At 42.2% G+C, this 72089-nt stretch overlaps 1 protein-coding gene across 1 annotated transcript; it reads left to right on the top strand.

The window, feature by feature from the left end:
* Positions 1 to 28174: 28174 nt before the first annotated feature.
* LOC115474992 lies at positions 28175 to 43529 on the top strand (the record flags this gene model as incomplete). Its single annotated transcript, XM_030210733.1, is given in 4 exon segments — positions 28175 to 28294; positions 42681 to 42737; positions 42740 to 42862; positions 43044 to 43529. Coding segments are annotated over 4 exon segments (786 nt in total), but the record flags the coding sequence as incomplete, so codon positions are not given.
* Between the last annotated feature and the right edge of the window lie 28560 nt (positions 43530 to 72089).

Genomic DNA, 72089 nt, shown 5'->3' with positions numbered 1-72089 from the left:
GAAGCAAAGCATTCATTTTTTTTTTTTTTACATTTGTACCCTGCGCTTTTCCACTCATAGCTGGTTCAATGCGGCTTACATATTATATACAGGTACTTACTTATTTGTACCTGGGGCAATGGAGGGTTATGTGACTTGCCCAGAGTCACAAGGAGCTGCCTGTGCCTGCAGTGGGAATCAAACCCAGTTCCCCAGGACCAAAGTCCACCACACTAACCACTAGGCCACTCCTCCACTCCACTCTCTGCTACGGCTTTGTCTTCCCTGATCGTTCCTTTTACTCCTCGGTCATCTAGCGGTCCAACTGATTCTTTTGCCGGCTTCCTGCTTTTAATATACCTAAAAAAGTTTTTACTATGTGTTTTTGCCTCCAACGCAATCTTTTTTTCGAAATCCCTCTTAGCTTTCCTTATCAGCGCTTTGCATTTGACTTGACATTCCTTATGCCGTTTCTTATTATTTTCAGTCGGTTCCTTCTTCCATTTTCTGAAGGATTTTCTTTTAGCTCTAATACCTTCCTTCACCTCACTATTTAACCATGCCGGCTGTCGTATGGTCTTCCATCCTCCTTTTTTAATACGCGGAATATATTTGGCCTGGGCTTCCAGGATGGTGTTTTTGAACAGCATCCATGCCTGATGTAAATTTTTGACCCTCGCAGTCGCTCCTCTAAGTTTTCTTTTCATCGTTCTTCTCATTTTATCATAGTCTCCTTTTTTAAAGTTAAACGCTAACGTATTTGATTTCCTATGTATACTTACTTCAAAGCTAATATCAAATCCGATCATATTATGATCACTGTTATCAAGCGGTCCCAGCACCATTACCTCTGGCACCAGATCATGCGCTCCACTAAGGACTAGGTCTAGAATTTTTCCTTCTTTCATCGGTTCCTGTACCAGCTGCTCCATAAAGCTGTCCTTGATTCAATCAAGGAATTTTACCTCCCTAGCGTGTCCCGATGTTACATTTACCCAGTCAGTATCAGGGTAATTGAAATCACCCATTATTATTGTGTTGCCCAGTTTGTTTGCGTCCCTAATTTCCTTTAACATTTCTGCATCCGTCTGTTCATCCTGGCCAGGCAGACGGTAGTACACTCCTATCATTATCCTTTTCCCCTTTACACATGGAATTTCAATCCACAGATACTCCAAGAAGTGTTTTGTTTCCTGCAGAATTTTCAATCTATTTGATTCAAGGCTCTCGTTAATATACAATGCTACCCCTCCACCAATTCGATCCACCCTATCACTACGATATAATTTGTACCCCAGTATGACAGTGTCCCACTGGTTAGCCTCCTTCCACAAGGTCTCAGAGATGCCTATTATATCTAATTTTTCATTTAGTGCAATATATTCTAACTCTTCCATCTTATTTCTTAGGCTCCTGGCATTCACATATAGACATTTCAAACTGTGTTTGTTGCTCCTATTTACATCATGCTTAGTACTTGACAGTACTAATTTGCAATCTTTTGTCTGATTTTTTATTTTTATTTAGGGACACCTGATCTACTACAGTCTCTTTTGCAACCTCACTATCAGGATACCTTATCTTCCCTGTTTGGTGATATCTTTGAAAGATACCTTATCCCGAACCATGCACTTTTGAGTGACTGTCGGCCTTCCCCCCCCCCCCCCCCCTCCTTAATGTAATTTTTTTTTTTTAACTTTTTATTCAACTAGTTACCGTGAGTGAATTCTGGATATTTCTGGATAGGCCTTAACCCAAGGTGGATGGGCATGCAATTCTCCCCCCCCTCCATTCCGGTGTCTGCCCTCAGCTCCTCAAGATATAAAAACCTAAGCCGGTGGGGATGCCAAGCTCTGCCAGCCAAAGATCCCTCCTGCCTGAGTAGCACCTGCAACAGCACTTATTCAGCAGGTACACTTCACCACTAATGCCATCTCTTCCATTCATGCTCAGTTACAGCCTAATGGTTAGTGCAGCGGCCTGAGAACCAGGGGAACAGGGTTCAATTACCACTGCAGTTCCTTGTGAGTCTAAGGCAAGTTGTCCCAGGTACAAAATAAGTGCCTGTATATAATATATAAAATGCTTTGATGGTAACCACAGAAATATGGTGTATCAAATGACATCCCCTTTCTCTTTCCACTATACATGTTAGTAAAAGTAATTTAATATTGCCAACCTTATTTATAGTTCCATCTGTCATTCTTTGTCTTCCTGGGGATAAAGAAGGAAATTTATTACCAGAACATCCTTTTTTAAAACTTAGATGGAAGCAACAGGTGCAAAATTTCGCAGGACTAAAGAAGGCCACCTAAAAGAGTTCCTATCAGGTCAGTCACAGATACAGATTCTTATTTTCATGACAACAAGGCAAATATAACCAAAACCGTTTTCTCTTTTGTACCAATTCTTCAGTTTTGTCAGAGAAATTCTACTCTCTGGCTGTAGGTTGATAATAATCCTAAGAAGATCATGATTTTAGCTACCTATCCAACACCTCAGTCTATTTTAACACATACAAGTACAGGAGAAATGTAGATATTTATTAAATAATTAGTGAATTCTTTAAGTGAGGAATGTATTGATTTTTGCAGCATTTCATTTTAATTGGTTTCATTAAGATTGCATGCTCCTTATTTAAATGCAGTTTGAACCTGTGGAAGTGTTTAATGAATGCAAATAAATTTGTGTAAATTAATAATGATTAAAGCTCAAAGAGAAAAGTTGAAAAATATTGTGAAAACATTATTCTTGTATCACCACTTATATTTATTAATTTAGGTGTACTTTTTAAACTACTTTTTATTGCTGCAAAGTCTGCTTTCTGATCAATAGAAATAAAACAAAATAAAACATGAAAAAGAAAATAAGATGATACCTTTTTTATTGGACATAACGTAATACATTTCTTGATTAGCTTTCGAAGGTTGCCCTTCTTCGTCAGATCGAAAATAAGCAAATGTTGGTAGATGACAGTATATATAAGTGAAACATCAAAGCATTTCAGTGACAGTCTAACAGGATGGGGATGAATAGGTGAGAGACAGGAAGAGTCGGGTGGATGAGGGACAGGGAGATATGCATGGAGATAGGAGGGTGAGAAAGCAGTACAATTTTATGGTTTATAATGGGCTAAGAAACCCAGATCTTTGTTAAGTCCTGTCTGGTGGGTGTCAAAATATTTAATCTTTCTGACTTCAAAGGTCTTACATTCCTGTATTATTTTAAAGTTCCCTTTCAGGATTCTTACCATGAAATCACCGGTACAGTGTTCTGGTTTTGTAAAGTGCTGCCCCACATCCTGATTGGTACTAGCATTTTTCATATGGTGTCTATGTAAATTACATCTCTTCTTTAGCATCTGACTTGTTTCTCCAATGTAGCAGCCTTCATTGCATTTTTTACACTGAATGATATATACCACATTGGAAGATGAGCACATGAAAGATTCCTTAATGTAGACTATTTTTCTTTTGTGAATGACCGTGGAGGCTTGTGAAATGTTTTGGCATAGTTTGCAGCTGGATATATTGCAAGGATATGTGCCATTCTCTTCTTTTTGAGTCTGTGTTGAGAGCTTAATTCTGATTAGCTTGTGTTTTAAGTTGGGTGGCTGTCAGAAGGCCAGTACTGGTGGGAATGGGAATATCTCTTTCAGTAATTCATCCTCCTGGAGTAGAGGCTGTAGATCTTTTATGATTTTTCTTAATTTTTCCAGCTCTGGGTTGTATGTCACTATAAGGGGGATTCTGTCTGTAGCTTTTTTTTTTCTTTGTACTGTGGCATATTTTCCCTGTGTGTTTTGAGGGAGGAGGCAATATTCTTGGAGATTATTTTAGGGTTGTAGCCTTTCTGTTCGAAGGATGCAGTCAGGATTTCAAGGATTTGAATAGTTTTGTATCATCTGCAAATTTAATCACCCCACTCATCATTCCGATTTCTATAACATTTATAAATATGTTAAATAGCACCAGTCCCAGTACAGATCCCTTTGGCATTCCATTGTTCACCCTCCTCCATATGAGTGTCTTTATTGTTAGTGTGTGCTAAAAAGTTAGTGCACTTACAGTGCGACTTCGTAAACAGGGCCCCTAATGCATTCAAATGTGACATTTATTAGGGCTTTTTTTTGGCAGATTGTGCACTAATGTTCCCATTAGGGCATGAGACCTGCAAAAATTTAGGGGTCTTTTTATTAAGGCGCTATAGCATTTTTAGCTCATGGTAGAAATCAGCTGGCGATAAATGCTGTGACACCCATAGGAATATAATGGGCATCTCAGTGTTTACCACCTGCTGATTTCTACTATGAGTTTAAAAAACTACTGTGGCTTAGTTAAAAGATTCCCAAAATGTGGGAGCACTTACATCCTTCTATTTAGTGTTCCTGTGTTAACTTTATGTTATCTGGTTAGCATGAGTTAATCATAGCATGCTAGCTAGATACAGTACGTTGTTTTGTTTTTTTGTAGCAAAAAAGGTGCCGGTACTCAAATACTAGGCCACCCTTCAGGGGTGGGGTGATCACTGAGGGACCCACCCCACAATAGCAAAGCCCCGGTCACATAATCTATGAAAAGGCAGAATTGGCTCTTTCATTAAAATTTGGGGTCCATGGGTCAATTTTAGCAAACAATGGAAAAGGTGCCGTTACTCAGTGCCCCCAAGTACCCCCTCAAAGCCCTGGCTAGATAATGCTGGAATGCCCACTTTCTGCCCCTCAAAAAGTGTTTTAAAAAAATAATTAATGTGAGAAAACAGGCAAAATACCTCAAAGCACTTTCAAGCTTTTTGCTGTAGTCTGTTTTTTTCCCTCCATGCTAAAGCCATGTTAAGGGCTTGGGGCTTCTTTTACAAAGCCATGCTAGTGATTTCCATTTGGCAAATGAGAGGAAGCCCATAGGAATTGAATGGGCTTCCTCTCAATTGCTGCACTGGGAACTGGTAATGAGGTTTTGCAAAAGAGGCCCTTAATGTCCTTTATTTAAAAAGCTCCTTAATAAAGCCAATTATTTTCTATATTTTATTATTTTCTCTAATATTCTTCAATTTCATACAACTATTTTTAGAAGTTATAAGCCACTTTATAAATCTACATATTTTAGATATTTTACTTTAAATTATTACACCAATATTTATTCTAATCTGATCCTCAATAATGTGTAATAATAAATAGTAAAAATATTAACATATGCCCTAATAATAAGTGTTTCAGAATTATTATTTATCTACATTGATGAACCTTTATTATTAAAAAAAAGAATCATTGGGTTTCTCTCTCAGATGGAAGAGTGCATAATTAGACAGAAATTGATTGGCTTGCATCTGCTATAAAATGAAAATTTATGGTAGATGACTGTAAGCTTGTTCTTTGCATAGTTCTGCATCCAGAAAGAAAATCTGCACATACATAACTGGTTCTCTAAAATATTCACTAACAAGTAAATCATTTCTTGGCCTTTAAATTATCTAGTGGGTAGCCAAGTACATATTTTACAGGCTTTGGTAAACATGTAGAACATCTAATGACCTTGATAAAACTGTCTTCACTACAAACATTAGTGTTAATCTACCTTGTCATTATGACTGTATTACTTAATCAAATGAAGTTTTTAGAAAACCACAAGCTGAATATAAATGGCAATATACAAAATGGTTTCTCTGGTTCACATACTTGTTTCAAAGTATGATTCCAAATGGTTCTTTTGAACTTGGCCACCAAGTACCAATTCTTTTGCTTTATAGAGTGTATTAAGGATAGACATTCTTCACATTAACAACTATGGTAAAAATATATTACAAAATAGGCCATGCATTCCATATATTTTGTTATTGCTACATATGTGTTTACTATAAATGCTAACAAAATACACATCTAATCTCTCAATACTGGCTTTTTAGACTACTGTAAACTATTCCATGAGGATTTTGAATGGAATCATCTTTCCCCACTACATTCTGTTCAAAATTCAATTCAACTTAGTTTCCTTTAATTAGAGTGTAAGCTCTGTCGAGCAGGGACTGTCTCTTCATGTTCAAGTGTACAGTGCTGCATACGTCTAGTAAGCTATAGAAATGATTAGTAGTAGTAATATTACTATGACCATAATTTCTAACCAACCGAATGGATGGTTAGAAATAAGAGACAGAGTAATTGGGGAATTCACGCTTATATGAATTGGGGAATCAGGAATCTTGCTCTTCAGTGGTTTCAGTCTTTCTGACAAACTACTCATCCTGTTCTCTGGAGTGTTCTAACATCACAGCCACATGTGTAGTTTGGCATACTTCAAGTTTCAAGTTTATTCAAAGAATTTACTATCCCGCCCATTAATTCAGTGATCTATGTTGGCACAAACCTTGTTCAATATTTTTTTTTAGCACTGCTAGGTACATTATTCCAGAACCATAGGATTAGCGATTATTATATAGTTGTTGATATTCAACTAGTGTTTTACACAGACCATCTCTTATCTGACCTCTCTGAACTGAACACCTGTTTAGAAGCTGTTGCAAGCACAAACTGAAGTTGAACTCCTTAAAATGTGAAACAATGTGGGTTACATAAAGAAGTACCCACTTATCTCTTGCCCCTCAGATTTATGGCTTATCTCTTCTATTGGAGGACACAATTTGGATCCTTGGTGTGACTTTTGACCTCTATTTATCATTTTAGTCACATAAGTCAATATTCAGCCAGAGCATTTTGCTGATCGCCGCCTGCATTATCCCCAGATATTCAATGCCAGGCCCTGTCAAAGCATTGGCATTGAATATCCAGTTTTGTGGAGCTGGCTAATCGGTTAAGTCCAATATTTAGCACTTAACCAACTGTGGGTTACCGCATAAAGATAGGACTAACTTTAATGCAATCCCATTTATGCAGTTAAACTGGCCAGTTAAGTGCTGAATATTGGCACTTAATTGGTTAAGTGCCAAATCTGCTCCCAGAATGTCCCCAAAATAGCTGGTTTCTAATTTGGCACTAGCTGGTTATTTTCTGCGGCACTAATACATTAAGTGATACTGAAAATGAGCAGTTTGCCCCAAACAGGTGATTAAACCAGCCTGGAGCCATTTCTGTCTGGTTAAATCACTTTAAATATCGGCCAATATTTTTTTAGGTACCATAACGTGTTTCTTTTTTTCTTATGATGCAAGAATTATATTGATACACAGACCAAAATGATTTGCTATCCATGGTTTATACCCTGATTATGTCACTCTTGTATTATAGCAATACTAATTGTTGTCATGGCCTGTTCACAGTTTGAATTTAAAAAGCAAAATTTATTAACTAGTTTCCATAGTGTAAAACCTTTTTCCCCTGTAGATTTAAACTTGAAATTTCTGCCACAGCCTACAGCAGGAAGGCATGGCAGGGTCCATTTTAGTCTTCAGTAAAAAAAAAAAAACAACCTTTATTAACTAGTTTGCGTGGAGTGGCATAATTGAACGGCGCCCCGACCGTATTATCGAAAAAAGAGAGCCGGCTATCTTTCGTTTCGATAATACGGTTGGAGCCGGCCAAATCTCAGCATTTGGGCTGGCTTTAGAGATGGCTGACATTAGTTTCCAGTGATAATGGAAACTAATGCCAGTGATCTGAAACCCGGCCAAATCCAAGGTATTTGGTCATAGGAGTAGCCAGCATTTGTAGTGCACTGGTCCCCATGACATGCCAGGACACCAACCGGGCACCCTAGGGGGCACTGCAGTGGACTTCAAAAATTGCTCCCAGGTGCATAGCTCCCTTACTTTGGGTGATGAGTCCCCCCCCCCAAATTCCCCCCAAAACCCACTCTCCATAACTCTACACTGCTACCATAGCCCTAAGGGGGAAGGGGGGCACCTACATGTGGGTACAGTGGATTTGAGGGGGTCAAGGGCTCCCATTTACCACTACAAATGTAACAGGTAGGGGGGATGGGCCTGGGTCCACCTGCCTGAAGTGCACTGCACCCACACAAAACTGCTCCAGGGACCTGCATACTGCTGTCAGGGAGCTGGGTATGACATTTCAGGTTGGCAGAGGCTGGCAAAAAATGTTTTTTTTTATTTTTTTTTTGGGTGGGAGGGGGTTGGTGACCACTGGGAGAGTAGGGGGAGGTCATCCCCGATTCCCTCCGGTGGTCATCTGGTCAGTTGGGGCACTTTTTTGAGGCTTGGTCATAAAAATAAATGGACTAAGTGAAGCCGGCGAAATGCTCGTCAAAGCCGGCCTTCTTTTTTCCATTATCGGCCGAAGCAGGCCATCTCATAACCACGCCACGTCCCGCTTTCCATACCCTTCCGAAACGCCCCCTTTAACTTTGGCCGGCTCTGCGACGGAAAGCAGTTGGAGCCGGCCAAAATCGGCTTTCCATTATACCGATTTGGCCGGGTTCAGGAGATGGCCGGCCATCTCCCAATTTGTGTTGGAAGATGGCCAGCGATCTCCTTTGAAAATAAGCAGGATAGTGTACAACTCTTTTCCCCATAGATTTAAACTGAAACTTTCTGTCAGAGGTAGAAACTTAATTGTAACGGCCTAGGGCATTAAAAAGGATAGTAGCAGAGCAGGTCTTAAATGTTCTGCCTTAAAAGAAAAAGGTATTTTCTGTTCTTTGTCTGGAGGAGAAGTAGCCATGCTATAGACCTGAATTAGGTGTTGATTAAGGTACTGTAAGGAAGGTAGAATAGCTGTAAAAGTCACTAGGGAAATCTTATTACTGTGTTAACTTTCAAAGGGTCTGTTTGAAGTAGTCTCCTTAGAATCAAAACTATATAGAGAAGAAAAGTCCTAGGTGACCTTCTTTCTGAGAAATACTGAGAAAAGAGGACATTTCTCTGGTTAAGTAAATATTATTTTGCTCTATGCTTTGGTGATTGAGATGAAGGAGAAATTGTAGGTTTATTGATAGTTTAAATTAAAGTAGAGCAAACTTTATTTATTATCTAGTTTCCATAGTTTAAAACCCTTTTCCACAAACTTGAACTTTCTGCCACAACTTTAACAGATAGCCTCTAGAAGACACAACAGGACTGAGTTCAGTATTTATTCACCCCCACTTCCCCAACTCCCACCCACCCACCCACCGAAGCACATCTTTTAATTACATGTCATTACATTCTGAAAAGCAGAAAACACTAAATAAATCACACAATATACTATATTTTCTTAAGGCTCTTTGGGTGTCATTTTACTAAGGTGTGCTAATGGATTTAGCATGTGCTAAATGATAAGACACCCATTATATTGCTATGTACGTCTTATCATTTAGTGCATGCTAAATCTGTTAGCCCACCTTAGTAAAAGGACCCTTTTACATTAGTTTAATATCCCTAGTACCTTAACAAGGTTTAATTAATTAAACAACTCAATAATACTAAGATGCAGACAGCAGTCCTGCAGCAAGAAGGATGCTATCCAGTATTTTGCAATGAGTGTCATATGAATGATTATCTCCCAGTGTGTTCAATGCAAAGAGCTCTTAGCTCTCAGAGTATGAGTGCATCCTCTTGAGGCTAGAATAGAAGACTTGGAGGAGCTAAGGGAGACAGAAAAGTACATCAAGGAGACCTACATGGATGTAGCAGAGAAATACCACCTCCAGTCTGGCAGCCTCTGTGCTTTCTTGGAGGAGTGAGGTCCCCTAAAAGAAGATCATCACCTGGTGATGTAGGAAGTAATCCTGTAGCCAGGATCTGACCACCAGGGGATTCAATTTCCTTCTCACCAAGGATGTGTCTCCAGGAACGTCTGCCCAGAATGGAAGGGTTAGAATAGTTCTTGTTATTGGTGATTCAATCATTAGGCATGTAGATAGCTGGGTAGCTTGTGGACGTGAAGATTACCTGGCCACTTGCCTGCCTGGTGCGAAGGAGGCAGACCTCATGCATCACCTAAATAACTGGTTATCTTGGTACATATGGGTACCAAGGACATAGGGAAATGTGGGATGGAGGTTTTGGCAGCCAATCAAAGGGGCAGTAGTGTGTTAACAGGGTACAAATTGTATTGCAATGATAGAGTGGATCAAATTGGAGGGCCGGTTGCACTTTATGTTAAAGAAGAAAATGAATCAAACAAAATAACCATTCTATATGAACAAATAGCAGTTTTGAATCTTTATGGCTAGAAATTCCATGAGTAAAGAGAAGGAATATTTTGATAGGGCTGTACTACCATCCTCCAGGACAGAACAAACAAACAAACAAACTGATGAAGAAATGTTTACAAAAATTATAAAAAGGCTGTCAAATTGGGCAACAATATAATAATGGGTGATTTCAATTACCCAAAATGTAGGGTATCAGTAGAGCTCAATATCACCCAATAATAATTAATTCTACATCAATTTATTCTGTATCTGGAGTATGAGTTGTATTATTCACTGAAAAATAGTGGAGAAAAAGACTTCAGTATGAATCAGACACCCCAATTTGAAAGATATACCTTCATTTGCAAAGAGGGCTCCTATTAATCATTAGTCTATAAAACTCCACTTTTATGTATATAAAATACCTCTCCACGATACAGAAATGAGAAGAGGCTATAACTGATATATTTTAAAGTTATGCACTTATCTTGGATAAATTGATGTAGAATTAATTACTATTGGTTGATTTCAATTACCCCAATATTGACTGGATAAATGTTACATTAGTGAGCGCCAGGGAGATAAAATTCCTAGATGTAATACATGACTGCTTCATGGAACAACTGATCCAGGACCTGACAAGACGGGGATCCAGTTTAAATCTAGTCCTTAGTGGAATGCAGGGCATAGTATGAGAAGTAATAGTTTTGGGTCCACTGGGAAACAGAGATCATAACATTATCACATTTGAGCTATTATCTGGAGTGAAGTCATTAAGGAAATCTACTGTAGCAGTATTTAATTTTCAAAAGGGTGACTATGATAAAATGAGAAAAATGGTTAAAAAGAAATTAAATGGAAATATTTTCAAAAACAAATTGGAGAAAAAAAAATTCACTCAATGAATAGGTAAGCTCTGGAACTCATTTGGACAAGTTTCTGGAGGAAAAGTCCACAGTCTGCTATTGAGATAGACATAGGGAAGCCACTGCTTGCCCTGGGATTGGTAGCATGGAATCTTCTACTATCTGAATTTCTGCTAAGTACTTGTGACCTGGATTGGCCACTATTGGAAACAGGATGGCTAGTCTTATGTTCTTATGACTTCAAAGTACCTGCCTGTCCATAGCAATTGAAAATGCAATTTTGAAGCACCACCCTGTACTGATAGAAATGTGGTTGGAGGACTTCCACACAGCTTAGAAGGCACATTGTAGTCAGGTTGTGGTGGAACTTCATCTTACCTTGGGGTCCTTATACTAATGGTAAGTGCTAGTGTACACATAGTACAACTTATAATGGCTCACCTTGGGATGCACTCAGGCTTTCTGTGGTAAGTTCCAAATCTGCATGAGCTAACTTGGTGCTAAATGTAAGTCAGAAGGGGCATGCCTGGAGGTGGAGAATAAGCATTCCTGCCTAATCAGTTAGTGCATCCACATTACTGTGTGCTAACTGGTTAATATAGGATTATTGCATGAGCCCTTAGTACCTACAATGGTAAGGGCTCATACAGTAATCCTGGCTACAGTATCCTGTTTAATGGCTGTGTGGTAATGGCAGCATTAGAGCACAGCCATTAATAGAAAAAAATAGAAAATCAGCCATTATCTGGTTCTGTTACTAATAGTGCTTGTGAAAACCACACGTTTGAGTGCACTAAGGCCACTTTTTACTGTAGCTTAGTAAAATAATTCCCTAGAGAGAGAACCAAGATAAGAGAAGGAAGTAGAGAAAGCAAGGGGAGAATATTCTGGCAGGCTCCTGTGCTAGATCAATGTCAGGGACACCCGGAAAAGAAAAACATAATATAAATATTTATCTGTGTCACTGTTCTATTTGAGGTCTGAGATGAAAACAGGGTTGCAGTCAGTTGGTTCCTAGGGTGAATTTTAAAAGATGACATTTGTTTGGCATGAATGAAGCTGGGGAAAGCTCTGTTGCTAAGCAAAGGAACTTGGTGGGAGGGAATTGTTGATTCACGCAGCAAAGGCTTATTTTAGTTGGATTGAAAAGGAGTGAGAAAGCAGCCAGAGGCAGCAGAAGTGACTGCTTCAAGGTGTGTGTATGAAATTTAAATTAGTTATTTTTAAAATAGAACATGGTGAACTACTGATCTTTAGTGTGACTGAATAATTTTGTGTAAGAAATATTGTGATATGAAATTTACCCCCCCCCCCCCCTTTTTACAAAGCCATTCTAGAACCAAATGTTTGCCGACTTGATTTGAAGACTGGTATTGTCCATCATAAATGTCTTTTTCAAGACCATCTACTTGATTGATACATTCTGAAATATTTAACTTCCGAAGATTTTTAGATTTTTAGACTCCTTATGCAGGCCTGTTGGGCCGAAACACAGCGTTATGTTGAGTCTTTGATAATAAATCTTTTTAAGCACAAGATTGTCCCTTCTGTTTCTGGAGTCCATTGTGTCCCTTAAATTGTAAGCATCAAGGGATAGGGAAATATCTACTCTATCTGAATGTAGTGCACCTTGAGCTACAACTGAAAAAGGCATGAGCTAAATACATATAAATAAATAAATAGATAAGGGGCCCTTTTACTAAGCTGTGTTAAGCAGCTGGCATAGAATATTCTACCATATAGTAAAACCCAACTTCCACAGTCCATTAAAGCTATTCAATGGGGGAGAAAACCCATGCTAGCTGCTTAAAGTGGGTAGGGCCGAGAACTGGGCATGACATAGGCAAGTCAGAGGAGTGGCCGTCAGGATAGATAATACCTGGAGCAATACTATACGCTAGCTGTCATGACTGCTAATGGTGTGGTTGCACTTATCACCACCTTAAGAGGTGGCAGTAAATGCAGCCATACCATCGGAAAGCCAGTTTTAGAGTGGTTTATAGTGGGGGTCATGGGATTGGCTTATTTAAAACAAAAACACCTTTTCCAACTGGACCCCATGTCCCTGTTGGGCAGGTGACCTTGAGAGATGGGCTTTAGACAAGAGTATATAAAGTAGTCCAAGGATCAGGGTTCTCCTGCTCCTTGGAGGTGGCTTACTCACTCGCCCACTCTCTGTACTGTTTGTCCTCGGCCTGGTTTTTATGTTGTTGGGAAGGATTGCAGTTGTGGGTGACTAAGGTTGTCTAGTGGGCAGGCACCCGAGCTACAGGTGTTGTGACTCATGGGGAGTCATAACAATAAGTAAGGGACAATATTTGTTTATGATGGTGGGTCACAAACCCTGGTTAGCAGGTATGGAGGCCCATGTCTGCTCTAAGGCTGTTGCTGTCAAGACAGAGCTGTGAGAACAAAGATTGGTGGAGATGGAATGGTGATGGACTTGCTACATAGCTGACAAGGCAAGTAGCCGGGGGGGGGGGGGGGGGGGGAGTCTTTGTCATAATATTTTAAGTATTGCTCGGGATGTTACTGTTCAGATTTTCTGTTGTCAATTTATAGAATTGTTAATATATAAATCTGCAGCCTACTGTTTACTTGCAAATGGCATGTTGTTGAATTATTGTAGGCAGTATTGAGAGTTAAAATGGATGAGCGGGAAGGGGGCATTATGTGTAAATAATGTATGTAATAGATATGATGGAGGAGGGTATAGGAATTCATAGGTAAGGCAGTTTAATGCCTTGTCCTTCAAGCATGTAGCTTTTTCCCCATCTACTTCCCACTTTCTGACCTAAGTTTGAATAAAAAAAGTAGAGATTAGTGGGAAAAAAGATAGCATGATAATGGTGGCCACTCTAGAGCTCTCCAAGGGCCACAGTTGGTTCCCAGGCTTTGCACTGAAGAACACTAACCTAGGTGCTCCCATTTATGCCTGTGTCATACACATAACTGTTTAAATACTAGCGTTTATACACACACATACATACACTTACACTTGTAAATGCTAGTATTTTACCTAAGTGCTATTCTACAAATACCCACTTAACTTATCTAGCACATATTTGCAAAGGTGGCTTCCACAAGGGCATAGCATGGCCAAGACAGAGATGGAGGCTCCTATTTAAATGTGTAATGTAACAGTTGCACTTAGGCAACAGAAGTTACACCAGCTTTATGGCTGGAATAAATGTGAGTGCCTAAATTCTAGGTGTATTGATAGCCAGTTAATCTACTATTCAATAATGAAAATTGGGCTCCTACTTTCCTTTATAGAACAGGCTCCTACTGTGCACCTTCCAGGCACCTAAATGAAGATGCCCAGTTATAGAACTGCCATCAACATGTACCCTGAACACAAGTACACATAAATCAATGTGTATACAGAAAACTACAAAATTGTTTTAGAAGCAAGAAACATTTCTTCATAAAAGAAATGCCTAGAAAAGAATACAAACAATTTAAGGAAAAGAATTGTATTGCTAGCTATAGTTAATTAGTAACAAATTTGATATGATGTTCTTACATTAATTACCTGATCTTGGAAGTCTTCAAAATAATTCATGTAAAGCAAGGGAACAAAGGTTAATTAATACATCAGTTAATCATGGTTAACAGCTTTTTTAAAATTGAACACCTGTGAAATGAGAAATATGAGTGTTACATACCTTAAAGCTATTACTTGAAGTAATACGAAAGAATAAGCACAAAAGTAAAGCAATATGAACTTATCTGAGAATCTGTTGGAAAAGAGTTCCCAGGAGAAAGAAACAAGTAGGTCAGAATTTAACCAGCATGAAGTCCGCATTAAGTTAAATGATGGCCTATGTTGTTAACTTAATTCATATATTCAGCACTGTTATCTGCATAGTAACATGATTGTATTGGAATGCCTAAACAGCCATTGTGGTAAATACTTAAAGTGTGCAGCTCAAACATTTTCAATTGATTTTCTTTAGTTTCCCATGTTTATGCAGGATAGGATTAAGGCATTGGCAAACTAAGCCCATGTCTAGGGCCCAAATGTGTCAGAGGGGATTCCCTCTGATGTACTTATTCAAAGCAAGGTAGAGTTTTGCCTCGGTAAGTCAGCCACTGGCAGAAAGATGAGTGGAGGGGAGCAAGGGACTAGAGCCACCACTGTCCACAAAAATGTATCTACTTTCCTGTGCATTGTCCTTCAGTCACCAGGAGATATCACTGAGTGATGCTTCTTACCTGCTTCTTCTTCTTCTGCAGTCAGAACCATACAGCTCCTTAGCTGTGTGAGTTTTAAAATATATATGAGTATAGGGGGGAGCAATTGGCTTTTTTTGTCATGGTTAATCCTGCCATGTGAATTTTCATTTTGTTCATTTGGGGGGTTTATTTCAGTCATTTTGGGAACACTATTTATGACACTTGAAAACACCTATTTGGGCAAAAAAAAAAAAAAAAGCATCCTTGCTAATTATGCAGAGAACAATCTTGATAATAATGCAGCCATCAGTGACCACAAGGTGATTGGATTTCTTGGATGATGGCTTGAGAACTGGTAAGTCGAAATGGCCTACTAGAAATGGTGGTCAGGACCATTACTGTGGCAGATTTGAATTTATTTATTTAGATCAAAAGTCTATGGTAGTAATGCTAAAAATAGGGAAGGCATGTAAAACACATGGTGGAGAAGGAGCTGGTATTGGGTTGCATTAGAGATTTTATATGTGCATTTAACAAAATTAGATACATTTTCACTATATAGACCAGACTGACTACTATGTTATCTGCTATCATTTAATAAGGGGTCCTTTTACTAAAGAATTGGCGAAGGAATCTGGAACTACCGCCAGGCTACTGCAGCATGGTAGTAATTCTGTTCCCCAGCGCACACTATTTCCGGTGCCATGGAAGCTTATTTCCATATTTTCCCATCGGGTTAGCGCCTCAATAGGTGGCGGTAACTACTACTACTACTTATCATTTCTATAGCGCTACTAGATGTACGCAGCACTGTATACTTGAACATGAAGAGACAGTCCCTGCTTGACAGAGCTTACAATCTAATTAGGACAGACAAACAGGACAAATAAGAGATAAGGGAATTTCTAAGGTGGGGATGATAAGTGCTCCCTCCCCCACAAATGGCCACATGGCAAGTTCGAACTTACCGCATGGTCACTTCTTTTTTGGACTTTTTATCCTCTGTGGTAAAAGGGGCCTTGGTGCACAGCAAAAACATGTGCTCCTGCTAGTGCAGGTACCCTTTTACTGCTGTTTGGTAAAAGGCCCAGTGGCGTAGCTACGTGGGGCCTGAGGGGGCCTGGGTCCCCATAGATTTCATCCTGGACCCCCCTCCCGACGACCCTCTCGACCCCCCTCCCACCAAGAACCCTCCCCCACACGTGCAGGATGTCAGCATGCAACAGAACGAAGACTTTTTTGCACTGACTGCAGGACGAAGAGGATGTCGGTTGGCAGGGATTGGGGTCCCCCGCCAGCAAAAGCAAAGGTAGGCGGCAGCGGGCGAGGGTTCGCGGCAGGAGGGGGGGTCGAGAGGGCGGGAGGTCATGAAAGGTGGCGGCAGGTGGGCAATGGTGGGGGGTCAGCGGCGCTGGGGGGGGCTAAAATGTGCCCCCTCACCTCGGGCTCTGGACCCCCCTCCCACAGAAGTCTGGCTACACCCCTGAAAAGGCCCCTAAGTTCCTATGGAAGATAGAAAGGTAACATAAAAAAAGAGTAGTCTGGAATGATGGGGGAAAAGAGTAAATAGAAAGGCAGAGAGAAAAGGAAAGGGGGGAATATAGCATCTACTAAATCATTTTATTCATTGAGTGAAAACATATTTCCCCCCTATTCATTTGAAAAGTATTACCATGTAACTTCATTGAGTGTCACCTAGTCTTAGTACTTTTCAAAAACATAAATAATCAATTTCTGTTGACCAGTTCTACACCATTTAGGATTTTGTAGACCTCTATCATTTCCCCCCTCACCAATCTCTTAAGCCTTTCCTCATAGGAGAGGAGTTCTATCCTCTCAATCATTTTGGTCGCTCTTCTTTGAACCTTTTATAATTCCACTATATCTTTTTTGAGATCCAGCGACCAGAATTGCATACAATAGTCAAGGTGAGGTCATACCATGGAGTGAAACAGAGGCATTATAGTATTCTTTGTCTTATTTTCTATCCCTTTCCTAATAATTCCTAGCATTTTGTTTGCTTTTTTGGCTGCCATATTAAAAAGTTTTAGGGACTAGTCAAATATTCATATTAAAATGAATTTATGAAACAAAACCAAAAAGTCCATAAATAAAGGGGAAAAAAGCCAAAGTAATGGAAAATGAACTACATTTTCCTCTTTTGTTCCATCTTATTTGCTGTTATAAAAAAACAAAAAGAAATATGGTTGAAAATGGAAATTTATTTGCATTTCTTTTTAAGAAAATAGATGATTACCAGAAAGATTGTTTTTCATGGGAACAGAATGACAAAGAGAATTCTGAGCAGGCTTTCAGTACCATTTATAGCATAATGATATTCAGACATATGGGGAAAGGTGTTGAGAGGAGAATAGATTTATACCTCATGATAGTATACAAAGAAAATTCATAAGCTTCACTTGCTAAGCTGACTTATCACACACAGTGACATGCAACGAATCTGTCAGTGCTGAGCAGAGATATTATTTATGATGACGTACAGAGAAAAGCAATTAAGTGCTGAACAGAATTATTCTCTTCACTGATGCTCAGAGAAAATGATGAATGTCAAGTGGAAAAGACAAACAAATGACAAAATATGAACCTAATTAACCAAGACTAGCTTGCCAAGTTTAGCAGTGAAGTTAAAAGAGCAGCAGAGTCTGAACAGTTTTAATTTAGAGTGTTCAGCTTAATAACATTTGGCCCATTCAATATGAAATGAAAGGTCAGCATATCCTACATTTCTCACCTTAAATTTTGAAAGCTATTACATGTTCACCAAAGTACAAAAATGTAATTTTTCAAAATATTTCTGATGAGCGTAAAGGAAGGACAGACAGTTACATGATAAGGCAGAGCCACTCCGGTAAGCAGTGGAGCACCTATAATGGCTGAGCCTCCATTTCTTCCCCAGGTTCAGTCGATAAGATTAAAGGGATAGAGGAGGAAAAGAGAAAAGTAACTAAGGGGATGGGCACTGTCATTGGCTAGAAGTATCAGAAGGTTGAACCAAGAGGGTTGATTCACAGGCACTTTGGCAGTCCTTTAGAAGGTGTGTAGAAGGTGGGTGGTTATATTCCCTCTAACATAGTCTTGTTGTTTTCCCTAATCATAGCAAATCCCCAGATCTACCTGCAAGCCCAGGATTGCCCTTTAACAAAGCTGAGGGTGCTCCACTATTAGTTTCCTCTACAGTAATACAAAACACTTGTGGGGTCTTACCTTTAGATTGTAAGCTTTACCTTTAGATTGTAAGCTCTCTTGAGCAGGGACTGTCCTTCCCCTTGTCTAAACTTGTACAGCGCTGCGTAACCCTGGCAGCGCTATAGAAATGCTAAGTAGTAGTAGTAGTTCTCTTACAAAGGTGCACTAGCATTTTTAGCGTGCACTAAATATAAACATGTGCTAAATGTTAGAGACACCCATATATTTCTATGGTTGTCTCTAGTGTTTAGCGTGTGCTAATCATTAGCATAAACTAAAAATGCTAGTGCGCCTTTGTAAAATACCCCCTTATGTTTGAAGTGGCTAAGGAAGCAGGAAGCCTGAGTAGACATGGTTCTATAGCTCTGACTCTGACCCATTTTTATTTTTTTTTCAAACCTTTTTTTAATTGATTTGTCATATAGATAAACAGAGTTAAAGAAAAGTAAACTATAACTTGTGAACAAGAACAATATCAAATGTATCACAAAAGAGATGACTGATATAACAGAGATACATTTATATTTAAAGATGAGTCATTGAGATAATACTGTATTGTATTCCTCAAGTGGTGCTCAAGTCTTGTTGGAGAGTTGACAGGATTTGAAGGCAGTATTTTCTTCATATTTTGTGATATGGCTCCACCATTCATGAACATTAAGTTGCGAGCTGTTTTTCAAAGGAAGTACAATAAAATGGGTGGCTTGAGTCAGCACGGTATTAAAAAGTCTATGATGCTGATCATCATTCGGAAGATTAGGAGTTGATGAACAGAGGATTATAACATTGTATGAAGGTGTTCAGGGAGTGAGAGGGAAAAAATGGCAATTTTGTTTCCAAATGTGAGACTAATATCCATGAACATGAATACACCCAAATAGAAAATGTTTTAAGTTCCCATTCGGTACAGAACAAGACCAGCATGATGAAGAAAGTGTTGATCTAGTTATTTTGGCTAATTTAGATCAGGTCCAATAAGCCTTGTGGAGAATAAATAAAAGACGATTGGGTTAAACCTGCTGAGAGGTAGGACAATTGGATTTAGCCCAAAAGGTCAACCTGTTTGTTTTACCAGATTGATGATTTAATTCAGTTTCCAAATCATGTTGAAGCTTGGTGCATGGATTGGGAAAGGATTCCTGTAAGTTTTGAGGCTTTTTGTTAGCCATTAAAATGGTACAGCAAATAGATGCAAATTTGATGCATTATCATCATTTTGCCTTATAGACATTAATTTTTGATAAATATTAGATCATGTGTACCAAGAGTTAGTTTCAGATATTGGTAAATTATTCAGGGTACTTAAAGATTTAGCAGAGCACAAAGAGTTACATAATTTGAGACAGAGACCAGAAACATTTTTGTTGCCAGAGTGACCAGTTTAAAACTGAATTTTCTATTTTAATTAGAGTTAAACCAGAGATTAAGTTCTGAGGAGGAGGGGTTATTTATTTTGAGTAGCTTTTTAAGGGCCCTGTTTACTAAGCCACGCTGTACGCATGCAATATTTTTAGCACACACTAAAAATTAGTGCATGCTAATGCTAACTACACCTATAGGAATATAATGGGTGTCTCTATCATTAGTGTGCGCTAAAAAGTTAGCTTGCCTACAGTGAGGCTTAGTAACCCCTTACATGTGTTAATTGAAGCAGCAGTGGTGTTAATCAAATGATGACTGGGAGAATATGGAAATTTGTCCATGGACAGGAGCAGGTAGAGAGGGAAAGTAGATATTAAACAAGATTCAAATTGGAGCCATCTGGGGAGGTTCAGAGTATTTATCTATGTGAAACCAATATATGGATTGTGACATTCTAAATGCAAGATGATATGATTTGACATCTGGAAAGTTGATACCACCATTAATTTTGTGCATTTTAAGTTTCTGAAGAGCAATTCTAGGGGGGGGGGGGGGGGGCTTAAGAATTTTGACATTTTACTTTCAAATTTTTTGTAAAATGAAGAGAGGAAAAGGAAAGGGACCATACTTAAAAGGATCAAACTCAGTTTTGGAGTAAGGACCATTCTAACTGCTTCAGCCCTACCCCAGCAGGATTGGTAGAGTGGAGTCCATTTTTCCAGAATTGAGGTGACTATAGATAAAAGGGAATTAGAGCTTAACTGCAAGGAGTGATCTACAGTTTTCCCATATCATATACCTAAGTACTCAATATTATTAGCTTCCCACTTAAAGGAAATGGGAATAGATGGTAAAAATGAAGAAAGAAAAAAAACCTGTCTGTTCTCCTCATCATCACACTGTAGGAATTTACTTGTCTGCTGCATAAAGGTAAAATTGACATAATGAGGAAAAGACCTGAAACCAGCCCCAGTGCTAAAGTGACATAGAGGGGCATAATTGAACGAAAACGCCTATCTCCATGGGCGTTTATCTCCGAGAACAGGTCCATGAAGGGGTGGACCGAACCGTATTTTCGAAAAAAAATAGACATCCATGTTTTATTCGACAATTTGTGAGCTGGGCATTTTTGTTTTTCAGTGATAATGGAAAATGAAAGTGCCCAGCTCAAAAACGAATAAATCCAAGGCATTTGTTTGTGGGAGGGGCCAGGATTCGTAGTGCACTGGTCCCCCTCACATGCCAGGACACCAACCGGGCACCCTAGGGAGCACTTTTACAAAAACAAAAAAAAGGTAAAAGAGCTCCCAGGTGCATAGCACCTTTCCCTTGTGTGTTGAGCCCCCCAAATCCCCCTCAAAACCCACTGCCCACAAGTCTACACCATTACTATAGCCCTAAGGGGTGAAGGGGGGCACCTACATGTGGGTACAGTGGGTTTGGGGGGTTGGGGGGGTTGGACGACTAAGCATTAAGCAGCACAATTGTAACAGGTAGGGGGGGATGGGCCTGGGTCCACTTGCCTGAAGTCCACTGCACCCCCTAACAACTGCTCCAGGGACCTGCATACTGCTGCCAGGGATGTGGGTATGACATTTGAGGGTGAAAATAAAAAGTTGTGAAACATCATTTCTTGTGGTGGGAGGGGGTTAGTGACCACTGGAGGAGTCAGGGGAGGTCATCCCCGATTCCCTCTGGTGGTAATCTGGTCATTTAGGGCACTTTTTGGGGCCTTATTCGTGAAAAAAAACAGGGTCCAGGAAAAGTGCCCTAAATTCTAGCTACAAGCGCATACTTTTTTTCCATTATCGGCGAAAGGCGCCCATCTCTCCTCAGCCGATAACCACGCCCCAGTTCCACCTTTGCCACTCCTCCGACATGCCCCCGTCAACTTTGTACGCTTCCGCGATGGAGTGCAGTTGAAAACGTCCAAAATCGGCTTTCCATTATACCGATTTATTCGTTTTTGTGAGATAAACGTCTATCTCCCAATTTGGGTCGAAATCTAGGCGTTTTTCTCTTTCAATTATAAGGTGGATTATCACTGACAACTCTAAAGCACTTGCTAGGCAGTAATGCCATCACTAGCCAAAAGCCTCCTTCAAATGAGTGCTTTTATTTTCTTATTTCTTTTTTTCTTTGCTAAAAAAAAAAACCACCCAACAATTAATAACACCAAAAAATATATAGAAATGGCCACTTAACTTCCTCGACAAATCTGGTCACTTCACTACCTCCTGTGGCTATCAAGACTGGTGCTCTAACCACTAGTCTGCTCCTCCAATCCACTATGATTGGCAGCTCTCTCTTTTTCTCTCTCTCTCTCTCTCTCCACAGGCCTTTGAAAATAATGAAACTGAACCCTAAGATGGCATCCTCTCCCTCTTTTCTCATTCCTCTGACCCTCCAGAACCCAGTATCTACTGCCTCATAGCGAAATGTGAGCAGGAACATACCTGTTAAGACTGGAGGCTTCAGGATCAATCCCTTCACTGGCTGCCAAGGTGGTCTCATTCCCTCAGTTTGTAAGAAGAAATGTTCCAGCTATGCTTCTTGCTCTCTCACAAGATTGTGGATACGATGGTGGAGCGAGCTCCACTAGCAGCCCAATGCCAGCATAATCTGCATTTTTAAAACTTGTGGATCAGCATATTTGATTTTGCAGAAGTTTCAAAAATGCTTACAGGGCAGTGCATTAAAAGTGGACAGCCACATCTGGAAGCTTCTAGGTTTTTGGTGATCCCTAGGTGTAAAAGTCTTTGCTCTCTAGGCAGCTTCCTAGTTTGCTTAAAGAAATGCTGGTCTTCTAGATTTAGCTTGTACAGAATACCACCATTATCCAGATCAAAGTGAGCATTGTGTTTCATTTTAACTGTGTATATTCAGAGGCACTTTAGTTGGATAAGTGCTACTTAAATTATGGGGTAAAAATAAGCAGATAAAGATGCCTGGTAAACATTATTGTCAAATAGACTAGTTATAGCACATGACTTTTAGAACTCTGTATTCCAGGCCAAGCTAGCAGATGGTCTGTCCCAAATTGCAGCTTGGCGTTCTGATCACAAACTGATTTCAAATACCTCAAAATTGGAATCCATGTGGTTATCAAGTCATAATTCCTCCATGCCCCTTTCCCTTTCTTTAATCAGGTTTCTATCCCTCTTAAAACTACCCTCCTTTCCTTAAGAGTGCTGTTTGATCAGTCACTGTCTTTTCAACTTCATATTTTCAAGAGTGAGTAAAGAATCATTTACCACCTTAAAATATTATATCTATCATCTTAGAGATGGAATGGGAAAGCATCTTGAGATTAGAAAAGCCCTTTTTGGGACAGATGGGAGTACGTTATCAAAAAATTGATATTTGGTTTCACAACAGAGCACTGTTAAAGCAGATATTAATAGATTAAATCAGTGTTACCGAAAATGAAAAAGAAATTCTCCAAAAGATTCAGCAAAAAGAAACAATAATAATTAAAGATATATCTGTCATACATCGTAAATTGGAGGCAGAGGACAATGCAAATAAGAGGTGGAACCTAAGATACATAAACTTTCTCCAAGTACCTGCTGTATCTGCTTGAGATGTATAAAAAACATTGTTATGACAGTTTTGAAAGTGCCTGTAGAATCCATTCCACCAGTTTCCAGAACTGCTTATCTCCCACAGACGAAGAGGAATGAGTGAACTGGGAAAGTTCCCTTCTTAGAATTGGACATTTTGGATTTAACAGACTTTTTACAAAGATCAGACTCTGACCCTGTAATTGCTACATTATTAGTGACATATGTGTTAGGCCCAGATAAAGACTGGCTACTCCAGATGTTTTTTCCAGTCTAAAGATACTACTTTTATGAATGCAAAAGTTCAGCTCTTCCCAAATGTGTCTAAGGACACTCAGCAGAGGAGGAGACAGTTTCTTCTTTTGAAACCTGCGATGTTGAAGTTGTCAACTCTCTTTTCTTTATACGCTATCCATGTAAATGCCTGATTAAGTACCAGGATGCATGTTATGTGTTTTATGAACCTCAACAGTTGTCTGCATTTGTCACTGCCAAATTACATGAAACCCAGGTTGGGGTTGTACCTTCTGCTGAAGCTGCAACTAGATAGTCAACTAGTTTGACATCTGGAGGCCACGTTGGTATAGAAATATGCTGCTTATTTAGATCCTATGTCACATCTTTCTTAAACTTTACTTTATGTTTTGGTTTTGGAAGAGTGGCCTAGTGGTTAGGGTGGTGGACTTTGATCCTGAGGAATTGAGTTTGATTCCCACTTCAGGCACAGGCAGCTCCTTGTGACTCTGGGCAAGTCACTTAACCCTCCATTGCCCCATGTAAGCCGCATTGAGCCTGCCATGAGTGGGAAAGCGTGGGGTACAAATGTAACAAAAAAAATTGTGGATTAGTGTAGACTTTGGTGTTAGCTTATTTCTTTATATTTGTCTGTATTTCTTTTTCTTGGCCAATGTTCTCTTTTCTGTAGCAAATGTGATTATTGCTTGTGATTATTGTTAAAATTTTCAATTAAAAAATAGATCTGCAGCATCCCTTAGATGATAGATCCATAAAGACCTCCAGTTGTTACAAAATACTGCTGTTAAATTGATCTACAATGCAAAATGTTCAGATAAAGTTGTACCCTTTCTTTCTTCACAAAACTGGCTCCTTATAATTTGTAGAATTAAGTTTGAGATCTTGTTATTAGAACCTAGTGCTCTCTATATTGGCTTACGCTATTGTTCCCTATACACTTTTTCATACATTTCATTCTGCAAATGATAGCCTTACTGTTGTTCCCTGTTTCTCTAAACTGCAAATCGACACGTCTCATTTTTCTACTTTCTGTTGTGTCACTCCCATGTTATGGAACGTTTTGCCTTTGCAACTCTCTCAAGAACTCTCTCTCTCTTGAGAACTCTCTCTGTTTCTGTCTCTGCCTCTCTCCTTTTCCTGATTCTTCTCTGGGTTACTCTTTCCTCAAGGCTGGTTTGTTTCGCTGTTCCCTAACTGTTATGCTTGTGTGATTGACAGTGTAACAGATGAGTCTAAATTATAAATATATTGGTCCCATACAGGCACTGTTCCCTGTAAACTGAGCAGGGGTTCTCCACCTACAATCCTGCCAATGGGAGGTACTGGTTCACTGTCACATTTTCAATAGTGAGGGATGTCCCTAGTGATTAAAAACATGAAACTGAAATACCACCCTCCACTGGCACAAATGTAGTTGGAAGACTCCCACTCACTTAGACGGAACAGTGCATACAGGATATAAGTGCAGTCAAATACATCCAGTTAAAATTAACCTGTTCAAGATATTGGTTAATTATATGACAGTGACCCGAGCTAGCCAAATTGTTCCTGGAGTGCAAGATGCCCAACACAGTATTTTCTTAACTGGATATATTTTCTCTGGCTAATGAAATGGTTGGATACAATTTATCTCCAATTCAGCAGGAGGGTGAGGGGGCTTTTAAAAAATAATGATTTGTTCACGTAACTCTCAAAGTTACTCTGACAAATCTTTTGAATATCAACCTCTATGCACATGCTGCTTTTCTGTTCTGTTAATGCTGCAAGATTTCTTGGTGATCTAAATTGTGACCTTAGCATTTTGTTCAAGGATTTGTTGTAGTAGATGTGGAGCCTTTATTGGTTGTAAAGGCTTTTTTTTTTTTTTAACATTACAGCAGCGTATTTTACAACCACCAGTGGTCTTTTCTTCCTTAAAGTATAAAGTGAGACAGTGTCCACAGATGAATATCAAGAGTTTATTATATTGTGCATGTCTTTGAGTATCATCATTTCATAAGATCCTCTAAATGCTTCGGTACATAATTGATTCATCCTTATTTATAACAATTTGATGTATTTATGTGTTTTATTATGTTTTCTCTTCTGAATCCTTTATATACTTGTGTATTTATTTGCTCTTCTATGTTCATCAATATGGATAAATCTATGTAGTTCTGTTGTTTTGGTTCTCTTTTACACACTTTTACATTACCCCCTCAAATTCTGTAGTTGGATATACAATTCTGGGCATGGATCACAGATCTATGCGTAAATTAATTGTATAATTAAATAATCAATTATTGGCATCAACAAGTGCTAATTGGCAGACATTAGTAGTTACATGTGGATCAGTCCTATACTTCTATTCTATAACCTGTACACCTAACTTAGCTCATATGGAACCCAAAGTGAGTGTGGCCAGGGGAAGGTCAAGAGCATTCTCAGAATGTAGGTGTGTGGTTACAGAATACTTGAATTTGTGAGACTAACCGACAAATGTTGGGAGTAAGCATTTACACAAGCCTTTGGCTGGCATAAGTGCTCACGCCCAAAGTTTGACCCAAAATGGTGTACTAACGTAGTATTTTATAAATCACACATAGAGGGGCATAATCGAAAGAGACGCCCAAGTTTTCCTGAGGACGTCCTCGCAGGACGGCCCCGTGAAGGGGCGGGGAAACCTGTATTATTGAAACAAGATGGGCATCCATCTTTCATTTCGATAATAAGGTCGGGGATGCCCAAATCCTGAAATTTAGGTCAACCTTAGAGATGGACGTCCTTAGAATTGGTCGTTTCTGATTTTCGGCGATAATGGAAACCAAGGACGCCCATCTCAGAAACGACCAAATCCAAGCCGTTTGGTCATGGAAGGAGCCAGCATTCGTAGTGCACTGGTCCCTCTGACATGCCAGGACATCAACAGGGCACCCTAGGGGGCACTGCAGTGGACTTTGCAAATTGCTCCCAAGTGCATAGCTCCCTTACTTTGTGTGCTGACCCCCCAAAAACCACTACACATGACTGTACACCAGTACCATAGCCCTTAGGGGTGAAGCGGGCACATAGATGTGGGTACAGCGGGTTTCTGGTGGGTTTTGAAGGGCTCACATTTACCACCACAAGTGTAACAGGTGAGGGGGTGGGCCTGGGTCCGCCTGCCTGAAGTGCACTGCACTCACTAAAACTGCTCCAGGGACCTGCATACTGCTGAGTATGACATTTGAGGCTGGCATAGAGGCTGGCACAAAATATTTTTAAGTTGTTTTTTTAGGTTGGGAGGGGGTTAGTGACCATTGGAGGAGTAAAAGGAGGTCATCCCCGGTTCCCTCCGGTGGTCATCTGGTCAGTTGGGGCAATTTTTGAGGCTTGGTCGTAAGAAAAAAGGGACTAAGTAAAGTCGGCCAAGTGCTCATCAGGGACGCCCTTCTTTTTTCCATTATGGGTCGAGGACGCCCATGTGTTAGGCACGCCCAAGTCTGGCCTTCGCTACGCCTCTGATACACCCCCGTGAACTTTGGTCGTCCCCTTGACGGAAAGCAGTTGGGGACGCCCAAAATTAGCTTTCGATTATGCCGATTTGGGCGACCCTGGGAGAAGGATGCCCATCTCCCGATTTGTGTCGAAAGATGGGCGCCCTTCTCTTTTGAAAATAAGCCTGATAGCATTCATCATCCCAGTGCCTAACTTTGAGTGACTTTTACTGAATTCTTACCTATATGTGAGATTAGTGGGCAGGAGCAAAAATACAAAATGGTCCCTGTTGATAAACATGCAAGAGGCAAATGTGATCCTCAGATCATATGTTTCTAATTTGAATTTTGGTACCATGAGGCAGAATCAGCTTTGCCTTGTTCTGCTTGGGTAGATGGAAGTCCAGGATAAATATTTAGGTAATCAGTTGAGAGGGACAAGGTTTTGGGCTGGGGTTAATAGTATCATCTGTTGGGGTGATATGTCCTGGAATGCGCTGCCTGGTGGAGGGGTTTTGTTGGGAGATTCATTGTGCCTGTGGGATCATTTCACTCAGAGCTAGTTTCCCCTCTTCAAATTATAGACCAGCTGCCTGCCCATGCATGTTTCTGCAACAGGTAAATATGCAGACATTGTAACAGCAGGTAATTTCAGCTCATTGTTGGCTGCAGAAATTTAAAGTTAAAAAACAAAACAGTTCTCAGTTGACATAGTTGTGGGTATAATGTAGGTTAAAAGGGTACATTAATTAGGTGTTTTAACACAGCTTAGTAAAGAGATCCCTTGTTTGTGCACATTGAATCAGATTTGTCTCTAGGAAAAGACTGAAGAAATTGCTTTCTCATAGAAAAAAGTCAGATAATAAAACTAATTTAAAAAAGAGGATGGTAATATTAATATTAGATAATCTTAAGCAAAGTATTTGATAGATTAGGAAATATAGTGGTCAAGACAAGATGAAGACAATTCTTTATGAGCAAAAATGTTGACAAGAGCCCAGGAGACAAATAATTCTATTAAGCAAGTATGGCACCTTTATCATTATCAATTTTAAATTATATTTGTACTATTGCAGTTCCACTACACTGTTTCTAATCATTATCAATCAATAGCAAGTTCATGTGAGCAGCAGAATCAATAAATAAACTCTTTACAGTCACATTCCAACAAAACGCATACAGGGACTTCCTTTAAACAACATGGGTAATTAACATCACAGCTGACCATGCACAAGCAGATGTGGCAAGCCTTATATGAAGATCTCTGTATTGGAATTCGCCTGGGTATTACAGTGACAGAGCAGAAACAAATCACATGGAAAGTCCTAAATTGCTTCTGCACCCGTGTCAGTAGGTGAAAAACAGACATTGCAAAATTGTTACTTTACCAGACCTTACTGTAAATCTCGTTTGCAGTAAGAGGCAGACCAAGTAGCATATTTTGGACTACTTTGGCACAGTGTAGGATCTTACTAAGGTCAACTCACAAGCACTGAAATGCGTTTGTCAGTGGAAAAAAATATGACTTTGCTGCATAGAGATGAGAACTTGAAAACTGATGAAAAGCAATTACTGTACATCTTTAGTTCCAAGCTTAGCCTATTTCTATTCTTATTGCCTTTATATTTAAGGTCAAATAGTTATCACTAACTAAAGATTATTTCTTTTATAGCGCATCTGGGTAAATTCTGTATATCCTGTAAAGAAACAGATGCTAACATGAGATGCAGGTGACAAATTAATTAAGCTTTAAAACAATTCACATCAGTAAGACCTAGTATTCAAATAAAGGACAGCATGCTGTGTGTTTCATGCACAAATCACTTACTCAAGAGTAACATGAACACAAATTGCTCAGTTAAATAACCAAGTATAAACAGGTGTAACTTCTTAAACATAAACATACACACGAACTCTTTCTCTCTCTCTCTCTCTCTCTCTCTCTCTCTCATACACATATGCATGCACACAGAAATACATTAATCAATGAAAATGCACTCTACATTTGAATGAGCTATAGAAACACAGTACTGTCAAGGAAGCAGTGTTAAAAATACTATTTAACATTCAATAGGAATAGGAATAGGTCAATATTCAAAGGGAGTTTGATAGTTCTGATTCATTTGCTGATAGCAAGTGCCGCTGAACATCTGGATAGTGAAGGGAATCCACAATTGAGTAAGGATGCCCCTTGAGTTATCCTGTTAGTGGTGATATTCAGTCAACTGTCAGGTTATTTATCTGGACAAGAGAAAGGGGAAGGAACTTGATATATTGTGTTTCTGTGGTTACAATGAAAACGAATTACATATTAAATTAAGTACTTATTTTGTATCTTGGGCAATGAAGAGTTATGTGGCTTGCCTTTAGAACAGCTAAAAGGCTGTCCTAATTTCATCTGGTTTGCTAATAGTCTCCCCCCCCTCCCCACCCCAATCTACCTATTCAGTGCTGGCCACTGTCCTGATTCTGGTGCTGAATAGCCGTATCTTCTTTAGATGCAGCTGCCAATAATAAAAAATAATAATCATAATTGACCCAAAAATTTATAGGACTTTATAACTCTCTGAAACTAAGAATATTGTCAAGTGGTCATTTGGTAAACTCATATTAAAGTATACCAGAACCTGTATTTATGCTTTTTAAGACAGTGAACACCAAGAATGCCTTATTATTCTTTCCAACCCAGTGACAAAAGGGGTTACAAAATATCTGTGTGTCTGTCTGGGGGGCAAAATAACACTCCCCAAATTTAGCAGAATGGGGTGAAACTTGGCCTACTGAAATTTTAAAAAATGGGCAAAATTGGACCAGAAGTTAAAGAGAAATAAGTGCCCTTCAAATATGGCCTAATCCATTTTTATGGAGCAGGAGTTTCAGCTTCATTAGCATAGAAAAATGGAATGGAATGGGATAAAACTCGACATGTAGAAAAAAAAACAATAAAAAGACAAATCAGATTACAAAATGAGCCAAATCAAACTGTAGGTTGCAGAGAAATAAGCCCCGTCTCCCACCAAAAATGGACCCGTGCATTTCTATTAGTAAAAGTGTTCCAGCTGCTGTAGCATACAAACTTGATTACAATGAAACACAGCAGTTAAACAATTCATTTTTTTCAAATTGCCTCTTCCTGTTCTTTTCTATCTCTCCTGACAAACTGTTCCTATCCCCAAGTACTGCTCTCACAGCTGCCCTACCACCCTAAAAATGCCCCAATCAAAATCTTCTGCCTACAAATTACCTGACTTCCAACACCTACCCCCTGCAAATTGCCTAATTCCCAAGAACTACCCCCATAACTGCCTCCACCTAGCAAATTACTCCACCCCTCAAAAGTATCTCCTGCAACTGCCCTCACATGTAAAACCTAATTGCCCTACCACTCACCAACTTCCCTACCCTCAAAAATTACTCCTATGCAAATACCTTGTCCATTAATCCCACTACCCCACAAACTGCCCTATCCACAAAACTATCCCTACAACTGTTCCATCATCCTACAAACTGCTGCATCCCCCCCCCCCCCAAAAAAAAATACCCCCTGCAACTGTCCCACTACCCCATCAAACCAACCATTTAAATATATGCTCTCTTCTTGCTTTCTCCACTTGTTTGAAATAGTATTACATATTTATACCTTAGTGCAGGGATGGTAAACTCTGCCTCAGCACCAGAAATGTCTGGCTTGGACCTTCAACAGTGAATATTAATCAGAAACATTTGTATCTGTCAGGGTAAGTATGCAATGGGTGCTTGATCCAGGGTCAGTTACAGAGATCAGAATAGAGATTTTAACTTCCAGATTAGCCAGGAGCCTGAGGCAAGTTGAAGCAGCAAAAAAGACTATGTCAAATGACCCTGAGTTTACATACTTAGTCATGTGATTGGCTGTGGTTCATTTAAAAGGGGATGCAGAGGAACAAGAATTTGTTTCCAGCAATCTGAACACTAATCACCTGCTGATTATCGAACTACCTTATTCGGTAGTTTCTCTGTTCCAGAAATCCAGTTCCAGTTGTCACTAGTTCCTGGTCATTGTTTTTATTGGTTTTTTTTACTTCAACTATATGCCTGCAGTTCTGGTCTATTTTTAGACCTTGTTCCAACATTCTGATTTGCCTGCTGACTCCAGTTTGAGGCCGGCAGCCCTGCTGCAGCTCTCATTCTGCTTCAGCTTTTGCTGCGTACAGGTTCCAGGTTTGGGCCTCTATCTTCCCAAGTGCAGCTCCTGAATTTTGGGTGTTTTCCAGGCTATGAGGGTCCTAGCCTAAAACCCCAGCTTTATTATGAGTCCTAATATTCCATCATTCATTAAGCACAGCAGTTTATAAATATTGACTTAAAAAGAAAACCATGAGAAGCAGAAAAGGTATAGCAGCAAGATAAAAGGGAAGAAGTAAACAATAGTGAATTAAGGGTAGTTCTTCTGCAGGACCAGACCCCCCCCCCCCCCCTTTTCCACAGCTGCGCACCAAGATTCTAATTTCCAAAGGCATATGAGAAGTAGTTTGCTTTAAGACCAGACAAATCTAGCCAGAAAATCCTCTATTGACAAATATTTTGGCAATGAATTCCATTACAGTGGAACTAGAATGTAGAGAGCTGAATCATGAATAGATTGAAGATGTGCTTTAGAATGAAGTAGAATGGAGAAAATCTTATCACTTCACAAACACAGAACCTCTTTTATCAAGCCATGCTAGTGGTTCCCGCGCAGCAATGTCAATGGAGCCCATTCAAAATGATTTGCCTTTGTTGGCATTACTGCACCGGGGACTGTTAGCACGGCTTGATAAAAAAGGCCCAAAATGCCGAAGATAGGAAAGGAGGAATGAGAATGTTGAAAACCAATACTGGCTGTCTGACATACATAGATTTAAACACAAAGAAGCCCTTATATAGAAACCCCTATATAAGACCCCTAGCAGAAATACTACAAGACTATCGTTAGAGGTTCCTAGCACCATTTTAGATCTTGGTGCCGTCAAGGGTAGGAGTGACTGGGGATCACTTCTGCCTGCCCACTAGACCAGTATTTTCCAAGTCTGGTTCTGAAGCACCCCTTGCCAATCAGGTTTTCAGGATATCCAGAATGAATGTGCAAGAAAGTGATTTGCATATAATGGATGCAGTGCATGCAAATCAGTTCATGCATATTCATTCTGGATATCCTGAAAACCTGATTGGCAAGGGGTACTACAGGACTGGACATGGGAAATACTGCACTAGACACCAGGGGATATATGAGGTACGCCTTGGGAGAAGGGCCTTCAGGAGTCTAGGAATCCTTTGGGGGGGGGGGCTTTCAGGTTGGGTAGATGGCTTGATTGGGGGCTGCAAGAGAGCCTTTCTGTTGGAGGGGGTGCTTTGAAGCCAACAATGTTCTAACATTCCCAGACCTTTTAAGAGAAGTTCCGGAGCATCAGTCTGCAGCTTGGCAGTCTGATACTCTCAGTTGGTAAAATAACCCCCAGCTTTGAGCTGGAGGTTTTTGGGGTTTTTTTACTGGCTAGATTACTTGGTGCATACCTCAGCCACAGTGTAGTATTTGCATAGTAATAAGCTTCTCAACATGCATTTGCGTGTTTTTCATACCATTACTGTGTGACACAGAATGACTTATCACTGTGTTAAGGGACAAATAAAGTTGACTATTGCCCTAACACACAGGGGCTTAGCCAGCCCTCTATATGGAAAGTACAGACAGGTATGGGCCAGAGCACCTACCCTACATTTACCCACAGCTCACCCTTGTGAGGGATTACAAAATTTCCAGACCATACTGTGCAGTTAGCAGCAACTCCATTCTTTATTTTCTCTGCCAAGGAGTGGAGGAGTAGCCTAGTGGTTAGTGCAGTGGACCTTGATCTTCAGGAACTGGGTTTGATTCCCACTGCAGCTCCTTGTAACTCTGGGCAAGTCACTTAACCCTCCATTCTCCCAGATACAAATGGGTACCTGTATATACTATGTAAACCACTTTGAATGTAGTTGCAAAAACCACAGAAAGGCAGTATATCAAGTCCCTTTCCCCTTCCCTCTTTCCAAGGATATCAGTAATGTATGTAAAGCAGCCTATAATACAAAACACAGGTTAGAAGGAGTCCCTATCATGATTAACTTCTTACTCAAGCTAGGGGGTTTCCCACCTATCAGGTCTTTTGTCTCTTCTTTTACTGAGGTGTACAAACAACTATCATGTGACATATAGAGAGACATAAACAGCTATCATGTGAGATGCATCTGCAACACATAACATAGTAATACATAAACAACTCTCATATAATACATAGTTGCAATACCTAATGCCTTGGCCTATTGGCCTTTACATAATGATGGCTTACAGGATATTGTTATTACAAATATAGAGTTTGCCAAATATGGAACACATGTCCTGTTACATTGGACAGACTTTTGGGCTCATTTTCAAAAGAGAAGGATGCCCATCTTTCGACATAAATCGGAAGATGGACGTCCTTCTCCCAGGGTCATCCAAATCGGTATAATCAAAAGTCAATTTTGGATGTCCCCAACTGCACTCTGTCACAGGGACAGCCAAAGTTCAAGGGGGCATGTTGGAGGCATAGCGAAGGCAGGACTTGGGCGTGCCTAACACTTGGACGTCCTTGACCCATAGTGGAAAAAAAGAAGGACGTCCCTGACGAGCACTTGGACGTTTTCACCTGGACCTGTTTTTATTACGACTAAGGCACAAAAAGGTGCCCGAATTGAGCAGATGACCACCGGAGAGAATCGGGGATGACCTCCCGTTACGCCTCCAGTGGTCACTAACCCCCCCACCCTCAAAAAACATCTTTAAAAATATGCCGTGCCAGCCTCTATGCTAGCTTCAGATGTCATACTCAGGTCCATGACAGCAGTATGCAGGTCCCTGGAGCAGTTTTAATGAGTGAGTGCACTTCAGACAGGTGGACCCAGCCCCATTCCCCCCCCTACCTGTTACATTTGTGGAGGAAACAGCGAGCCCTCCAAAACCCACCAGAAACCCACTGTACCCACATCTACGTGCTCCCCTTCACCCGTAAGGGCTATGGTAGTGGTGTACAGTTGTGGGTAGTAGGTTTTGGGGGTGGGTTGGGGGCTCAGCACACAAGGTAAGGGAGCAATTTATGAAGTCCACTGCAGTGCCCCCTAGGGTGCCTGGTTGCTGTCCTAGCATGTCAGGGGGACCAGTGCACTACAAATGCTGGCTCCTCCCATGACCAAATGGCTTGCATTTGGACATTTCTGAGATGCACGTCCTTGGTTTTGAAAATCGCTGAAAATCAGAGACGACCATGTCTAGGGACGTCCATCTCTAAGGACGACCAAATTTAAGGATTTGGATGTCCCTGATGGCATATTCGAAATGAAAGATGGACGTCGAAAATACAGGTTTCCACGCCCCTGGATCAGGACGTTTTGCAAGGACGTCCAAATCGAAACGTGGATGTCCCTTTTGAAAATGCCCCTCTTTGTGTTTCTCATCGCATTTCCTTCAGCTGCACAAATATACTTATTGATGAACTTTCTATTTGCCCATGACCCCTTGGTCAACTTATTTAGTTAGCCAAGTGTCAAATGTTGTTTCCAAGTTTCATTATATCATATCTGGAACACACATTCAGCTTTTTTATCAGCTGTACATGCTGTTGTCTGCATATCCACCCTCATGTCTGGTTTCTTCAGCACATCTTGCCAAGGCCCTTCGGTCAAAGCCCTCTTATTGTTTCAGACATGTTTTTCTCATTGTAGACTCAGGCCTACCTGACAATACACCTCCAATTTTAGGGATGCCTAGTGGTGGACTGGGGGGGGTAACACATTCATCCCCCCCACCTGTGATTTCCATACCTTTGCTTGTGAGGATTCTGAGACCCCTCCAGCCAAATAAATACAGTACCTTGCTTCCATCTTTCTCAGCTGCTTCCTTCCTGCAGATGTCGGTGGCGCTGGGACTTCACACACTTGCTCAGAGCATGCCAAGAAGTCCTGGTGCCAGTGGCTGAAGGCATACTGACAACATCTGCAGGAAGAAACCTGCTGAGAAGAAGGGGAGCGGAGGCACTGTATTTATTTGGCTGGGGGGAGGGGGGCTAGGCTTCCCTACCAGCAAAGGGTAAAGGGGTGCCACAGTTGTGGAGGGGGTCCAAGCCCACTAGCCCCCTCCTTCCTGTGGCTATCGCCACTGCTAATGCAGTTCAATAGCTTCCTCCTAAAGTGTTTGGTTTTGTTTGAAATCAAATGATATCAATCTTAGATATGTCTGTCTCCTAGGTATTTTTATTTTTAAGTAAGCCACGAATTCCTTTGAAAAGACAGATGTTCTGTCAAAATGCTTGTGTCAGGAATATATCACTAAACATGCAGTGTCTGATAAGTTTAATGCATGTTTAAAAAAAGATTTATGCACATTTTGATTTTCAAGCACAGATTTTGGTGATATATGGCTATTTATATATTTATGCTAAATTTATTTATTTTTCAGTTTTAATAGATATATGCAATTATAGACAAAAATTAATTTAAAAATTTTAACATATTCAAATTCAAGAGCTATATGATTAAGGGGTCTTTTACTAAGGTGTGCTTAGGAATAAAATGGGCCCTGCTGCAGATAACTTGAGCTAAGCTTTAGTAAAAGACCCCCTTAGACTTACAAAGTTACGTGGTAACCTATGGAACTTTGTAAGTCTAATGCTTCGAAAATAAGCCCCTAAGTGGACAAATTCAATTGGTCAGGAATGAGAGTTCTCTAGAGGCATTCCTAGAACATATTTGAGAAATGAGTGTCCTTTTACTAAAACAATATATGAATTAGCACATGACAACGACTACCACATGATTACTACACACAAAAGTTAACCTGGAAGACAGGCTCAAAATGTTACTTTTTTTTCTGCAGAAAGTGAAGAAAGATGACATTGGATGTGTGTTCCCCAAAGTAAGAATATATAAACTTTTTCCAAAGGGAATCACAAACTCATAGACACTTTTACTAAGCTGTAGCAAAAAGTAGCCTTAGTGCGCCCTTATGTAGGTCTTTCCCACACACTAAGGACATTTTTACAGCTGCCATAAAAATGGCCTTTTTGTATTCTTTGTATTAATGGCCATGTGCTAATATTGCAACTTGTTCTACCAACTCCCATGTACAGGAAACCACATCTTTTATTTCTGTAAAAATAATAATGAAGAGGAAAAAGACTTCAAATGTCCAAACTGTGGCAACAAGTAAATATATCTTTGTGCCTGCATTAACTGGACTCTGTTCTTCTCATCAGTCCCAAATACATAGTAACATAGAGGGGCATAATCGAACGTCGCTGGCCAAATAGATCACCGGCGATCTATGTTGGTGGCAGCGCTACAGCTGGTCGGAACCGTATTATCGAAAAAGATGGTCGGCCATCTTTGTTTTCAATAATATGGTTTAGCCCGGCCAAATGCCATGGAGTTCGCCGGGTTTGAGATGGCCGGGTTTGTTTTTCAGAGATAATGGAAAGTTATGTCGGCCATCTCAAACCCCGGCCAAATTCAAAGCATTTGGCTATGGGAGGAGCCAGCATTTTTAGTGCACTGGCCCCCCTGACATGCCAGGACACCAACCAGCCACCCTAGGGGTCACTGCGGTGGACTTCAGAAAAGCTCCCACCACGTGCATAGCTCCCTTACTTTGGGAGCTGAGCCCCCCAAACCCACTACCCACAAATGTACTGCACCCACTAAAATTGCTCCAGGGACCTGCATACATCCTCTAGGACTTATTGCTGCTGTATAACTTTGGCACACCAGTTCACACCTGAAGACTAATCTCTCTGAAAAAGTCCTTTCTTGAAATAACCACGTTTACTCACAGTTAACCGCAGATCAGAGGTTGTGCCCCACTGGCAAAGAGTCCCCTGGTACTAAGATTAGCAGTAGGTCAGAGCTGGCACAATGGTGTACAATGACCTCTTTCAGCACCATTCAAGGTAAGAACTACGTTCTCTAACATGGGTAACACAGGAAAGGGAACTAAAACTGGCTTACAAAAATGGCCACTACCGCATGGACTACAACAGGAAACAAAACAGGGCACACTCTGACCCAGTTAGCAGGGGGGGAAAGCACCATGGGAGTAGAGCCTAGTACCCTACACCTACCACAATGCATTGCTAATGTGACTCTCTGCAGGGCACCTAACAGAAAAGGTGTCACACTCACCCCAGAGCTACATCGCAACCAGGGAAAGGCTGTCGGAGGATACAACACATTCTGCTGTCATGGAGGTGGGTACGGCATTTGAGGCTGGCATACAGGCTGGAAAAAAGGTTTTTAGTTTTATTTGTTTAGTTTGGAAGGGGATTGGTGACCACTGGGGGAGTATGGGGAGGTCATCCCCCATTCCATCCAGTGGTCATCTGGTCAGTTGGGGCACCTTTTTGAGGCTTGGTCGTGAAAATAAAAGGACCAAGTAAACCCGGCGAAATACTGCTTAACGCTGCTTTTTTTTTTCCATTATCGGCGAAAGCCGGCCATCTGGTAGCCACGCCCATACCCGCCTATGTCCCGCCTTCGCTAATCTACCGACACGCCCCCTTGAACTTTCGCCGGCGAAGCGACGGGAAAGCGGCGATGCTGTCAAAAATGCCGCTTTCGATTATACCGATTTCGCCGCTTTTAAGGAATTGCCGGCCATCTCCTGATTTATGTCGGAAGATGGCCGGCGATCACTTTTGATTATAAGCTGGATAGTAACATAGTAGATGACGGCAGAAAAAGACCTGCACGGTCCATCCAGTCTGCCCAACAAGATAACTCATATGTGCTACTTTTTGTGTATACCCTACTTTGATTTGTACCTGTGCTCTTCAGGGCACAGACCGTATAAGTCTGCCCAGCACTATCCCCGCCTCCCAACCACCGGCTCTGGGACAGACTGTATAAGTCTGCCCAGCACTATCCTCGCCTCCCAACCACCAGTCCCGCTTCCCACCACCGGCTCTGGCACAGACCGTATAAGTCTGCCCAGCACTATCCCCGCCTCCCAACCACCAGCCCCGCCTCCCAATCTTTACCTTCTTTATGTTTCAATACAAACAGGGCTTTCTGTTTCACTTTCTTACAAATTTCTTCAGGGGACTAAGGGTTCCTTTTACAAAGATGCTCTAGTATTTTTAGCACATGCATTAAATATGTGTGTGTAAAACACTAGAGATGCCCATGTATTCCTATGGGTGTCTCTAGCATTTAGCACATGCTAATGATTAGCGTGCACTAAAAATGCTAGCACATCTTTGTAAAAGGACCCCTAAGCACTGGAAATCCCACATTAATCAGAATTCTACATTTTCTTTTGCACCGCCAGACTCCTAACATGGCGCTTTATACATTCATGATGCCAACATTCTTCCTCTGATGAGAGCATCATGAATGCATAAAGTGCCATGTTAGAAGTCTGGTGTTGCAATTGAATGTAGAATTCTGATTAATGTGGGACTTCCAGCACTCAGTCCCCTGAAGAAGCTGGTAAGAAAGTGAAACAGAGAACCTCATTGGGAGCAATATTTAATAGCTAAGGTGTCCTTTTACAATGGCGCACTAGCATTTTTAGTGCATGCTAAAAATAAGCATGCACTAAACATTAAGATGTCCATATATATCTATGGGTGTCTCTAGCATTTAGCACGTGTTAATCATTAGCATGCACTAAAAACGCTAGTGTGCCTTTGTAAAAGGAACCCTAAGTGCTTATTACATTCTTCACAGTATGAGATTAAAGTGGATGATTTTGATATAGAGTATCACATCAAAAATTGGGTGTGGAATCTAGTGCACAATATTGAAATATATAGGAGGTTTTTTGAGATCGATGAGAAAAACAGAGTTCAGTAAATGTAGGCACAAAGATAAATTTACTTGTTGCCACAGTTTGGACATTTGAGGACTTTTTCCTCATTATTATTTTTACAGAAATGGAAGGTGTGATTTCCTGTATTTGGGAGTTAGTAGAATGTATATCTCTTCAACTTCAATTTGCAATTGTGTATGAAAGCTTGCTGAAGTTTATCCTACAGTATTATTAAGTCATAAGCTACTGTTGCCATTAACAAATTTATGATGTGAGTAGTTGCACCACCCATTTTGTAGGTGGTGAGGATTCAAATGCTATCCGCTTATAAAGGCAGCATATCAAATAAACATAAATAAGTAATTTAACTGCACTGATTAGTACAGGAACGCCCACTCTGGGTCAGATTCTATATATGGCACCTATAAAATCTATGTGATAAACATTTCCGCCTCAGCGTATTCTATAAGCTGAACCTAGATTTAGGTGCAGTATATAGATTACGCTTAGTTGATAGCCCAGTGCTTAAAACTACGCGCCTCCATTTACACCAATGAAAACATGGTGTAAATCTCCACACGTAGATACTGCACCATATTCTAAAACTATGCTTGTAAATTTGGGAACGCCCATTTCCTGCCTATAGCCATGCCCCTTTTGAATTGCACATATTAGAATTTATAGACAGGTCTGATAAATCCAAAATATCAAAAAGACTGAATGGACTCATCCTGTTTTTCGGCGCAGCAAGCACCTGCCTCAGGAGTCAGAGATATTCCTACAATACAAACACATATCTAAATACAAATACATAAAAAAGTACATAAAACTGTCTATAAATAAAGCATAATAAAAGAAGATAAAAACCAAAATTAAAAACATACAAGTCCAGTTGAAAATGGGAAATTATTAGCCAGTGAATGACAGTACAGGGATATCAGCCAATAAGTCATACTATAACATAAAGTTATAACACCATCTATAAATACAGAAAAAGGGCAAAATACAGATAGATAGATAGATAGATAGATAGATAGATAGATAGATAGATAGATAGATAGATACATCTATGTATCTATTTATCAACTGTCAAAAATAAAAGCATAAAAAGCATATAGAAATGAGAACATTTGTGTGTCAAACAAAGACATCATAAAAGCATGGAGGGTGGTAATGTACCAACTGAAATAGTGAAAAACCAAGCCTCATTGTGGTGTGAAGCAGTGGAAAATCAAACCTCATTGTGGTGTGAAACAAACCTCATTATTGTCTGAAACAGTAAAAATCAAGCTTTATTATGGTGTGAAACAGTGGAAAGAAATGGAAAATCAAGCCTCATTATGGTCTGAAACAAGCCTCATTGTTGAATATCCTAGGCTAATTCTTCCTGTGGTGGTCAGTGTTTAAAGAAACACTGACCACCGTAAGCTGAATATCAAACAATTAGGATTTCAACATTTCGTACTCTCTTCTTCTCAGAAATAAGTTGGCTTTAAATATCTGCAGTTTTTTTTTCTCTAGTCATTCCCCATACACCTTCAATTGCAAAGTTAGTTGGTTCCATTGTCAATACAATTCCCACAACAGGGAAGGCAAGGGTGTGGACTAGGAACACAGGATGAGGCTATTTTTCTGTAACAGCTCTCTCAGACAAGTGAATATAGCTCTGCAGGTACCAGAATTCTCCACCTCTCCACAACTAATAATTCTCTGGCTTTTTAAAATATTTCTCACTAACTTTGTTTTTGTTTGCTTCTTAGTAATCTGCTACTTATATTGTGTAAAAAAAACCATCTTCTGCTGTTTGGTCTTCTCTGCTGCTGTTTTTTTTTTTAGATATTTTTTGCCTTGCTTTCCTGTTACGCTTTCGTGCTGCAGTATTCAAGGTACTGAACTGTGTTAGCATGTGCTACTCATTGGGAGTCTTTTACTAAGGTGAGCTGCTGTTTTTACTGCATGGTAAAAATAGGCGCACGCTAAACGCTAAAGATGCTAATGTATTCCTATGGGCATTTTTAGCATTTAGCGCGCACCTTTTATTAACGCAAGCTAAAAATGCCAAAACGCCTTAGTAAAAGACCCCCATTGTCTTTAAAAGAAAAGGAAAAATACTGCTTCTGCTTGGCTTTCTTGATCATTGCTCTTCTCTTCTTGTTCATAATTTATTTCACTTGATATGCAGTTTCTCTTGTAGTCAAACCAAAATGTTTTATAATATATGATATTCTCTATGAATATGCCTCAATTGCATGCAGATCTTACGCATAAATATTTATTGTAGAAATCCTGAAAACCTGATGAGACTAGGTATGCCCCGAGGACTAGGATAGGAATGCTTGCTGTAGACAATGGGGGGTGAGGGGTAAGGAAGGAGACAAACGCTGGACATCATGAGGACTGTGACATGGTAGAGAAGTGAAGGGGAGGTGCTGGAATTAGGAGCAGAGCTTGAACCCCTCCATTAAAAGACATTCCATTGCCTCTGCCCTGTCCCCCATCTCATGTAGAGCTAAATGTATTAGTGCAGGATACATTGGTCACTTTGTTTATCAAGGACAGAGTTTCACCTTCACTCTGGCAGTTAGATAAACAAAAAAGAAATTCATGTCTGTAAACAAATAGCAGCTTCTCAGACTTTAGAAGGTTCTGTAACCTTAAATCATATCCTATGAATGCAAACAAGAACAGATTGGACAATATACACAGTATCCACTAAAGGTTTATGTCTCCTCCACCCTTCCATTAAATCAGGAACTAGGAATATCCCAGTCATGTGATTTTAAAGGTCTCAGTTATTTGGTCAATAGAAAACTCCTATGCACTATTCTTATGATATTTCCCACTTGACCTCCACGCTTCTGCTCTCCCTCTCTCCGATCATCACCTGATCACATTCACACTTCTTCACCCCCCTCCTCTGCCCCGTCCAACGTTAACCACCACCTCCAGGAATCTCCAAGCTATTGACCCCCCCACTTTATCCTCTAGTATCTCTAATCTCCTCCCCTCTATCATTTCCTCCGAGACTGTAGACAAAGCGGTCTCCGCTTACAATGCCATTCTCTCCTCTGCTTTGGACACCCTCGCTCCATCCACCTCCCGTCCCACAAAGCGCACTAATCCCCAGCCCTGGCTGACCCCTTACATCCATTACCTTCGCTCCTGCACCCGATTCGCTGAACGCCTCTGGAGGAAATCTCGTACCCATTCAGACTTCCTTCACTACAAATTCATGCTATCCTCCTTCCATTCCTCCCTATTCCTTGCAAAACAGGACTATTACACCCAATTGACCAACTCTCTCAGCTCCAACCCTCGTTGTCTCTTCACCACCCTTAACTCCCTCCTCAATGTGCCCCCCGCTCCCACTCCCCCTTCACTCTCTCCTCAATCACTGGCTGACTACTTCCGTGACAAGGTACAAAAGATCAGCCTTGAGTTCACTACCAAGTTACCACCTCCTTTTCAGCCTGTAGCCCTATCCAATAACCAACCAACCATGGCCTCATTCTCATCCTTTCCTGAGATCACCGAGGATGAAACCTCCTCGAAATGCACCACCTGTTCCTCCGATCCCATCCCCACCAACCTACTTAACACCATCTCCCATACTGTTACCCCCTCCATCTGTCACATCCTTAACCTTTCCCTCTCCACTGCAACTGTCCCTGACACCTTCAAGCATGCCATAGTCACACCTCTCCTAAAAAAAACCATCACTTGACCCTACCTGCCCCTCCAACTACCGCCCCATCTCTCTCCTCCCCTTCCTCTCCAAAATACTTGAGCGCGCCGTTCACAGTCGCTGCCTTGATTTTCTCTCCTCTCATGCCATCCTAGATCCACTTCAATCTGGTTTTGGCCTCTACACTCGACAGAAACAGCACTCTCTAAAGTCTGCAACGACCTGCTCCTCGCCAAATCGAGAGGCCACTATTCCATCCTCATCCTCCTTGATCTATCCTCTGCGTTTGACACTGTCAATCATGATTTACTTCTTGCCACACTGTCCTCTTTTGGGTTCCAAGGCTCTGTCCTTTCCTGGTTCTCTTCTTATCTCTCCCACCGCACCTTCAGAGTACACTCTCATGGATCTTCCTCCACTCCCATCCCACTATCTGTTGAAGTTCCCCAGGGATCTGTCCTTGGACCCCTTCTCTTCTCAATCTACACCTCTTCCCTAGGCTCACTGATCTCATCTCATGGCTTTCAGTATCATCTTTATGCTGATGACACCCAGCTATATCTCTCCACACCAGACATTACCACGGAGACTGGCCTGCTTATCCGACATTGCTGCCTGGATGTCCAACCGCCACCTGAAGCTGAACATGTCCAAAACCGAGCTCCTCGTCTTTCCACCTAAACCCACCTCTCCTCTTCCTCCACTCTCTATCTCAGTTGATAACACTCTCATCCACCCCATCCCATCTGCTCGCAACCTCAGAGTCATCTTTGATTCCTCCCTCTCCTTCTCTGCGCATATCCAACAGACTGCCAAGACCTGTCGCTTCTTCCTCTTCAACATCAGCAAAATTCGCCCTTTCCTATCTGAGCACACCACACAAACTCTCGTCCATGCTCTCATTACCTCTCGCCTTGACTACTGCAACTTACTCCTCACCGGCCTCCCACTTAGCCATCTATCCCCCCTTCAATCTGTTCAGAACGCTGCCGCACGTCTTATATTCTGCCAGAACCGATATACTCATATCACCCCTCTCCTCAAGTCACTTCACTGGCTTCCGATCAGATACCGCAGGGCGGTGCCTAGGGTCTCTGGCGCCCCCCTGCAGACTATCAGTTGGCGCCCCCCCCCCCCCCCGATGAAAATGATCGCTCACCACTTGCTACACTGACAGGAATTGTCAGCAATATTCTTAGAAACAAATTGCTATACATTGCAAAATAAGATAGCAGATGTAAATTCTCAAAGTGGACATATTCCAAATGCTAAAATGAAAATAAAATGATTTTTTTTTCTACCTTTATTGTCTGGTGACTTTCTTTTTCCGATCATGCTGGCCCAGTATCTGAGTCTGCTGCTATCTGTCCTCTTAACTCCATTTCCAGGGCTTCCTTTCCATTTATTTCTTTACTTTCCTCCTTTCTTCTTCATTTCTTGCTCTATATCCATTTCCAGCAATTTCTTCTCTCTCCCTGGGTCCTGCCTCCCATCCACGTCCATCCTTGTCCCTCTCTGCCCTTCCCTCCTCCATCCATAGCCAGCAATCCTCCTCTCTCCCCTCCCCTCCATTTCCAGCAATTTGTCCTCTCCCTGGGCCCCCATGTCCATCCTTGTCCCTCTCTGCCCTTCCCTCCTCCATCCATAGGCAGCAATCCTCCTCTCTCCCCTCCCCTCCATTTCCAGCAAATTGTCCTCTCCCTGGGCCCCCATGTCCATCCTTGTCCCTCTCTGCCCTTCCCTCATCCATCCATAGCCAGCAATCCTCCTCCCCTCCCCTCCATTTCCAGCAATTTGTCCTCTCCCTGGGCCCCCATATCCATCCTTGTCCCTCTCTGCCCTTCCCTCCTCCATCCATAGCCAGCAATCCTCCTCTCTCCCCTCCCCTCCATTTCCTGCAAATTGTCCTCTCCCTGGGCCCCCATGTCCATCCTTGTCCCTCTCTGCCCTTCCCTGCTGCATCCATAGCTAGCAATCCTTCTCTCTCCCCTTCCAGCAATTTGTCCTCTCCCTGGGCCCTGCTGCTGCCCTCCCATCCATGCCTCTCTGCCCTCCCATCCATGCCTGTCTCTCTGCCCTCCCATCCATGCCTCTCTGCTCTTTCCTCCGCGCCCTGGGGCCTTTAAATCTTTTACTTCCGGTCGCAGCAGCGTCAGTGAAAGCGGAGCGCTGCCGACGTCTCCCTTCCCTTCGCGCTCTTGGTTCCCTCAGTGTCCGCCTTCTTCTGACGTCAGAAGAAGGCGGGACACTGAGGGAACCAATGAGTGCAAGGGAAGGGAGACGTCGGCAGCGCTTTCACTGACGCTGCTGCGACCAGGTAAAAGATTTAAAGGCCTCGGCAGCGCGGGCGAGGGTAAGCACCGCGGCGGCGCCCTCCAGAGGTTGGCGCCCCCCTGCGGCGCTTACCCCGCTTACCGCATCAGTACGGCCCTGAGATACCGCATACAATTCAAGATTCTCCTCCTTACCTACAAATGCACCCGTTCTGCGGCTCCTCACTACCTCTCTACCCTCATCTCCCCCTATGTTCCCGCCCGTAACCTCCGCTCACAGGACAAATCCCTCCTTTCAGTTCCCTTCTCCACCACTGCTAACTCCAGGCTCCACTCATTCTGCCTTGCCTCACCCTATGCTTGGAACAATCTTCCTCAACCCCTAAGCCAAGCCCCCTCCCTACCCATCTTCAAATCTCTGCTTAAAACTCACCTCTTCAATGCTGCTTTCGGCACCTAACCTTTCGTGAAATATAGTATGCCCTATCAGACGGACTCTACACTTGTCTTTAGATTGTTTAGATTGTCTTTAGATTGTACACCTGTCTTTTAGATTGTAAGCTCCTTGAGCAGGGACTGTCCTTCCATGTTAAATTGTACAGCGCTGCGTAACCCTAGTAGTGCTTTAGAAATGTTAAGTAGTAGTAGTAGTCTCAGTTATTTGGGCAATAGAAAACTCCTATGCACTATTCTTATGATATTTCAGTAGGCCATTATCATTTTAGGGGCCCTTTTATAAAGTCGCTCTGAAAAATGGTCTGCAGTATTGTAGACGCATGTTTTGGGCGCACACAGAATCATTTTTCAGCGCACCTGTAAAAAATGCCTTTTTAAAATTTTTGACGAAAAAAGACATACGGCAAAATGAAAATTGCTGTGCGTCCATTTTGGGTCTGAGACCTTACCCCCAGCCATTGACCTAGAGGTAAGATCTCACACGGTAACTGGGCGGTTATGGTCTATGTACGTAGAATGACAATTACCACCTGATTACCGCCCGCACACAATAAAATAAAAAAATGTTTTCCATCATGCCTAGCGGACGTGCATAAAAAATTAAATTACCGTAAGGGCCATGCAGTAGCCGGGCGGTAACTCAAAATTGATGTGTGTTGGGCACACGAAGGCGCCTACGTGGCTTAGTAAAAGGGCACCTTAATGAGCTGACACAAATGTGTTAAAGTGGCACTATTTGAAATGCAGGAGTCGTCACACTAGTTACATGGTTTCAGTCTTAGCTCCTAACCGTTTCTCTTCCATAAGCATTCTTAATTCAGTTACCTTAAAAGTAGAAATACTAATATAAAAAGTGAACATAAATGTTTAATTTACTCACCCTGTGCAATTACATTCCACTGCAACCTTTTTCCTATTGACATTGAAATTACTTAATGAAAGCCCGTAGAAAATGCAGAGGCAGCATTGTCCTACCTTTCTTATGTATCCAAGAATTAATTCTATATACCCTATTTTCATAAGGTATATAGAACTGTGTTACTGGCAATGTATATATGGAACTGTGGCAATTATGTTAGTTTAAAAGGTATTAATATAGATATATTTCTAAAATTGTTTTCAGTTTTTCTATTGAATGAAAAAAAAAATGTTAATTGCCCTGAAACATTTGGAAAATGTAAGTTTGGAAGACTACAAGAAATGTATTTTGTTTTTGTGATGTTACCTGGCAATGTGAAGAAAGCTTAGTGTCCATTAAAAATGTGCAAGGTTGTCTTTAATGTGATTTATTTAATCGATCTAAACAAAGGTTGATTCATGGTCAGCAAAAGGACAAATACATCTTCATTTAGAGCTCAGAGACCAAATTTGTTCACTAAACTGTGTCAACTAACCAATTTATCAGCCAAACCGGCTATCAGATAAATCGAGGATCTTCTATAGAAGAGCAAAGCAGAATACAATGAATATGTATTTATTTTTATATGTGTGCTTGACCTGTGCCTTGAGAAGAAATGTTTAAAATTATACCAATGCAGTACTAGCTAGATTCTTCAAAATAGCAGCTTGCCTTAAAAAATAAAGCTATATCAAATTTTCAACAAATCAAGGACAAAATCCATTTAAGGAAATTCCAATTGCACTGTGCTTACCAGCACACAAATAGGAAAAGCAGAATTCCAAAATGTGAATGAAGGAAATACATTAAACACAGCGCAATTACCAAAAGAAGGGGAGATCCAAGAAGCACTAAGAAAAAACAAACAAACAAAAAAAGCTAGAAAAGGAGAACCTACCAATTCAGACACATCTTGTTCTGGCTCATTCTGTTTAACTTGGTCTTCAATAGAAAAACTGCTATCCAAAAAAGTTTATCTGCATAGATACATAAAAAGAAAATGTATTACTTTGATATAGCACATTATATACAGTAAGCAAGAGAAACACAACACAAAGAATCCCTTAACGAGAGAACCCTCTGGTGTAGCACAAGAAAAGAACTTTGTCTTAACTGAGATTCTCAAGATATCAGGAAATATGAAAATCCACAGACCTAAAAAGTGAACATTCTTATGTCTAAAGTAAAGAGGTATAGTCCAGATCTTGTCTAGATCCAAGGCAAAGGAGACTGCTTAAATTCTTCAACTCTCACCCAGAGCTCTTGGTTAGCAGGTAAAGGACCTTCATAGATGGAATAATGGATTCCTCTGAGACTCTCAGGTCCTCCTTACAGTATGTGTTGAACATTGGCCATGTGAAAAAAAAGGTGACGTGTGGGAATTTAAATAATATAAATTAAATGGGGACGTTTTCAGCAATGTTACGGCTCTAAATCACATTATTTGTCCTTTAATGTGTGTTAAAGGGCACTAAGGTGACTTAAATTACTGTAATGCAGTGATAACTAAGTTACTGTGGGGTACATAGTAATGAAATATAAAATATGCAAATGCAGTTAAAAACAGCTCATTACTAGGTAAATTCCATAATGCAACTTGTGTTGAACATCCCAAATTGCATTTTAGCTGGAAAAATAACTCCAGCAAAAAGCTGGGCTTACTTTACCATCCTGAGAGCATCACCCCTCAACGCATGGCCCAATGCTCTTGGGCCAAATCTTAAAGGGTCTGTGGTGCTGTTCTCCCACCTACTGATGACCATATTTGCCACTGGATTTTTGGACTTTTTTGCGAAACATCCAAAATTGGATTTGGACTTCATATCGAAAATGCCCCTCCACATCTCACATATTCATAACAGATCAGTTAGGGGAATTAGTCTTATGAATGTAACAAGTCCAAAACAAACAAAAAAAAGATTTATAATCAAAACCAGGTTTTAAATGCCGGAAAGTCATCTAAAAAACGTAGGGACCCTTTTACTAAAGTGCTGGCGTGCAGCAACAGGCTTGCCGCATACCAATCCGGAACTACTGCAGGAACTACAGCATGTGCCATTTCCGGTGCTACAAAAATATTTTTTATTTTTTGTAGCACCAGTGCTTATCTGGCATTAGTCAGCCAGTGCACACTGGGTTAGTGCAGGAGCCCTTACCATCACCTCAATGGGTGGCGGTAAGTGCTCCCCATCAAAATGATGATGATGCAACAGGTGGTTAACTTACCACATGAACATTTCTTTCTTATCAAAAAATACAGCCTTTTAGCCGCTGTGGTAAATAGGGGCCACAGCACACATCAAAAACATGCGCTGACTCGAGCACAGGCCCCCTTTTACCGCAGCTTAGTAAGAGGGCCCCCTCAGTTTATTATAAAGACTACAGTTTACAAAATAAAATAAAATAAAACCTTATTATATAGTACGCCTGCAGAAACTGAAATATCTTCAGTCACAGGATCTCAAGAAGGATATGAAATAAAAGATAAAGCTCTGCTAATTAATTGTGCAAATATTTACTAGCAGCAGCCAGCTGCTTGCTATAGATCATTAGGGGTGGGGAGTTCAACATTTTGCTTCATTACAGCGATTGTGATTACTCCAGAACACCATTATCTCATATCAATTCATTCCATCTGCATGTCTGTCATGTTGCATATACCTTGGACAGAGTTTGTGCAACCCTTCACTCAAGATCTGTCATGATACTCTGAGAATGTGTCTACAAGAGGAAAACACCATGAGCATGCACACATTCAATTTATTAGTATATTTTTAAAAAGTAGTGTATGTGAAATAAATTTAATATATATATTAAACTATGAATTAACATCTGTAAGGCTGATTTGCATATGCTGCAATGTTCTAATACAGATTTTTAAAAATGTTTTAATCCAAAAATTTAAGCAAACCAAAAAGTTGTCTGAATATCGGGAATGTAAAAATGATCCAAAACCAATCCAAGGGCCCTGTTTAATAAGGTGCCATATGGGTGTCTCTAGCATTAGCCATTAGCGCGCTAATTTTTAACATACCCTAAAAACAATAGCGTGTCTATAGCACAGCTTAGTAAACAGGACTCCAAATATTTTCTGTGCACATTCATAATGCATGCCGGGATTCTCACATGAACTATTTACATTCACTCTAGGGCCCTTTTACTAAGCCCTGTAAGCGTCTATGCATGTCAATATGGTAATTTCATTTTTGGTGCGGTTCTGATACATGTGTCTGAAAAATAATTTTTATTTTCAGATGTGTTTCAAAGTGGCATTTGACTCGCATAGGTCATTACCATCCGGTTACTGCGTGAAACTTTACCACTAGGTCAATGGCTGGCGGTAAGGTCTCGGACCCAAAATGGAAGCGTGGCAATTTTCATTTTGCTGCACGTCCATTTTCAGCAAAAATTTAAAAAGACATTTTTTACAGGTTGCGCTGAAAAATGGATCTGTGCGTGCCCAAAACCCGTGCCTACACTACCGCAGGCCATTTTTCAGCGCACCTTAGTAAAAGGACTGCTCTGTTACCACAGACAGCAAATTTGGCAACACCTCTCGGCTTATATCATTGTTTGAAGAGTGTGGCCTCTATGTACCTGGAGCCTGAGTTTTTCTGTTTACCTTGTACAATTGTACTGAATGTCTTGTATAATTTGCAGAACCAAAGCAACCATTATTTGATTTGGTGTTCTCTTATTTCTGTATAAAATATGTACAACAATTTTGTTAAATAGTTTATCAATACTAGTTTATCCAAGGTGGTTTATCAATATTGGTATTTCCTTTTGGAACAAACTTTTTATTGAGTGGATTTGGATATTCAGAAAGAGATCTCTCTTTTACATCTTCGCTTTTCACAAAGATGATTAAGGGCAGTTAGGAGACTAGAGGGACTCATTTTCAAAAGAGAAAAAAACATCCAAAAAGTGGCATAAATCTGCATTTGGACACTTTTCTCACAAAAATATCGAAATTGGTATTTTCGAAACCAATTTTGAGATGTTTATCTATGAAGTCAATCAGAACTATGTATTCAAATCACAAGTGGGTGGGTCAGGGGCCTGTTAAGGGCATTCTTAACACGTAGATGTTTTTTCTGCCATAATGAAACAAAACAAAAACATTCAGGGCTATAAGTTAGACATTTTGGTCAAGACGTTTTATTAACAAACTAGTAAAAAAGGCCCGTTTCCGAAACAAATGAAACGGGAGCTAGCAAGGTTTTCCTTGGAGTGTGTATTTTTGAGAGAGTGTGTGAGAGAGAGAGAGAGAGTGAATGTGCGAGTGTGTGTGTGTGACAGAGAGTGAGTGAGTGTGGGTGTGAGTGTGTGTGTGATGTGTGTGGAAGTGCGTATGTGTGACACAGTGAGTGTGAGAGAGTGTGTTTCACACAGATACAGTGATTGGGAGAGAGAGAGTGAGACTGTGTTCGAGTGTCTATGTGAGAGAGAGGGTGAGACTGTGCGTGAGTGTCTCTGAGAGTGTGTATGTGGGAATGAGTGTGTGTGAGAATGAGTGTGTGCCAGGATGGTCCCCCCTCCTGCAAGGTGCCCCCTCCCTGTCTCTCTGCCATGTGTAAGTGTGTATTTGTGAGAGAGTGAGTGTGTGTTTGTGAGAGAGTGTGTGTGTGGGAATGAGAGTGAGTGTGAAAATGAGAGTGTGTAGCAGGATGGGCCCCCCTCCCTCAGATGTGGCCCCCTCCCTCTCCTCCTGCCAGGTGCAAGTGTATGTTTGTCAGTGTGAGAGAGTGAGACTGTGTGCGAGTGTCTCTGTGAGAGAGTGTGTGTATGGGAATGTGAGTGTGTGTAAGAATGAGAGTGTGTGCCAGGGTGGCCCCCGTCTGCCAGGGTGGCCACCCTCCCTCCCAGGTGCAAGTGTGTGTTTGTGACAGAGAGAGAGAGTGTGTGTGGGGGAATGAGCGTGTGTGCCAGGGTGGGGCGCCTCCCTCCCCTCCCCCTCCCAGATTTAAGTGTGTGTTAGTGACAGAGAGAGAGTGAGTGTGTGTGTTTGTGAGAGAGAGAGAGTGTGTGTGTATGAAGGAGAGTGTGTGCCAGGTGAAGGTGAGTGTGTGCCAGGGTGGCCCCCCTCCCTCATTGTCTGCTTCCCTGCCAGGGGCCCCCCTCCCTCTCTCCCCACCTCCTCCTCCTCCAGCCCTCCCTGCCACTTGATCCCGTTGTTCGGTACTCCTCCCCCTGCCTGCTAGCACTGATGTTTACCTCCTCCTCTTCTGTCCCTCCCTGCCTCTTGATCGGCGATCTTCGTGACTCCTCCCCCTGCCTGGTACACACCTACCTTATCCTCCTCCGGGCCGCCCTGCCACTTGATGTTGTATCTTTGGTATTCCTAGGGCTGGCACTATAAAAAGAAGTGCTCAGCTGTCCTGAGCGCTAACTACAAAAAATGTTTAAGAAAATGTAAAAACGCGGCACCGCAGGCAGCCTTGAGGCATTGGCTGCTGGCTGTGCAGGCTCCTCCCGTCTCTTACGTCACTGCCCCCGGAGCGACGTAGGGGTAGTGACGTAAGAGACGGGCGGAGCCTGCACAGCCAGCAGCCAATGGCTCAAGGCTGCCTGCGGTGCTGTTTTTTTTTTTTTTTTTTTTACATTTTTTGTTGTTTGCGCTCAGGTTAGTCAGCTGATTGTTTTTTTTTTGTAGTACCGGCCCTGCTGCTGAACATGAAAAGCAGCAGTGGCCGGCAATGGGAGCTGGGGCTGGCGCTGTCGCGGTGGAGGAAAAGTGGGCTGGCAGGGCCCGTCTAGGGCCGGCCGTGGCTACGCCCCTGGCAGCAGTCTTGAGCGATTCTACTCCTCCCCTGCCTGGGTTGGTGTTTGCTGGGGTGTGGCGTTCAGTGTGTTTGCGGTGTCAACCTTGGGGGGGGGGTGTTTTGGTGACAGGCGGCGACTTTGGTGGGTGGGGGACGTGCTGGGGGGTTTTGTTCCGTGTGTTAGCGGTGGCAACCTTGGGGGGGTGTTTTGGTGACGGTCGGCGACTTTGGGGGGTGGGGGAAGTTGGGAAGGGCGGATAGTGTGTTTCCAACCTTCTAATGGGACGTCATTTTACGTTGAGCGTTGTTATTTGCTGAGTGTCATTGCTCCGCCCTCGACGTCATTACGTTTGACGCGTGGGCGGTGCAGACACTCATGGAGCAAAAAAGTGGTCTCAGCCGCCTCACTTTAGAACATTGGGAAAGTGAGGCTTCATTAGAATGTTGGAGGTGTGTTTTATATAGAGATAAGCCACAAAAAAGTGTCCTAAATGACCAGAAGAATACGTCAGGAATAAATGAATGATGCCTCCTTGCTCTTCAGTATTCACTGACCTCCCTCCCACTCCACAAAGACGTAAATGAAACAGTACATACCAGCCTCTATGGTAACTTCAGATGTTATGGCCAGTCCTATTACAGCAGCAAGCCGATTCCTGGAATAGCCCAGTGATCGATGCAGTGCACTGTAGAGAATGTGACTCAGGCCCATAATCCACTCAATTATTGCAACTGTGGTGGAAAGTGTCAGCCTCCCAACCCCCCCAAACCTACTGTACCCACATATAGGTGACACCTGCAGCCATAAGGGCTAGTGTAGTGATGTATAGTTGGGTACTGTAGATTTTTGGTGTGTTTTGGAGGGCTCTCTAGGCAATAAAAGGGGGTAACATTGAGATGTGCACCTGGGACTTTTTATGTGAAGTCCATTGCAGCGCCCCCTAGGGTGCCCCACTGCTCTGCTGAGATGCCTGTGTGGCCAGTCTATTAGGAAAACTGGCTCCTCCTCCTATGTCCAAATGGCTTGATTTTGTGCATTTTTCATTTGGACATTATTATTTGGAAAATTGTCCAAAAAGATAGATGTACTAAGCACAACATCATCTAGGAAATGGTCATTTTCAAAGAAAAAAGATAGAAGTTTTTCTGGTTTGAAAATGGTCATTTTCACTACTAGACTTTTGGACGTTTTCAGCAAAACATCCAAAATCAGATTTAGATGTCATATCAAAAATGCCCTTCCATGGGGCTCATTTTCAAAAGAGAAACATGTCTAAAAAGTGGCATATAAAAGATAAACAAACCAGGGTAGAGCAGGAGCTAAACACTACTCAAACCCCTAAGGGTATCCAGGATATGGATGGAGAGCTCAAAAGCCAGCCATGTTCAAACGAATGAAATAGTATTATAATCTACAAAAGGTTACAAAAATTATATGTGTGGAGAGGAGAGATTCTCAGAGGCTAAACTCACCCAAGTAGACCACCCACAACGTAGGCTTGTCCTAATGGGTGGATGGGTTTCTCTATCACTGAGTCTCTCCTGAAATTAATTAGTGCACCCATAAGCACCCAAAAGTTCCCTTATGCACTGTAATCCTAATGCTCAGTAATGAGACAAAAATTATTGACTATCCGTGAGAACTAAGAAGGCATAAGCTCTCAATCCATGCCCTAATACTAATCCCACCTAAGGGAGTGTTCCATATTATTTTTTTTATTTTTTTTTCTCACTAAAGTGTTTAGCTCCTGCACTACCCTGGTTTGTTTATCTTTTGTGTTACTTGTATTACCAGAGGCATATTTTGGGGATTGTATTCTTGAGTAAAAAGTGGCATATAGCAGCATTTGGACATTTTTCTCACAAAAACATCCAAATCAGTATTTTTTAAAGCTATTTTCAGATTTTTTTTTTTTCTATGCTGTTCTTCTGCAATGCATCCAAATGTCAAGAGGGCATGTTGGGGCTGTGTTAAGGGTGCAATTTGGGTATTCCTAAGACTTGGGTGTTTTTCATCCATAATGGAACAAAACAAAACCATCCAGGACTAACACTATGATGTTTTGAGCTAGACCTATTTTTAAAACGAGTAAGTCACAAAATGTGCCCTAAATGACCACTGGAGGGAACTCAGTAAATGACCCTTTACTCTTCCAGTAGAGTAGTCATTGACCCCTTCCCACTCCCCCCCCCCCCCCAAACATGTGATTAAAATATTACTTATCAGCCTCTATGCCAGCCTCAGATGTTAAACTCAGGTCCACTAGAGCAGCATGCAGGTCCCTGGAGTAGTCTAGTGGAGACAAGTGGACCCAGGTCCATACTTTCCCCTACAGAAGCCCACTGTACCCACATATAGATGCCCGCTTCATCCATAAGGGCTATTGTAGTGGTGTACAGTTGGGAATAGTGGGTATTGGATGGGTTTTAGGGGCTCAGCAGACAAGGGAGAATTGGTAAGATGTGTACCTGGGAGTACAGTGAAGTGTAGTGCCCCCTAGGGTGCCCCGTTGCTCTACTGGGATGTCTGGAGGACCAGTTTACTAAAAATGTTGGCCCCTCCTACATCCCAGTGGCTTGATATTCTGTTTTTCACTTGGACATTTTTTTCAAAAATGGTTAAAAAAAACACATTCAAAGCATAAAACCTTGTTCAAAACAGTATTTTCAAAGAAAAATGATAGACATTTTTCTTTTTCAAAAATGATCTTCTTTCCTATTCATATTTTGAACATTTTGTGCAAAACATCCAAAGTCAGACTTAGATGTCATATTGAAAATGCCCCTCTCAGCAGTTCAAGGAAGGAGAACTTTTCACTTTTCTTACAAATTGCCTTCTCTTCCCATTCTCATCAGATGTTCAGGGTCTTGCCACCATCTAGTGCTATGTTATTGAATTCTCGCTTCATACTCCATGTGTTCCTTACATTCTCCCCATTCCAGTACTGATTTCACTTTCTTTGTCCCCAGATCCAGCCCTTGACTTTATTTTCTACCCCATATTGATTTGAGGATTATAGTCAAGGACAGCAATGCTGCCCACGGCAAATTCTTCCAGGCTTGAAAAAAATAGAAACAGTAATTTTGTAGCACTGTTTTACTTCTCTCTCTCTCTCTCTCTCTCTCTCTACCCTACACCTCTATTTCATGCTCCTACTCTTCCTCTTATTTCCTTACATTTTATTTTTCTCCTTCTCATCTTCTCCTTTCTTCTTCCCTTTTGTATCTCTCCAAATGTCTCTAATAAAATATCAGCAGAACAAACAGCAGATCAACAAACATAAAAAGTGAAGGCAAACAATTTAATTCTATCAGTTTATTTATTTATTTATTTATTTATTTATTTATTGCATTTGTACCCCACATTATCCCACCTTTTTGCAGGCTCAATGTGGCTTACAGTGTGTTAATATGGTATAGTCATTACATAATCTTAGATACAGTCGGTAATAAACTGGAGGTAGAAGAGGAATTAGTTAGAAGGTATTAGATAAGGTCGTGTTAGAGGTGTTTTAAAGTGTTTGGGTGGTATACGGAGTAGTTTGTTTCATCAAGGATTATTTTTGTAGGCCTTGTTGAAGAGAAATGTCTTCAAAGATTTCCGGAAGACAAAGACGTAACGGAGAGACTGAATGAATTCTTTGCTTCGGTCTTCACCGAGGAAGATTTGGGTGGGATACCGGTGTCGGAAGTGGTATTTCAAGCGGACGAGTCGGAGAAACTTACTGACTTCACGGTAAACCTGGAGGACGTAATGGGGCAGTTTGGCAAACTGAAGAGTAGCAAATCTCCTGGACCGGATGGTATTCATCCTAGAGTACTGATAGAACTGAAAAACGAGCTTGCGGAGCTACTGCTAGTGATATGCAACTTATCCTTAAAATCGAGCGTGGTACCGGAAGATTGGAGGGTGGCCAATGTAACGCCCATTTTTAAAAAAAGGCTCCAGGGGAGATCCGGGAAATTATAGACCGGTGAGTCTGACGTCGGTGCCGGGGAAAATGGTAGAGGCTATTATTAAAAACAAAATTACAGAGCACATCCGAGGACATGGATTACTGAGACCAAGTCAGCATGGCTTTTGTGTGGGGAAATCTTGCCTGACCAATTTACTTCAATTCTTTGAAGGAGTGAACAAACATGTGGACAAAGGGGAGTCGGTTGATATTGTGTATCTGGATTTTCAAAAGGCGTTTGACAAGGTACCTCATGAAAGGCTACAGAGGAAATTGGAGGGTCATGGGATAGGAGGAAATGTCCTATTGTGGATTAAAAACTGGTTGAAGGATAGGAAACAGAGAGTGGGGTTAAATGGGCAGTATTCACAATGGAGAAGGGTAGTTAGTGGGGTTCCTCAGGGGTCCGTGCTAGGACCGCTGCTTTTTAATATATTTATAAATGATTTAGAGATAGGAGTAACTAGCGAGGTAATTAAATTTGCTGATGACACAAAGTTATTCAAAGTCGTTAAATCGCGACAGGATTGTGAAAAATTACAAGAGGACCTTACGAGACTGGGAGGCTGGGCGGCTAAATGGCAGATGATGTTTAATGTGAGCAAGTGCAAGGTGATGCATGTATGAAAAAAGAACCCGAATTATAGCTACGTCATGCAAGGTTCCACGTTAGGAGTTACGGACCAAGAAAGGGATCTGGGTGTCGTCGTCAATAACACACTGAAACCTTCTGCTCAGTGTGCTGCTACGGCTAAGAAAGCGAATAGAATGTTGGGTATTATTAGGAAAGGTATGGAAAACAGGTGTGAGGATGTTATAATGCTGTTGTATCGCTCCATGGTGCGACCGCACCTTGAGTATTGTGTTCAATTCTGGTCGCCGCATCTCAAGAAAGATATAGTAGAATTGGAAAAGTTGCAGCGAAGGGCGACTAAAATGATAGCGGGGATGGGACGACTTCCCTATGAAGAAAGACTAAGGAGGCTAGGGCTATACAGCTTGGAGAAGAGACGGCTGAGGGGAGACATGATAGAGGTATATAAAATAATGAGTGGAGTGGAACAGGTGGATGTGAAGCGTCTGTTCACGCTTTCCAAAAATACTAGGACTAGGGGGCATGCGATGAAACTACAGTGTAGTAAATTTAAAACAAATCGGAGAAAATTTTTCTTCACCCAACGTGTAATTAAACTCTGGAATTCGTTGCCGGAGAAAGTGGTGAAGGCGGTTAGCTTAGCAGAGTTTAAAAAGGGGTTGGACGGTTTCCTAAAGGACAAGTCCATAAACCGCTACTAAACGGACTTGGAAAAATCCAAAATTCCAGGAATAACATGTATAGAATGTTTGTACGTTTGGGAAGCTTGCCAGGTGCCCTTGGCCTGGATTGGCCGCTGTCGTGGACAGGATGCTGGGCTCGATGGACCCTTGGTCTTTTCCCAGTATGGCATTACTTATGTACTTATGTACTTATATGAAAGCTGGTTAAGTTGTCCGTGGTTTTCAGGGTCATGGCCATATTTTGCCAGAAGTCTGCATCAGGGGAAAAACAACAATATTATAATCATATAGTACACAACCTTTTTATATGTGTTGGTTTGCTGTTTGTTCTGCTCTGCTTGCATCACAGATCTTCAACCTCTCTTGTGTTCCCTCTTATAAAATATCTCTAGCCACCAGGTGTTTTTTTTTTTTTTTAAAGTATGTGCTATCAGTGTTTAACTTGATTTTCTGAACGGGTGATGTGTTGTAAATGTTAGTGTAAGGTTGCAAATTTGTCTGTGGTTTATTGACTAGGGTGCTAATTTGCAATTAGTTAGTATGCATCCATTTACATATCATGCTCATTACCTTGTGCCTAGATGTTACAGTTTACTGTCTGCATACTAAAGTCTTAGCAAGAGGTTTTTTTTTTCATTTATTCATTCATTTATTTATTTTGTACTTATATACCACCCTTCAAAAAAGGATTGCATCAAAGCAGATTACAGCAGAGTTTAATACTGAGTAACAGTACAAAACACATTCCAAATACATGTTACCAGTTTTAAATACATTGCAAAAACATGGCAACAGATTAAATTAATACTATATAACATATGGGATATGGAAGGAGGGAACTACTAACAACTTTTGGTCTAAAGACCACAAAGATCTTCTCAGCTCATTTCAAACAAGAGATGCCACTAAATAAGCTGAACATCATGGTAAAACCTTAAAGGCTTGCATAAAGATTTTAAGCAAGATTTCCAACTCCAGAGGAAACAAATTCAAACTAAATAGTATAAGCATAATAGATTCATACTTCTTGCACATACAAATTAACCTTGCAGCAATACTTTCTAACATCTGGAGAACCTTCGAGCCCATTCCAGAGATTTCATAGTTTGATATATTACAGTACTCAAGTCTGGATATAACCAAAGCTTGGATTACTTTTCTCAACATCCATAGTCAAATCTTTTACGTTGACTTCCTGTGTACCTTAGATTACAATTTAAGATAGCTTGTATGATATATAAATTATTACATGGTGACGGCCATGGTAATTTGATTAATTATTTGCATATTCCATCATCTTTTTCCTCTGCTAGATCAGAACATAATTTGAAATGACATTATCCATCTTTTAGGGGTATTCGAAAGAAATCCATGTTAGAGCTGTCCTTTTTACATCAGGAAGTGAAGCTTTGGAACAGATTGCCTTTGAAAATTTAGAGAATACCACTGTACTATGCTTTTCAAAGAGCGCTAAAGTCATTTTTGTTTGTTGAAAAAGATGTCTTATAGTGATATCTGCGGCTGTACATTGTAGTCGCAACGTACAGCTGCAGATATTGAGCATTTAAACAGCAAGGCAGCACAGAGTCCCCTGAGGAAGCCTTTTGGTGAAACGGGTTCCCATTGGGACGTTTCACTACTGCTGCGTATTGTTGCTCAAAAGATAAGTTGAATTTTGTTTTCCTTCATGTTGTTGTTAAAAGGGAAAATTGTTTTTTATGCATCACTATATAACTATAAAAATTTGGACTGTTGGGCATTTTGAACTGATGATTGAAGCCAGCACTGTGTTGTATTTGCTGCACTACACAACAGCATAAAAGAAGCACAGGTGTCTGAGGTCCTTTCCCCAACTTTTTACAACACTTTATGCATCTATAGTGTTAGCCATAGTCAACTTCGTTTCCCACTTGTTTTGCTTGGATTGTACCATTTGTTTGCCAATGGGTTTCCAGTGGTTTTGATACACTGGTTACTGGTGACCATGCAGGATACAATTCAAAGCACAGGCAATTTATGCAACAGGCCTTGATATTTTTTGCAGATTTTGAAAGTGTACCAACTGTCACGCTCATTGAGATTTGTGGATGTAAAATGTCTGCAAGTTGTGCCGTTGGGGAAAATTTGTTATGCTGACACAAGGGCTGCTGCTTTTCAGTTGAATACCAACTTCTGTGGAACCACCTGCCTGGTTATATATGATTATGTACAGGCTTGCTACAGTCTAAGAAAATTTTAAACATGTATCTGGGTTTTTTTTGGTATATGAAGCAGATTGTTAGTGCAGTGACGTGGTTCATTTCAGCAGGTATATTTGAATATATATTGTTTATGTTTTGTGTCTGTATACTTGTTTTTATGTATGTTTTATTGTAATCCGCTTAGTTTTTTTTAAGCAGAATATAAATGATTACATAAATAAATAGGTAATCTTCCTTAGCCCACATCTTATTTATACCTAATATCTAGCTAATAGTTTGTAAACCAGTCATTAATTAGATCATGTTTATTAACCAAAAATTTAGTATTTATCAATCCAACCTTTAATAACCTACTGATTCCTCACCTACAAGGGTTAAGCACTGCTTGTAGCAGAACCCAATTCCCCAATATCTTGGTCAGGCCAACCAAGTCTCCTACCCCAAAAACCTGAAATCAAAAACTCCCCCATCCCAATTCTCCATTCTAGGATATCTAGCCCCCCTCCCACACAACCCCCCCCCCCCCCCCCCCCCCCACACACACACACAGTAATAGATTCTCAGGTCCAAAGAACACCTTACAGATACTGCATTTCTGAATCAATCCTAAAATAGACCAGTAACAATGCACTGAAGTTGCACTAAGGGAAGAACAAAGGAAGGTTACACAAAAAAGGCTAGATTCTATATATGGCACCTGAAAATTCCATGTGGAAAAAAATATGTCTAGGCATATTCTCTAAAGTATGCCAAAATTGTATAGAATAGGCTTAAAATTTTTTGCGGTATATAGAATAACACCAAGCCTCTCTATGCCACCAAATTTAGTTGCGGCCATTTACGTCATGTATTACTTGTCATAAATCCCAATGCCTAAATTAAGTGCAGAGCGGGTGCATTCTATAATAACATACATAGATTTTAGAAATGCCTATGCCCCGCCAATTGCAATGCCCCCTTTTCAACTATGTCTCTTCGAATTTAGGTGTACCATGTTAGCGAGTTGTGTGTGTAAATCTTAATTAATGCCAAGTAACAGTGCTAATTAGCTAGTTAACCAATTAAGTTATGCATATTATTATTATTGAATATGCTTTGATTTCCATGCAAAAAATTAAGGCATGATATATAGAATCCTGGGGTAAATGATTTTTAGCATGAGTGTTGTTAGCTGTCTTTAGCAAACTGATGCTTAAGTATATTCATTGTTTTCATTTAAAACTGTTATAAGCTGTACAGGATGACGAATGTTTTCAGACATTAAGGAAAATAATTTTTAAATACTAGGAAAATAACAGGTTTACTACTTATTACTCTTACCAAAAACTGTAACAGAGTGTAGCCTCTATGACTTGTACTTCAGAAGAACAACAACGCCATCTGTTGGCTGATCTTAATTTCTATGTCTAACATAATAACAGTAGATAACAGTAGATAAAGACCAATCTTCCCTTTCAGTCTGTCCAGCTGATTCTCGACTACCTTGAGCAGATTGGCATATAAATTCCAGTATTTAAGCTAATACTATCTCTCTGCTCCTACCCCACTCCCCCCTACATCTATATCCTTTATTCAGTCACTCAACCCTGTTCCTGTCAATGTTTTCCATTTCAGCTAAATGCTATTATAGATTGGTTCTACTAACTTTGCTGGTCATATTTTCTTCCTTTTTGGTTCTTTTGAGCCTGATTTTCAGTGGCTGTGGCTGCTAGATAAATTACATGTGGTGGGGAAGGGGCTTTATATGTATTTTCTGTGGCTCCATAGAATTAACACTGCTGAATATGCATGTAAGTGGCAACTGCATCACTGCTTCAATGCATAAGGTAGACCTGCTTTTTTGCAAACTTAACTAATGCATGTAAGTTATATGAAGAGCAGCTGAGCTTTGCAGCTTTCTAGATCATGTTTGTGCCATCATCTGGAATACACCTAATTCCATCCCTTTCATACATGGATAAATGCAGGAAAATATGGATTTATGTTATGGTCTATATAACTGATGTTGCTGGCTGCATAAACAGCTTGGAAAATTTGGGTCAATTTTACTTAATCCAATAGGCAGAATCTCCCCCATGTCTTACTATCAACTTTAGGGGCCCTTTTACAAAGCGGCAGTAAGGCCAACGCGGGCTTACTGCAAGCTATTCTAGAGCTATGCAGGCAGTAGTTCCTGCCCCACATTTCCTGTGCTAGGGAAAATCAGCCTGTATTTTTTTGGCATGATGGAAATGGGGCAGCACCACATGCTACACGGCTACCGCAGGGTTAGAGCGGGAGCCCTTACCACCACCTCAATGGATGGCGGTAAGTGCTTTCCCCTGCGTGACCATGCGGTAAGAGCAATCTTACCACATGGCCATGGCTATTTTCAGCTCTTTTTACCTGCTAAGGTAAAAAGGGCCACAGCGTGTGGCAAAACAGCCCCCACCACTAGTGCAGGGCCCTTTTTATTGCAGCTTGGTAAAAGGACCCCTTAGTAAATAAACCAACAACCAAATCTGACAAGGGTTTTGTCTGAAACTTTCAGCCACCGTGTGTTTGATATTACAACTACAGCCACTTCTTGCAATGGAGGCCTGGTGCAACTATACAGGTAATCTTTGCATATTATTTTTTTTCCTTTTTCCTAGCTATATCAATGTGGGAAAAATGTTCTTACTTTTATCACATCTTATATTTAATTGGCATACATCTAACCCTAAGAAACCCTAGTTCATATAGAATGAGTCACGTAAATATGAAACATTTTCTAAGCAGTAATTTACTATTGTAGAGCCAAATTAGAGATTAATATACAAAGAATGTCACAATAGTGGCCATATGAACTGTATTCAGTGGTGTGCTGGTAAATTTTTAACAACAGGCTCTCTCCCCGGTCCACCTCGGCGCCCCCCGTCCACCCCTGCACCCCCCATCCACCTCTGTGCCCCCCAAAAAAACAATTGCAGAGCTGGCTATACCCAGGGGGGGGGCAGCGGCCAACACATTACTCTCTCCAGGAAAAAAAATTTAATGATCCCAGGTTCCAATCTAATTCATGTTTAATATGGGATAAAATGCCATAAATAAGTAAATAAACATAAACGTTTAACGTTCAGCACCTGATTCTCAAAGTGGACATATTCCAAACACTATAATGAAAATAAAATTATTTTTTTTCTACCTTTGTTGTCCAGTATCTGATTCTGCTGCTCTCTATCTGTTCCCTTGACTCCGTTTCCAGGACTTCCTTTCCATTTATTTCTTTTCTTTCCTCCTTTCTTCTTCATTTCTGGTCCTCCGCATACTTGACTGTACAGTGGATCCAGCTTCTGCCTATTTTCTCCATCCATGTGCAGTTTCTCTCCTCACTTCTTTTTCCCTCATCTAATCTCCTTCCTCTATCTTCCCTCCATGTCCAGCATTTCTTCTCTCTCCCTTCCCTCCCCTCCATCCATGTCCAGAATTTCTCTTGCTCTCCCTGCCATCCATGTCCTGAAACTCTCCTCTCTCCCCTGCCCCTCTCTATCCATCCATACCCAGCAATTCTCTTCTCTCCCCTGCCCCCTCTGCCCAGCAATTCTCTCCTCTGCCCATTCATGCCCAGCAATTCTCTCCCCTGTTTCCCTCTGCCCATCCATGGCCAGCAAATCTCTCCCCTGCCTCCTTCTGCCCATCCATGGCCAGCAATTCTCTCCCCTGCCTCCCTCTGCCCATCCATGCCCAGCAGTTTTCTCCCCTGCCTCCCTCTGCCCATCCATGCCCAGCAATTCTCTCCCCTGCTTCCCTCTGCCCATCCATGGCCAGCAATTCTCTCCCCTGCCTCCCTCTGCCCATCCATGCCCAGCAGTTTTCTCCCCTGCCTCCCTCTGCCCATCCATGCCCAGCAATTCTCTCCCCTGCCTCCCTCTGCCCATCCATGGCCAGCTGTTCTCTCCCCTGCCCCCCTCTGCCCATCCATGGCCAGCAAATCTCTCCCCTGCCTCCCTCTGCCCATCCATGGCCAGCAATTCTTTCCCCTGCCCCCCTCTGCCCATCCATGCCCAGCAAATCTCTCCCCTGCCCCCCTCTGCCCATCCATGGCCAGCAAATCTCTTCCCTGCCCCCCTCTGCCCATCCATGCCCAGCAAGTCTCTTCCCTGCCCCCCTCTGCCCATCCATGGCCAGCAAATCTCTCCCCTGCCCCCCTCTGCCCATCCATGGCCAGCAAATCTCTCCCCTGCCTCCCTCTGCCCATCCATGGCCAGCAATTCTCTCCCCTGCCCCCCTCTGCCCATCCATGCCCAGCAAATCTCTCCCCTGCCCCCCTCTGCCCATCCATGGCCAGCAAATCTCTTCCCTGCCCCCCTCTGCCCATCCATGCCCAGCAAGTCTCTTCCCTGCCCCCCTCTGCCCATCCATGGCCAGCAAATCTCTCCCCTGCCCCCCTCTGCCCATCCATGGCCAGCAAATCTCTCCCCTGCCTCCCTCTGCCCATCCATGGCCAGCAATTCTTTCCCCTGCCCCCCTCTGCCCATCCATGCCCAGCAAATCTCTCCCCTGCCCCCCTCTGCCCATCCATGGCCAGCAAATCTCTCCCCTGCCTCCCTCTGCCCATCCATGGCCAGCAATTCTTTCCCCTGCCCCCCTCTGCCCATCCATGCCCAGCAAATCTCTCCCCTGTCCCCCTCTGCCCATCCATGGCCAGCAAATCTCTCCCCTGCCTCCCTCTGCCCATCCATGGCCAGCAATTCTTTCCCCTGCCCCCCTCTGCCCATCCATGCCCAGCAAATCTCTCCCCTGCCCCCCTCTGCCCATCCATGGCCAGCAATTCTTTCCCCTGCCCCCCTCTGCCCATCCATGCCCAGCAAATCTCTCCCCTGCCCCCCTCTGCCCATCCATGGCCAGCAAATCTCTCCCCTGCCCCCCTCTGCCCATCCATGGCCAGCAATTCTTTCCCCTGCCCCCCTCTGCCCATCCATGCCCAGCAAATCTCTCCCCTGCCCCCCTCTGCCCATCCATGGCCAGCAATTCTTTCCCCTGCCCCCCTCTGCCCATCCATGCCCAGCAAATCTCTCCCCTGCCCCCCTCTGCCCATCCATGGCCAGCAAATCTCTCCCCTGCCTCCCTCTGCCCATCCATGGCCAGCAATTCTTTCCCCTGCCCCCCTCTGCCCATCCATGGCCAGCAAGTCTCTTCCCTGCCCCCCTCTGCCCATCCATGGCCAGCAAATCTCTCCCCTGCCCCCTTCTGCCCATCCATGGCCAGCAAATCTCTCCCCTGCCTCCCTCTGCCCATCCATGGCCAGCAATTCTTTCCCCTGCCCCCCTCTGCCCATCCATGCCCAGCAAATCTCTCCCCTGCCCCCCTCTGCCCATCCATGGCCAGCAAATCTCTCCCCTGCCTCCCTCTGCCCATCCATGGCCAGCAATTCTTTCCCCTGCCCCCCTCTGCCCATCCATGGCCAGCAAATCTCTCCCCTGCCCCCCTCTGCCCATCCATGGCCAGCAAGTCTCTACCCTGCCCCCCTCTACCCATCCAGCGATTATCCTCCCTCCCCTGCCGCTCCTTCGCTCCCACCCTCCCCTCCGTCTTTTTTGAATTACCTCCGTCGAAACGCCGCCATTTAAAGCCCTGCTGCGTGCTGGCTGGCCGTCTCCAGGCTTCCCCTGCTTGATTCAGATGATGTTCGTGCCTTAGTCCCGCCTTCATTCTGACGTCATTTCCTTTTTCGCGAAGGCGGGACTAAGGCACGAACATCCTCCGAATCAAGCAGGGGAACTTAAGCCTGGAGACGGCCAGCCAGCACGCAGCAGGGCTTTAAATGGCGGCGCTTCGACGGAGGTAATTCAAAAAAGACGGAGGGGGGCGAAGGACATGGTTGTACATGCTTCGGAGCGGCAGGGGAGGTAAGCATGGCCAGTGATGGGGCCCTCCTGCCATGCTTACCTCCCGCAATGGAGCCGGCTCGCCCCCAACAACAACCGGCTCGCAAGAGCTGTCAAAATTTAACAAGCGGCTCTTGCGAGCCGGTGCGAGCCGGCTCCAGCACACCACTGACTGTATTCCAGTATTATGTTGGGGCCTGGCATTTGGGATCATTTGGATTTACAGAAGAAGCAGCCTATTTAAGAAACAAGAGGTAAGAAATGCAGGGATGACAGCTTTAGGATAGAATAATGCCCTGGAGTGCTAAGACACGTTACAGACACTGGGGAGACTGGACTGACTCAAGAGCCAGTAATCCTATTGTATATAAAAGTTGATCTATCACACAGATTTGTGATTTGTTAAACTAATGTCTATGACATTTTAATTTGAAATCTCCACAATGTACAGATTCATTTAGGGGTCCTTTTACTAAAGTACACTGAAAAATAGCCTGTGGTAGTGTAGACTCGTGTTTTGGACACACGTGCAGGATCATTTTTCAGTGCACCTGCAAAAAATGCCATTTTAAAATTTTTGCCAAAAATGAAAATTGCCGCACGTCCATTTTGGGTCTGATACCTTACCGCCAGCCATTGACCTAACAGTAAAATCTCATGTGGTAACCAGAAGGTAATGACCTACGCATGTCAAATGCCGCGCATCCGAAAATAAAAATTATTTTTTGGATGCAGATGCGGGCCAAAAATGAAATTACTGCAAAAGCCACATAGTAGCCGGGCGGTAACTCCATTTTGGTGCATGTTGAGTGCGTGTAGATGCTTACACAGCTCAGTAAAAGGGCCCCTTAATCAACCTGCTGCTTTCTCCAACTGTCTAGTTGGAAGCACATTCAGTCCCATTTCTCTCCATTCACAGCAGTCCAGTTCTCTGAACCTGAGGTGAACTGGACCTGTATTCAACAGTCACAGCATCCTTGTAAATGAATGTGCTCTGAACTAGTCCCTGTGTAGCACTTTTGAGTGACAGAAAAGAATCACATCTGCAGGCTGTGAGCACTGCCTCCTGTAATGTTTCTAGGCCCTTCTGCCTCTGAGAACTGGAATTACTCCATGAATCAAACCTGCTTTCCACGTCTAGCAGTATGTGTTGGCCTGTAGGCAAAAAAATCAAAAATAGTATTATCCTCAGACAGAATCAGAATTTGCCATTGTAAGGTTTTGTGTATCCAAAAATAAACATTCAAGACATTTAATTGCTTGTATCTACTGTTTCTAAAACTTGAAGCGTAATGTAGTGTGGTAACATGAGTAATTGCTTTCCATTATGCTTCTAAGAAAATCTATTTCTAAGATATGTTAGTCATATGGCCTAAAGTGATTGAGAGAATCCCTTAACAGAAAATGTCTACAGCAAGCAATAATAGCTTCAGCAGATCCACAATGTGTTTTCTTGGATGGATTTTACCCCTCTAAGTGTAGTCTAAGAGGCGAAATCACAATTGTAACATTAAAGGGAAAAAAAACAGCATTAGAATAATAAACAAGAACTGACATATGGCAGGTAAACACTGCCTTTGTTCTTGTGAGTGAAATTTAAATACTGTAGATTCAGGGCATAAAATATATGGTTAAGTGCAGTTCAACAGTTGGAAATATAATTTACAAAGCTGTGAGTGACTGCTACTTGAAAGTAGAAAAAGGCAGGTCTACTGTGTGAACACTGTCTTGCTGAGAGAGCGCTGTTAAAATGTGGAAAAAGAAAGTTAAGCTTATCTTGTTGTCCCCCTCAGGCTCTAGAACTACTTAGAGAATTGGACTGGAGGAATACAGTTGATGAAAACAAAGTTAACATGTCAATGCCTGAAGCTGCAGTGTAAAGGAGGATATTAACTATATTATGTTTTTATTTCCCCCAGTAGCATCCTGTTTAAAAAGTACCCCTCTCAATAGATTATATTTTCTCAAACTGTAAACTGAACGTAGAAAAACAGAGTATTACAGCAGAAAGTTACTGGAAGACTAATCTCATCTTTCCGATTTCATTTTCTTTTGAAAAACTACAGATCCTTCTTGATCTGTGGCTTTCTTTTCATGCCCCCTCTACTACTCAGTATGTTCTCTTTTTCCAATGTGTTTCTTGAATTTCTATCAATTTCAACCAATAAGTACCCTTAATATCTTTTTATATAGAAGGTGGACTGAATCCAACGTTCAGTTGTATCTTTTTACTGTAACATTCACACCTATTATCTTCAACAGTGTGTATATATATATATATATATATATTTATTTATTTATTTATTTGTCACATTTGTATTCCACATTTTCCCACCTATTTGCAGGCTCAATGTGGCTTACATAGTACCATACAGGCGATCGCCAATATCGCTATGAACAAATACAGAGTGATGTTGTAATAGAGTACGGTTCATGTGTCACAGATAAGTTAGGGAATCAGAAGGGGGAAGAGTTAAGTTATGTCCAGTACAAGCTTTGGTTTCGTTGTGTTGCAGGGTTCAGGCATTTAAGTTGGATCGTTAAGGTAAGTTTTTAGTAATTTCCGGAAATTTAGGTGGTTGTTTGTAGTTTTCACAGTGCTTGATAATGCATTCCATAGTTGTGTACTTATATAGGAAAAGCTGGATGAATAGGTTGATTCAGGGTCTATAACAAAGAAAAAGCCATTATCCAACCACCTCACAAACTATAGTCCATATCTACTAAAAAAGTTTACTTTACTAAACACTTATTCTGACACAATCTCCTGTTTCTCATTCAGTCACTTCAAACAATGGTGGCAGCATCTATTCCTTTTAATATATCCTACCTACTTGATGACGTGGACCAGTTAGATCAAACTAACGAAAACCAATCCAGTTCTTCATTAAGTCCCATCAGAGCCACCATTTGTAAATCATATATCCAGCGTTGCTCTTTTTTTATTCAAAAGTCTTTCAAATTTTCAAAGTTACCTGTGTTACTTTATGGGCCTGAGGCCTAACTTAGGCCATGAACCATTCTATGAGCAATACTGTCATGGCTTACAACATAAGAAGAAAAGAGTAGCCATACTGGGTCAGACCAATGGTCCATCTAGCCCAGTATCCTGTTTTCCAAACAGTGGCCAAGCAAGGTCACAAGTACTGTACCTGGCAGAAACCCAAATCGTGGCAAAACTCCATACTAAAAATCCCAGGGCAAGTAGTTGCTTCCCATGTCTGCCTCAAGGAATTTGTCCAAACCTTTTTTAAACCCAGATACGCTAACCGCTATTACTACTACTACTATTTAACATTTCTAGAGTGCTACAAAGTGTATGCAGTGCTGTACAAACACAGAAGAAAGACAGTCCCTGCTCAAAGAGCTTACAATCTAATAGACAAAAAGTAAAGCATTTAAATTTAAAATATTTAAGCAGTCAAGCACAAGAGAACAGTCACAGAAGGACTGAAGATGTTGAAGGGTGATCAGTGTGATTAGGTGTAACTATTTGTTGAGTGAAAAAATATTTCCACCTATTTGTTTTAAAAGTACTTCTATCCTGCTTATTTTCGAAAGAGAAAAACGCCTATAGTGCGACCTAAATCGGGAGATAGACGTTTATCTCACAAAAATGATTAAATCAGTATAATAGAAAGAAAACTTTAAGTGCGTCCGTTTCGCTCGTACGCTCAGATACAAACGCCCAAATAAGGGGCGTGCCGGGGGCGTGTTAAGGGCCGTGTTACGAGGTGGGCGTCTACAACGTATAACGGATAGCGAAATGACTTAGGGTGGGCGTGAACATGGGCGTCATTGCTTAGACCCGAAATAAAAGCGACCGGAGCAAGGGGGAAATCGTCTTTAGACCCAATAGCGATTGTGTGCAGTTGGAGAGTGGCGCGATCGGTGTTGGGAGAGCTGAATTGGTGGTTGCAGAGAAAGCTGAGTGTGAGGAGTACCTGTAACATTCGTCTGTCTGCCCTAGTCGGCACGTTGTCACCCTCACCTGTCTCTTTTGTGTCTTACCTTTTGACCTTTCCCTACTCCTCCTCCTTGCTCTATCGGGCCCTTCTCCTTCCCTTCCCCCTATCCCTCTCTTCACTGTTCCCACGTGTAGATTGTATTGCCTGACTTCCCTTCGTCTCTGTGTTCCCTGTACTGTTTGGGGAGTGACTGGCCAGAGGGTGTGTTCGGAGTGAGATTCTGTGTGCTGCTGTTGTTTCAATACTACTACTAATACTTGCACTGGTGGGGAAATGGATGCACTAAATTCACTGGTGGCTTCCATGTTAGAGGAACAGGCCACACACCGCAGGAGCTATTCATGGCCCCGAGTGTTCAGGCCCCGCACCACCTTCCTACAACTCACTGACCAACAGTGTCTGACAAGGTTCAGGTTTGATAAGGCCACCATTGTGCAGCTTTGTGAGCAGCTGAAACCCCTCCTTCAGCGCCAGACCCATAGGAATAACCCCATCCCTGTCCACCTCTAAGTCACTGCTTCTCTCTCTGTCCTGGCCACTGGGAGTTTCCAATCCGTATTAGCTGCTAACACAGGGCTCACCCAGGCTTCTATTTCACACTGTCTCACCCAGTTCCTGGATGCCTTTCTAACTCACACCTCTCACTACATCACTTTCCCCACCACCCCCCAGGCCCTGCACAACAACATGGCCGCCTTCTATGCTGTTGCTAGATTCCCCTCGATCATAGGTGTGATTGACTGCACACACGTCCCACTCAGGCCCCCCCGGCCACACGAAGCCACCTACAGAAACAGGAAGGCATTTCATTCCATGAACGTGCAAGTTGTGTGTGATGCCCGGGGGAGATATTAGATGTGTGTGCCAGGTACCCCGGTTCCACCCACGATGCCTACATCCTACAGCACTCGGGCATCTTCCGCAGGTTTGAGCGAGGGGAGTTCACCGGTGGATGGCTACTAGGTAAATGCAACATGGATGTACCCATACTATATCTCCTCCACTGGCCAACCCTCCGCCCTGCCTTCCTCCACCTTACTCCACAACCCACTATCCTAATCCCCTCCCCCCCCGTACCTGCTCCAAGCAATACACACTCATCTATTTCATTCTGCTTCTCTCCAAAGGTGACCGAGGCTACCCGCAGAGGACATGGCTCATGACCCCCGTGGTGCATCCACAACCAGGGGCAGAAGAAACCTACAACAGGAGGCATCGGAGCACCCGGGGGATTATTGAGCAGACCTTTGGCTTCTTGAAAAACTGGTTCCGCTGTCTGGACCGGCCTGGAGGAGAGCTGCTCTACAGTCCAGAAAAGGTGGCCAAGATCTTTGTGGCGTGCTGCATGCTGCACAATTTGGCCCAGCACAGAGGACAGGCCCTCCCAGAGGAGCCACAGCCACCAGAGGAGGCCCCAGATGAGCAGGAAGAGGAGCCCCCTCCACCCCCAGCCCACAGAGCAGAGCTCACTGCTTACCAGCTTGGCATCAGAGCCAGACAAAGACTCATTGAAACAAGTTTTGTGTGAAAGTAAGTGCACATTTATTTCTAATACATAAGTGTTACCATCACATCACATCACACCCACCACCACCACCACCACCACCACCACCCACCAACCCTCACCCTCCAGCATGTGCCATCACTTTCCCCGGCCCCTCCCCCGTCCCCTCTTAGCCCTCCCACGGACTTCCTTTGCAGCTGGTGCTGCAGGGGAAGTCTGTTCAGACTCCTCCGCTGGGCTACTCCCACTGTCCTCCTCCGTATCCACACAGCAGCCTGCGGCTTCGGCTGCACTGTGGAAATCTGGCCACCTTGTTGGCTGTAGCCTGGCCATAGGACCCAGAATGGGAGCTGGTTTGGTGGGTGCTGCACTAGTGGCTGCGGAGGCGCCCGATCTCAGGGCCCACCTCTTAGCTGGTGGTGGTTGCTGCCCACTGGAGGAGGAAGTGGATGGCAGGTCTTGCTGCACCACCACCGGTGGAGTAGGTGCTGTGACCTGAGGGCGCAGGCCTTCAATGCTGTGCTGCAGCTGTTACAGTTGCTGGAGCACCTCATGGTGGGCTTGGCGCTGCGCCTGGAGCAGTTCCTGGTAGGCTTGGCACTGCGCCTGGAGCAGTTCCTGGTAGGCTTGGCGCTGCGCCTGCAGTGCTTCCCGCTGCAGCTCTAATTTTTGTTGCCGGTACTCCTCCAAGCTCACATTGTGCCGCAGCAAATCAGTGGCCAGCCGCAGGAGTTGCCTCCTTTGGCTGGAGGGCCTCTGGCGAGGAGCTGTCCCCCTATATGCATCCTCCGCATCAGAAAACTCAACCGGTGGTGGAGGTGCCACCTCTGCCGGTGGTGCTGGTGGAGGTTGGGCCTCTAGTGCTGGTTCTGCTGCTGCAGGTGGTAGAGGCTGCACTGGTGCAGGTGGTAGAGTTAGAGGCTGGACTGCTGCTGCAGGTGGTGGCGGTAGAGGGTGCTCTGGTGCAGGTGGTGGAGGTAGAGGCTGCAATGGTGCAGGTGGTGGTGGTGGTGGTGGTGGTGGTGGTAGAGGCTGGACTGCTGCTGCAGGCGGTGGAGGTTGAGGCTGTCCTGCTGGTGTAGGCCTTTGTTGTGATTGGAGGCCACTAGGGCCAGCCTCATCAGAGTCATCACCTGTATAGCACACGGGTGAAGAAGTGTGTTGGTGAAAATAACCCACTTTTGTCTTTCAGCATTCATCTACATAGCCCCACACTTCATGACACTGCAAAGATATGGTGAGGAGGATTGGGTTTGAGACCCATGTGAACGACAGCCCCACAGGCAGCTGGGTACAGCTGGTGGACGGACAGCCAAGACAAGGACACCGCTCACAACTTTGTGGACCCGGACAAGCTGGTTGTTGTATATTAGTTAAAGTGAAGGACATTTGAGCGTGTCTTGTGTTACTACTGACTTGGTACACTGCCTAAAACTGCTTTATGACCCCGATTACAGGCTCCTTAAGTTGCA

This window comes from Microcaecilia unicolor, chromosome 7 (assembly GCF_901765095.1).
Source record: "Microcaecilia unicolor chromosome 7, aMicUni1.1, whole genome shotgun sequence".
Taxonomy (NCBI): domain Eukaryota; kingdom Metazoa; phylum Chordata; class Amphibia; order Gymnophiona; family Siphonopidae; genus Microcaecilia; species Microcaecilia unicolor.
The sequence above is the reverse complement of the archived record's forward strand: the minus strand, read 5'-3'. Positions and strand labels throughout refer to the sequence as shown.